We start from the raw sequence: 71,520 nt of genomic DNA on the forward strand, positions 1-71,520 counted from the left end.
TTCCTCTGAGGTGCCATATTTGACGTTTTAGTAGGAATTTATCCTTCAGGCTCTTGCTTCTTTAGATTAGTGGCCAAGGAGGAGCTATGAAAAGTATAAATATTCAAATTTTATTTTGTTGGTTGGAAAGATCTAGCCATTAGGTAAAAACCAATAGATTTGTTAGAGCTGCAAATTCAGTAATGGCAGTCATACCGAGGGTTAAAAAAGTAGGTAACAAAAAAAAAAAAGTGTTTTTATTTATTCTTCATTCTTTAATTTAGGTGTGTGTGGGGGTGTGTGTATGAGTACTTCCTTTAAATTGAGTTTGTAGCAAAAATAATAGGATCCAGGAAAGAGAGAGGAGTGGTTTTGCTCATGTAACTTGTAAAGATGTGTTAACAGCTTCACTATGTTCTGTATTGCTAGAACACTCGAGAGACTGCCCAGGCCATAAAGGGCATGCACATCCGCAAGGCCACCAAGTACTTAAAGGACGTAACCTTGAAGAAGCAATGTGTTCCCTTCCGGCGCTACAACGGGGGAGTCGGTAGATGCGCCCAGGTGAGGTCTGAAATGAAAATGTGTGAAAGATGCTGTGGCTGGTTAAGAGAAAAAAATGAGTTTGAGATGGTATGGAGAATAGTCTGTTGTTGTTGATGATAACTTTGTATTAAAATACAGAATCATAGAATGTTTTGGATTGGAAGGGACCTTAAAGATCATCTAGTTCAAACTCCCCTGCCATGGGTAGGGACAGCTTTCAGTAGACCAGGTTGCTCAAGAGGGAGAGAAGAGTTACTCTTAATTCCAGTACAGCATTGCATCTACTTGCAGTGTAAAGTAATTGATCAAATTTAATTGTTTTGTTATGCAGTCTTAATAGAAGGGGATGTAATGGCAAGTTAACAGTGCCTGAAGGGTAAATTGTATTGTACTGGGACAAAAATGGAACTCTTGTTGTCTTCTTCCAGGCCAAGCAGTGGGGCTGGACACAGGGACGCTGGCCCAAGAAGAGTGCAGAGTTCTTGCTGCACATGCTCAAAAATGCAGAGAGCAATGCTGAGCTCAAGGTAGGCCGCATCAGTGTTACCGAATGCAAAGTGTTCATGTCATGCTGTGTGTCAGCACTCCTGAACTGGGTGTCTCTGATGTGGAAGGCCAGGTAACACCTGCTTTGTCAATGAATCTGAATTGTATCGAGGTGTTGGTATACCCTTTGTTTGAATTAGGCTGTGTGTGTTTTTCAAGTTAAAATGGGAGTAATAATTTTTCACAGGGACATAGTTTGCACATGGTTATCAACTGTTTAAGTGGTATTTAGGTCTCTTAAAAACTACAAAAAAAAGCAAAATGTGGACTCTTGGTCAGTTTGTGTCTTTGTAATATACTTGGTGCTTAATTTAGTCACCACTGCCATCAGAGTTACTATCTTAGGACACCTCTGGAGTAACCATGAAATTATAATTGTCTATTTCTGAGCCATCGGCATAATTTTAAATTGATTGTGATGCGTAGGGGGTAGTCTCTGTTTTTCTGACTTTGGCGCTTGCTTAGTTCTATGACACCACCAAGTTCATCTGTTTTATTTGCCAGCAGTGGTGTGTGTCTGGAGGGATGATTATTCACATTTTTGCTGTGGAGATTATTTATTTGAAGATAAAATACAAGTCACAAATTTTATTCCCCTCCCTGACAGGGTCTTGATGTGGATTCTCTGGTCATTGAGCACATCCAAGTCAACAAGGCTCCCAAAATGCGCCGACGCACCTACAGAGCACACGGTAGGATCAACCCCTACATGAGTTCCCCCTGCCACATTGAGATGATCCTCACTGAGAAGGAGCAGATTGTTCCCAAGCCAGAGGAGGAAGTTGCACAAAAGAAAAAGGTACTGAGCATCATACCCTTAGTCCTCTTTAATGTCAGCATCTGGAGAGCTGAGTGTTCATACTTGGCATTTTTCAGGCAGAGGGGTTGTGATGACTATCTTAGGACACCTTTGTAATACCCATGAAAAAAGAGAGTTCTTTCTGAGCAACCTCAGTATTTATTGTGAACACAACATTGGTAACTTTGGAAAATGGTTTTCAGGGGTTTATGTCATACAGGGAATTTGTTCTTCCCTTCCAGTCCACGTGTATGAAGCTGGGATGTGCCGCAATAAAATTTAAGTTGCGAGCCTGTAAGCAATGTAGTACTTGTTGGGACACTTATGTATGTGCAAGTACAATCAGCAGGTCATTTTGTAAACAGGTGAAGAAATTTCTAACAGTTCTCAGTACCTTCAAAAGACAACTAAATTTATTTGTAAGATGTTTTGGGAAGGTGTCTTCTTATTTTGCCACTTTCTCATTTTTGCGTTTGTTTTTCAGATATCCCAGAAGAAGCTGAAGAAACAAAAGCTAATGGCTCGGGAGTAAATCTCTGAGAGATGTACATAAATAAAATGAAAAAGTTTAGATTTATTGTGTGTGTTTGCTTAGGCTTAAGCAGGGTGTTGTGGGACAGCCACGAGCAGTGAGCATGGTAGTCGGGATGCCTGTTGTTGCAACACTGGGGATGCTGTTGACTTATCGCTATTATTTATATATAAAAGGAGATAATTTGAAACACGTGCAGGCGTGTACCCCGCTGCCCTGGCCCGTTGGGGTCGGCTGGCGGTGGCTGCGGCCCGAGCGCGGTGGCATCGCCGGGCGCTGACGCAGCTCTCGGGGGCGGGGTGTGGGCCACATGACGAGAACACCGCCTTCTCCCATTGGCCGCGAGTGAGTCGGAAGCACGGGGGTCACTTTCGGTGCGGCGGAGGAGGCTGCGGCGGCCGGTATCGGCGCCGGGTCGGTGCCGACTGAGGTGAGTGCGGAGTGCCCTCTGACCGGGACCGGGCTGCTCCCCCAAGTGTCCCTTCATGGTCCTCCCTCCTCTAGCCCGGCCGGGGGCTGGCCTCACCTCGCCGCTTGCTGCCCTTCTCTGTGGACAGAGCGGTTCCATTAACCGGGAGCGAACGAGGTGAACCCCGAAATGTAATAGCCCATGCTGAGGTGTGGAGCTCTTTGATTTCAACGCGTGTTTTAGTGGAACTACACTGATTCGGAAAAATCTTTGTGCTTCCACCTTTGTCAGTGGGAGGGGAGGGGGAAACGCTGCTGCTGCTCGGTCATTTACTGTCAACCGGGATGGCTGGCTTGGCTTTGGGGAATATTTTAGCCTGAATGTCGTCCTATAGAGAGGCAGAACTGGAGCGTATTGCATAAATTAGCCTTTCTAGACTAGATCGTCGTTTATAAAAAAAAAAAAAGCCTTTTTGTCTGCATAGCCTTTTTTTCTGTTTCCATAATAGTTGACTAACATGGGAAACAAAGACCCAATGTACTGAAATTTGCCATGTCAGGCATATTCTCTCTGCTGCCCCTAATATATGGTGGTTTACAGATAAACCCAAAAGCTGCTATCACAAACAAATAATCTTGCTATTAAAATCTGACAATTTGCCCTTTTACTCTTCTTTGTTTTTCTTGCTAACCAAGCAACAGAGCATCACCAAATCACAGAAGAAACTCGTGAGCGATATTTCACTATATTAGGATGGGTATTATACTTTTAGTGGCTTGCTTTTATATCTGGCAGAGGTATGACTTTTTGGTCTGGAATCTTGACACAAAGTGGCTGCAGAGATGTGCAGTTGCCTCACAAGGACAGCCTAGGGTGTTCCCTCCAGCCATGTTCTTTAGCTGGTGGATGAATCCACAAGATATTGTTGGAAATTTAGTATCTAGGAAGTTCTGGTGGAGAGTATCTGAATTATCTTTTTGAATGGCTTTAAAGGATTAACTCATTTGTGTTCTCTCAACTGAAGATTTCTCTCTGACTTCAGAAAGTAGATCCTGTAAAACTATATTTGAAGCAGCCAAAACTACACTTGGAAGTAGTCAACTAAAAACTGATATTCTGTCCTTCCATAGGGCTAAAAATCTTTAGGATAGCTTAAAAAAAAAAAAGTGAAACTGATCCCAGACGAAGTGTGCATATCTGCCTCTTCATTCTCCATCTTGGAAAGCTTTTGTTTTGCTTCTTAATGTAGGAATTCAAATAGCATCCTAGAAAGGAGGAATGTGAAGGACAAAGTTGCTGCTGTGCAGCAGAGTGTATAAATTGCTCATCAGCACTGAAATGGACACCTCTAATCCTACTTAACTGCTTCCTCTCCCACTTGTATCTTTCTGCCCCTGTGCTTTGGTTTTCCCCTTTTTTTCATTGCAGACTTGAGGTTGCTGTTTTTGAAGACTTCCTCCTGGTTTTGGGAGAGAAGGATTAATTTTCTAACAGTTTGGCCAATTGTATGGGATTGGTGTGGGATCAAGTGATTCCTCCCATACAGGAGGAAGTAACTCATATTCTTCTCTCAAATCCTGACTGGAATTCTCTTCCACCCTCCCACCAACCTGCCTTTCAGTGGTAGCAAGCCATTGGGTGGATTAGAGTCCTGCCACTTAATTTCACCTTAAATAAAAAGAGAATAAGAAAAACAAACCTTTTGGACCCTCTGTTATAATATAGTAAGAACTGGGCTAATATCTGCAGCTTGCTGCTTAAACTGTTTTTGTGTGGTTTAAGCAAAAACTTATTTTCTGAATTTTTTTTTCTAAGTTGCAGCTGTAGGACTGATGAATTAATAGCAAGCTGCTTTTTTTGTTAAAATATCAAGAATGTTTCCCTTATTGAGAACTTTATAAAATTGAAACACACAACATTTTTGAAACATTAACAGCTAGTCTATAATTTAAGAATCTTTTATGTTTGAATATCAACTAAAATCTTTATTTGAAGACTTTTCTTAGCTCATGGCATACAAACCCTGTCATTCTAAATTGTTTGTTTTCCTCACCAGCTTTGTCACAGAACAAGAGGAAGCCATGGTGTGCATTCCTTGTATTGTCATTCCGGTCCTCCTCTGGGTCTACAAGAAATTTCTGGAACCATATATCTATCCCATTATTGCACCTTTCATTGAGCGTGTGTGGCCCAAGAAAGCTGTGCAAGAAATAATAGCCACAAAACAAGGTCAGGGAGGCAGCGCTGGAAATCCACAGGCACCTTCAGCCACAAAGAGAGATCAGGAGGATGAATCTAGAATTTATAAAGTAAGATGAATGCATTTAGCTCAACAGGGAAACTGTGGGTAAAGTACCCAGCAGTAGTTAAGGGTGGGCATCACAGAGGAGTAAATTGTTGTGTGTTTTTACAGACATTTTTGTGGCTATTTTCTTATGAAAGGGAGTTGCTGGTACTGAGCCAGCTAGAAATAGTTGCTTCAAGACAGCTTCTGGTAGGTCTTGGAAGGATAGGAATTGCACCTGTTTTCAGAAACAGCTTAGTTAATTTGTTTTTTTTTAACGACCGGCTATTCTTTGAGAGAAGAAAAAAGTCAAATAATTAGCACATCACACCAGATATATGAAGCAGAATTTAAACCCCCTCCCCCCAGTCTTCAGCCACCTCTGCCACTTGTAATGGGGGAAAATATTTAGTGCTTCTAAATTGTGCATTTATTATTATCTCTTCTATCAAAATGCAAAGATTTGTATATCTCGTCTCTGCCTTTATTCCCCTCCTGAAGCAATAATTATCTGTAAATCTAAAGAGACACAACCATTTTGGTTCTTGCTGCAGATTTCTTCATAGATCATCACCGGCCCTGCTTCTAAAAGCCAGTTTCATCACCAGCTGTTATTGGTCTGGGTGTGAAGTCCTTTTATTTGCAGTTTGAAAGCAATGGCGTTGCAATTGGAATTGCTGCAAAGAGGTCCACTGAAGTTTGTGACAAGAAAATGGACTAAAGGAATTCAATCCTAAGGATTTTATTCCCTTGTGTCCAATATGAACTGGTGACATTTCTCCTCTCACTTTGTTGCCCGTAATCCAAAAAAAACACAAACCAACAGAGTGCCGGTTTATGCGGTGCTTTATTCAGGGCCCCGGGAACCTGCGGGCTAACGCCCCAAGTCAGGATTCCAGAGACCCTCATTCTCAATTCAGCTTTTATACACAAACAAGTTTACGTGCAGTTTCCACAGCAAAACAGTTACAGTTTCCACAGCAAACCAGGTGCAGTTACAAACAAGCTCATACTTCATACTGATAACAATTAATAATCATCTACTCTAATCATAAATCTGCTTAAGTTGTCTTACCCCTAGAAACTGTTTAACAGACCCTTGCCACATCCAAGGTAACAAATCGTTATATACATGCTTGACTAGATCCTTTGATTATTGTTTCCACTTCAGCACACAAACAAGGTTGCTAACTTACTACTTTGGAGTGTTGCTTTCTAGGCCTACTCTCCTACTAAGCCTTAGCCATTCTACTACTAATTTTAAATTGCTCTGCAACAACTTTGAGACTTTTTTCTTTGCACGTTTTAGCTGAATAAAACCCCTTATTGCTTACAGGAGAGAGTCTCTTTTGCCACAAAAATTGTGGCTAGCACATTTGTTAATTTAAAATGTTTGAAAACTGAAGTTCTTGTATTTTCCTCACTGGAACTACTTTTCATCTACCATCTATTTGGTGTGATTAGAGTTTATGTTAAATAACTTATGAATAAATCTAGCTTTGGAAGGTAAATGTATCTTAGCATCTTAATTTCACTAACTGCTAGTGCAATTCTTTAGGCATTTACCTTAAAAGCTATAGCTGTTCTTGACCTTGCTAAAGAACTATGGATTGCATTGTGGTGACAGAGGTGTCATGGTTAAATTATGAAGAGTTTAGATTTTTCATGTCAAATCTGTGGATGAGCTAAAGGAGTTATGCTATATGAAAAATTTACTTAACTTACTAAAAGCAGAAAGTCTTGATATGATACTTCCATTAATTATTTTCCTGGAAATATTGTGTCTTTCTTTCCTGAAGAGGAACAGCAGAGGCATGATGCAAGAGAATTATTGCTTTATATTCTATTGCAGTGGTTTAGAATGCTGCAGTTCTATCTTAAAAAAAACCCACTCTCCAACTAAAATCTCTTTAACATGCTTGTGGAATTTGAATTATAATAAACCAGGATTTTATTTAAAAATAAGTTGCTTTATAAAATTGTTATTAAAGCTTCTGAGCTATAAATATCTAAAGTGGTAACAAAATCTTTGAAACCTGGAGACAGGCCCCAGGCAGAAGGAGATCATAAAACTACTGACTTCATGATAAAGTCCAGCTTTGTCTCCTCCTGGGAAGATGCATTATGCTACTGACTTGCATCCCAATTGTGAAGCATTTTAGATGTTCCTGTGCTTAGTAATGAATAAAAGTGAATTCTTGCTTTGTCCTCTCTGCCAAACCAGAGTGCTCTTTCAAAGATTCAAAACAAAACCATTTCAGCAGTTTTGGATTGCTATTTAGGATTTATTTTCCCTAAAATCCTGCCTAAGATATGCCTAAAAAGGCACACCTTTTTATGCAGGCAGTCCTTGAACTGTCACTGAGGTCCAGTCTTGTTCTTGCAACTGTAATTTCTCCTATCAGATAATTAATTATTCTGATAATTAATTATGCCTGCCAAATGCCTCTGGTGAGGAGCATTGTTTTTCCTACCACTACCTGGTTTTGTCAGGTCTTGGGTGAATTGATCTACAATGTTCACAGCTGGGTATCGAGCCCTTGTTACTACAACCATTGCTTCTGTAATGAGTTGAATCACAGAAAACTTGTAAGACACTGCTTAATACTGTTAGCTCTCCTTTAATGAGCTAGGCTATTCGTAAGTGAATTTGGTATTCCTGTTTAATCAGCTTTTACATCATCCTTGGAATATAATCCCTCATTGAATCAGCATATCACAGATAACAGCTTTCTCCTAGACCAGTGAAGTACCTACCCATTGTAATATGAAAATCAGAGTTTATTATTCTGAGTGTGCACGTACAATGGCAGGTAACATTACTAACTGTGCACTCCTATAACTTTTCAGAGATTGTCATATGGATCATTGTTACGACCCGCCCCAGGAAAAGGGGAGGGGGGGTAACTCAGGTTTTTATCAATAATTCCCTTGGGGTGGATTAAAGTGAAACGACACTAAATAATCGGTGTCTGAAAACAAAGTTTATTTTAACAATTTTGTATCAACAGGTATGCTAGCATTTTGGATGTTGTCATACAACAATGCAACATAGAGATAACCTTTGGGGGGGGAGAAACTGCTTAGGGGAGAGAAAAACCAGGATGAGAGTAAGGGAAAAGAGAAGCTGAGAGTGCAAAAGAAATGGATATAGTCACCACCCACTGGATCCAGCGATGCTTGAGAGTGATGGTCTTGATTCACAGGCAGTGGGGGAGAAGGAGAACCCCAAAATCCCAAAGTCACCAGTCAGTTTATATACCCTCAGCATGCTTTTGCACCTCCCTGGGATGAGGAGTTGTTTGCCTTTTTAAGGCTTAGCACTGGAGGGAGGGATGGGCCTAATTGCCCACCTGAGGTATCTTCTTGCCTTTTTAGGGCAAAAGTCAAAGCCTGCAAACTCCTGGAATGCATAAATCATTAACCATTTCAGTCTCTGACAATCATGTATTAGAGAAGACAGGGATTGGAAAGTGAAACGAGGGAGAAGCTACGCTAGTTTCCCATTGTTTTTGTCCTCTGTATCATTGGATATTTTGCCCGTATTGTTACAACAAATTGTACTCTTATTATAGGGATAGATACAATTCCAGAAGAATTTGTAATGAAAAGTTAGAAACTCGGTTTTCGCTAGGAAGGCCTTCTGCCTAAATGGTAACTCTTTCTCAAAGGCAGTTTCAATGCTTCCCCCCCATCCACATAGCAAGAGAAGTTCTCAGCCTCTCTCTGGTATGTGAGAGAGATAGCCCTAACAGACATGCACAGAGCCCTTGGGAAGGCAGGGGAGAAACAGAGGATAAAAGGGTTTCCTTTTGCCCCTGAAGGTCCGATGCGCTGCATTGTAAAAAAGTGGTCCTTGCATCTGAAATAAACCTTTTTTTCAATCCTTCCACTGCCTTGGCATTCTTGGGAAGAATACCTGCATATGTTTACCTTACACTTATCAATCAGAACTTCACCTGGTAAAAGGTGAGTGTAATCTTTGCTGGGGTGGATTGGGTTTTCTAAACCAATCAAACCCCCACCTCACCCTAAACAATAAATTCCTCTGCTACCACTACTGTCACAGTTCATACTTCAAATCTGAAAGCTGGGAACTTTCTAAGGGTCTGGAATCACCTGGCAATGAGAAAGGAGTAAACTGCCTGAGAAAGTCACTCCAGTGTCTTTCAAACGGCTGTAGAAATGGAGATTCATGGCAAGTGTGCAGCTGAACAGGAGTATGTGTTCTGACATTGTGAGCATTGCTGAAAAGATTGTCCCTTCTGCTGTGCTTCCTGTCCCAGGGCAGGTAACTTCAGCCACTGTTTTAAAAAGTTGGGCACCTCATAAACAGGCCAAAATTTTAGAGTATATCCACCCCTAACAGGTGTGAGCACAACAAAAAGTAGAGCAAGAGCTGTACCAAGGCACTGGAAGTCCCAGCAGATTTGTGTTACAACTCTTCTGTTCCTGTTCTTTTCCAAGAATAGGTCAATAATTCTATTGTGTTGTGAATAGTAAAACAATCATGTGAAAGCAAAGGAACTGCCTGAGCCTGATCATCTGCTGGGATGCAAAGAAATGTGCAAAACCTTGTTTAAGAAAAATAGGTAGACAAAAATTAAGGAAATCATTACATGAGAGAGTAATATGTATCAAGTAAATTGAATTTAACTAAGAAGATTCCTTTATGTTTGTTATTCACTCAAACCAGGATTTATAAAAGGACTTAGGCACTTAACGATGGTAGGCAGACATTTACCAGAATTTACTAGGCCAAGTAGCAGCTTCATTTACACTGAAGACAAAAAAAATTGCAGAGTAGGCATCTTTAGGGACCTAAGTACGTCTGCAAATCTAGTCCTAAGATCTTCAGCATTAAAGCTGTCTGGTTTTATTTAAATACTATTGAGAAAGGATTAAAAAAATCAATATTTGAAAATAGGTGAAAAATAATTCAAATCAACTGATTTTGAATATTTTTTCTTTATAGAACAGTCTAAATGTGTTGTGGTACCTTCCATGTGTTAGTTTGCAAAGGTAGCTGGATGCCAAGGACTTTAAATACATGTTTAAAAAAAATGCAAGTATATGCAAAAAACCCTTAAAGGTTGAGAAAGTTTTATGTTGCTGATTATTTTGATGGGCCTGATTCTACAAGCAAAGAATTGAACATGATCAGCCCCTAAGGATGTCTAAACTGACAATGAATTCTGTGCAAAATTATCTTTATTCAGATGTGTTCATAGAACACAGTTAAATTTTCCTGACAACACTGACCTAATGACAGTAATACAATATGCTGTTATTACTGAAATACAGCAATCACACTCGAGGTTTCTGGGAGCTGTTGGGCATGCTGCTAAGGTTCAATCGGTGGAGTCATTCCTTCTTGATCTCTGTACAGTGCAGAATATTATTGTTGAAAGAACAGTTGTTTCAGAGGCTGCAGGTAAAGGAAACGAAGAAAAATTTAATTTACACTTAGATTAACTAAATCTGCATTCAAGTAATTCTGTTTCAATTAACTGCCTAAGACATAAAAGAGGGGATTATCTTCTTTGTACAGTTTTCTAATTTTTCCAGCCACTCCTGTTCCAACCTATTTAGGTACAAAGAGGCAAAGTGTGCCTCTATCTGTTAATGCGGGAAGGAATTTAAGTTCGAATGTGCCCAAAAGCGAGATTAAGACACAAACGAGGTCAAATGTTGGTGTGAGAAATAGAAACCCAGTCGGGCAATTTCCAATCAGAATTTATTATATGATAAAAGCAAATTCAGCGCTGGGTGATCAGGGAAGGGGTTCAACAACTCCCAACGCCTGTCACACCCAAAGAAGACATTTGTTCTACATTTATTTCCAGCTACTACATGAATATTCATTATACATAAGTATAAACATTACACATTGTTAGGTACATGAGTATAAACATTACACATTGTTAGGTCAGACATTCCACAGATATTTAACAAGAATGTTATCTATAAGCATCCATAATATATTGTTAAATCAGACTTTCAGCAGATGTTCGCTTGTTATCTATACAGTTATAAATTTTAAGAAAGGTGCTATTATCTAACTAACTAAACAAAATTCTCTCATTATAAATCCTACACAAGGTAAAAGGGAGCTAACTTGTTTTATCTCTTTATAGGGGCCCAATTAAGTTTTACGACTTGTTTTTCTTTTCTCTCCAGGTCATATTGACCTTACACTGTTTTCTCTTAATTAGCTCGAATCATTTTCTCAGTTTATCACATTGGTATCCAAAACGATAATTCAACTTTATTAACTATAAGAGAGGCAGAGAGAGAAAGAAGGAACAATAGAGAAAAGTGGGAAAAGCTAAGAATAATTACAAGAAGCACAGAAAAGTTTACCACCACCATGAACTAAGCGCTGGATCTCGTTTTTGGTGATGGAGGAAGGAGATCTCAGTTGAGTCGTTCTCTGGTCTTTTGTCTCTGCAGTGTGAAAGGAGTCTCTCGCAGCGTGTGTCAGCCCCGCTGCGCATCCTGGGTCCGGCCGGGCTGGTCGCAGTGCTGCGCGGGCAGTGCTGGTGCGCGGCTCGTGTGCGAGCAGAGGCGTGTGTGTGTGTGCCCTCGGCGTCTGCCGGCCGTGCCGTGCGTGTGGGGATGGTTTCCCGCGTTGGTCCGCGCGGCGCAGCCCCGGCTCGTCAGAATATGTGGGGGAAATCCCCGCAGCCTGCGTCGGGCAGCAGCGCAGCCAGTATATGTGGGGGAATCCCCCCACAGCCTGTCTGCCCTGCGGCTCGTGTGGGGGGCAGGGTTCCCGCCTTCGATCTTCAGCGCGGCGTACCCAATTCCGAGGCGTGTCTTCGATCTCTCCCCCCAGGCGCGTTTCTGACACTTGCTTATATAGGGTCAGAACAATCAAAACAATTCGCTTCTCGCAGTTCGGACAAAGACAAACAAAACCAGTGGGCAATGACGAAGCATGTTCTTTACAACTCCAGACAGAAAGTCAGCTAGTTTCATTGGAAGCCCCAACTTAAATACCTCTATGCTTCCAGGTGGTGTCTCACCAGAGTAGAGGGGGAGAATCACCTCCCTCGACCTCCTGGCCACCCTGCTTTTGATGCAGCCCAGGACACAGTTGACTTTCTGGGCTGTGAGCGGACATTGCCGGTTCACGTTGAGCTTCTCTTCAACCAACACCCCTCAGGGCTGTTCTCTTCTTCCAGTCTATACTCATGTCTGGGATTGCCCTGACCCAGGTGCAGCACCGCAGGCTATGGCAGTGAGCCCATGCTCCCCTCTTGCGCTAGGAAGGGCTCACCTCGATGACGATCCGCCCAGGGAAGGCTGGTGACAGGAGAGGCGCAGAGCGGCGACGGCTGGACCTACCCGCCCTGAACCACACTTCCCGGCATGCCTCGTGGCAGTGCCGCTTCACCTCCGTGCCTCATCTGCGCATGCGCAGTGGGCCGCGCTGGAGACCTGGAAGCTGGAGGTGGGCGGCAGTGGTGAGTGCGCACGTGCCTGCGCCCGGCGGGGGCCGTAGGCACCGGGCAGTGCCCCAACGGCGTGCGAGTGGGTGAAGGCAGCAGCGGCGGCCGTTGAGGGGAGCGGGCCCCGTGGCAGGGGCGCGACTGACGGCACTCGCGGGAGCCGTCTCAGCGGCGGGCCAGGCCTGCTGAGGGGCCGCGGTACCGGCCACCTCAGCGTTGTGGTGCGGCGGGGCGAGCGAACGAGCGCCGCAGATGGGGTATGCGGGGCCTCGGCAGTACCTCCGGGCTCGCCCCGGCGCAGGGGTTGGCTCGGCGGCCGAGGGGCGTGGACGGGTGGACCCCCACGACTCTGCTCCGTCTCTGCCCTTCAGTGCCACCTCCAAAAGGGGCGGGAGCACAGGGAGCCGCCACACGCCCCGAAATGTCCCGATTGTTCCGATGGTCACCATTACCTTGTGGCTCGTCATCATATTGCGATAGAGGCCTGCGCTTGTGCTGCAGCACCGTTGCTGCGGAGAGTTCCCGGAGCCACCGGTTCTGCTGGGTGTCTACTCCAGGGGCACTGGCACATGCCGTGTCCTGGCCTGGGTGCTCCCTGCCAGGGACTCCAGGGATCTCTCAGGGGCTGGAGGTTGTGCCTGCTGTCCCTTTGTAAGTGCTCAAATCTAGAATGAGAGAGGTTCATACACGTATTTGTAATTTTGTTCTCTTAATGACATTTATTATTAATGAAAAGACTATAAAATTACATATTTTCTATTCTGCTTTTGTGAACCAGAGGGTTTTCTAGTGCTCAGTGGTTGCTTCTGCACTATAATGGGTCTGTTCAGGCTCACTCTGCTTCCTGGTCACTCTTGCTAGTTTGTTTTCATACTTCTGAAAGGTAACGTTTATCAAAAGTGGCAAATAGTTTAGTTTAAATGAGAATTTGTATCTTACCTTTATTATCAGGCTTTGTATTATCTTGTATGCTTTCATGCCAAGCACTGTTGTTTGTTTATTGTTTTTATTCTTTTGTGCTGTCAATTCCCAAGTAAAAATCGTTGAAGTTGTTCCAGTTGGGGTGACTGAAAAATTGTCATTGCCCCTTAAATTTCCAGGACCTTGGAAAGACCCCATTCTGTTCTCTCCCTGGACTGTTTTCTCTTTTACATTGTTGCCGCATCAGGAAAAGCCCATGGACAGCATGGGGAATAATGGACCCTGCTCAGTACTCTCACCTGGCTGAAGCAACCATCAGCTCCTTCTCTTCCAGTTCTGTGCTGATGTTTTACCAGCACACCTTCTAATGCTTAATATTTAGTGCTAAATTCAGTAGAAAAATATTTATAGCAAATTATTACTCTTATAGGCTCTGGTGTTTCCAGTGGTTTTACCAGATGAATAGGAAAATATCAGGATTTTTTTTTAACATGCTGATGACTGACAGAAGGTATTAAAAGTAAGGAATTCTGTTTCCTGGCTGATTAATTGTTGTCAAAGTGGATGGTTGAAGATGATAATGATATTTCTTCAAAGTGTATTCTCTAGAGTGAAAAGCCTATTGCACACTTTGGCAAGTATAATTTCATTTGCAGTAGATCCTGAAAATAGACAATATAAATTACGATGTGTAGTATAATATAAAATTAGGTATATGTTAAAAACAGATTTGGCCTTCTGTACAACATGCATTTTTAATGCTGTTGATAGATTTCTAGCTGTGGGAAACATTTAAAGCAGAGGCAAGTCGCTCTGTTGTAAAAATATGCATAATGATCAGTTGTGGAAGAGTACAGATGCCAAAATAATTGTATAATCTTTGAAATAGAGCAAAATATACCAACATAGAAAAATGCAGACCTTCTAATGAACATCTAAGCATTTCTTTGAAACTTAAAAGGCCATTGAATTTTTCTTTTTGAAACATCACATTCGCCATTAGCTAGCTTTTATTTATGTCTGAGAGTGAAATAGGGAGAAAATCTTTATGTGTAATAGTAATCTGAACACCCCTTCCATAAAGAGGTAACTATACCAAGCTAGTAGCTACTTAGATTATTAAATAGTGCTAGGTTTAGCATGACTTCTGTCATATCCAACTCAGCTGCCCATTTTAATTGTGGTAGAAACTGAATAAATTACTATGATTTTTTTTTTAGGTGAGGGACAAATTAATTAGTAATCATAAAACATTTTCATATCAAACAGAATTTCTAACATTATAATTCATCATACATTAGAGAATTGCATAGGAGGTCAGAAAAGAAATGATCTTTATAGTTTTTGCAGCTTTAAATTTTGTTATATCTTGATAAATTTTAGAGACTTTTGAACATTCAGGGAGATTTGGCCACAAGTATTGTGTTTTAGTGTGGAAGCATAACTAGCAACATTAAAAATGAACAAAATTAAGGAGTCCCTAACAGATCTTGTGGAATTTTATATTAACAAACTAGAGATATCTTTTGTTGCATGTGTGTAAATTAGACAAAGAAGTACTTAAATGCTATAAATGCATATTTATTTACCTGTAAAAGTTAAATGGAAGTTCTCTCAACTTCTTAACAGAAATATGTTTGTGGGATTTGCATCCCATCAGCAAAAGTTTCTTCAAGAGGTCTAATATATACCTGCTGTCTTGCCTCTGATGAAACATTGTGACTGAGGGGAGTGAGGGCAAATAAGCTTGATATAAATTAGTTGTGTCAATTTATGAGTTTCTTACCCCACTTACTGGGTATGTGCTAATGGAAGGGCCGATACATGGTGGATGGAAATATGATGATTTTTGAGGTTTAGGTCTTCAAAACAAGGTTATCATTTGCCACAAGCATATATTTGCTTATTGGTGTCCAGTGCCATAATATAACATGGTTAGTGATAATATTATTACAAAGAATGAAAGAAAATGTGTGTTAGGTTCCTGAGATGGCACTGAGAAAATACATCAGCTATACATCTCAATCTTATTTATAGAATTTAGGTTTTCATTTTTCTGTCACCTCTTTTTCAGAACACTTTATTAAAAATTGGCAAACTGTGGGATTACTGTAGGGTGAACTGACAAAGACAAAGGTGATTTATAGCATCTCTTGTTGAGCAGTTTGGTCAACAACCACAACGTCTGGGCTCACTCACGTCTGATTTCTTCTACTTGAAATATGCTACCTAACCAAGAAGGTCTTGAAAAATCCCATCTTTGGTTGTGAGCAGAACTACTGTCCCGTAGGTGGGATACGAAGTAAGCAGATTGTGCTCTTCAGAATTAGGCTTTTGTTGATGACTGACTCCCACATAAAATGTGTATGTAAAAGGAACTGGAGCAGAAAACACAGTATCGTCACTAGTTTTTTCAGCTGTTTGCCTTCCCTATGAGGAACCTTCTTTTCCTGCAGTAAATCTATCAAGATTAATAAATTCTGCTATGTGCAAGACTCTTTAGTGGAATCCAGAAGGATCATACTAATGTCACTGCAGTGCTGCTTTATTCAGGCTCTTGCTACAGAAGAGGAAGGCACTAGAGCAAGTTACTGGCCAGGAGGACCAAAAAAGATACTGTTTGTTCATCCTGCAGAGTAAACAGTGGACAAGTCAGATAAATTATGTCAAGAACTACTTAAAGATCTTAAGATGGGGTTTTCTTTATTTTTCTCATACTTAAGCATTGTGGGGACTACTTCATAATTGTGTTGCATTTCTTACTGCTGTCCAAAAGTACATCTGTCCTTTAAGGAAACATACTTTGGTACCTGGTGAATGGTTAGTGTGCTGTGCTGCTGCGAAGGTATATTATTAAAGGGTTGTAGATATAGCGGAGACTTTCACAACCCCAGACAGTAGTCAGCAAATTTGGTAGAGTCTGAAAAATACTGGGTAGAGGAAAAATAGAGAATTTGACTAATATCTAGAAAGCTATGAAAGATGGTATTTGCCCCCAAGTTGCAAAGATAGACCCTTTTATGGTCAACTAGGTTCTCTGAAAGAGCTCATATGTTATATTTTGCACAAAACCATTTTGTATGTGTCTGAATGGTTTCAGTGCAGAAAAGTAAGACGTGGGTAAAGGGAATATGAGAAAGGAATGGTTGCCAAATATGAAGTAGAAAAGGGGAGGAAAATTGTGAATTAGTGAAAAATAAAATGAGCAGAAACAGTCTTTCCTGCTGTCACGTGAAAAGGGGAGATTTCCTCAAATCCTCAGTGTTTGATTAGTCTGTCAGTGCCTCAGGAAAGCCAAGACCCTTATGACCAACCAGTTTGTCAGTGTCCTGTTATGGGGACTCTTCACTGAGCAGTCCACTGGATCAGAGGATGGCTCGACTGACTTGTTGAGGGTCACACACCAACAGAGATCCCCTCCTGGGTCTCCACACCTTTATTTGAGTATGTTACCCACTGCCAGCAACTGCTAGCACCCTTGAAGGACTCACACTAAGAGTTTATGGAATAACACTCTTTATTAATAAAAAAATTGTGACAGGTTAAGGTTTGAGGATTGCCAGTGATAGCATCTGACTGCAAAAATGTATTCAAAGCAATATATGGATGAGCTCTAATCCCTAACAAAAGCTGGATCAAGATAATCATTCAGCACACATAGAGTACGATTCTTACCCAATAGGCATCCCTATGGGGGACAAGAGAGATTCAGCCCATTGACTGATCCCAGAAGTTACGATGGAGTCTTCCCTGACTTCTCCTCATTCTTAACTGTGCAACTTAACAGCTAAAAGTTCCACCAAGTTACCTCCTCTGCAAAGATTTCAGTGGAGCCTGGCCTTGGTTTCTCCACTGAGCTCCACCATCCATTTAGTCCCCCTTAGACTGTGTATGGGAAGTCAGGCATGCTGACCACATTCCAGCTAGGGAGTAGCAACCACATTTCCCCCTATAATTTCTGTACTGTTATAACTGTGTCTATAACTTTCTACTTTTCTTTAATTTTACCCACAGTCTTTTTCCCACATCTGTGCAATTCATTAACTTAATAACATTAGGAAACATTTCTAATTTGTCATTGTGAAGAATCATTTATTCGATTCTAAAATCTTCCAAATGACTTTGTTATAAGTGACTGGTGTATCAGAGAAGGTGAATTCTTAGTAGTTGTTTGATTGTGTTTGATGATTGTCAGACATTAAGTTATAGCTGAAATATTTTGGTTTGTTAACATGCTTTAAAAACAAAGATTATTTCAGTGCTTTTCTCTGATTAAAAATGACAAAATTTTAGAAATTTTGAGGATTGTAAAGATTTTTTTCCCCCTGAAGATCCCTTTTACAGGCATTAGTTTTGTTTAGCAAAATGTTACCAATTTAACTGATAAAACCAAAATACTAATGCTTTTGTATCTCATTTTGGAGTATGTGTGAAATCTAATGAATGATATCCTGGTATGAGAGAAATACTTGTCTAACTACTTGTGACGTACTCTGCACACAAAGGCTGACCATGCGGCCGAGGGTACATTTTTATTTTTATACTTTTCTCTATTCCCAGCCGCAAAATTTCCCTGGTGTCAGGCCCAGAAAGGACCTTCCACCTTACAGCTTTCACAATATGCCTAAAAAAACCCCTTGGAATTAAATGAAAGAAAAGAAAATCCCACCCCCTTCTGTTTTCCACTAAATTCATTTTGCTTATAATAAAACCAGATTATTTATTTCTCATACAATGTGCTGCATATTTTTTTACTGATGGGCAGTTTGTTGGTTTTGGACAAACCAACAGGAGAGATAGAATTCTGAAATAAGTCACTTATAGGGAGAAAAATAAGTAAAAAATAACAATTTACTGAAGGAAGTGGCAGTAACTACAATGATACAGAGGAAACAGTTTACCCACAAAGAGGGGAATCCACCACCCCACATAGGCCCCTGGGAACAAAGGGGGAAAATGGCAAAGGGTTTTCCCTGCCAACCACCTCCCTCTGCCCAGCCAAACAAAAACAACGGGGAAACAGGGGCAAAGCAAAAACCTTGGAAAACTGTGTTGTTCACAAGGAGTTATACTATTAAACTGCCCACTCTACGTGGCCCAGTCAAGCTCAGATCCTGACTGTAGCAGTGGTGTTAGTGCAGAGGCTCTTTGTTTCCTGCCACGCGGCTGCCTCCAGCACTGGTGCTGCCCTGCTTGGCTTGGATGGGCTTAGGCTCCATGCGGCTCGGCTGGGCTGCGAAGCAGTGACGGCAAGCAGTAGCAGCAGTGGCTCCGAGTGTGTGGTGGCTGGGGCTCACAGGGGATGTTACTGGCAGACAGCTGCAGGGACAGCGAGACCCATGTGGCGGCCATGGAGAGTTGGTTTTGCTTTCTTTTTTAGCTATGGCGGGGGGGGGGGGGGGGGGGCGGTGGCCCCAGGCTGCTCTGGTCCTGGCGCAGCCCGGGTCCATTCTGTCTCGATTCCGCTCGGCTCCTGTAGAAAATGGTGCCGAGTGGGCTCTGGCAGCAGCAGCAATGTAGTCAAAAGACAGAGGGGAGTTCTGCTTTCACACAGTGCTTTTCCTACCCCCCGCCCAGCCCCGGCAAGGGACGGAGTGGGGGGTGGTGGTGATGGTGTGGAATTTGTTCTTAAAGAGACAGTCTCTCCAAAACAATGTTGGAAAAAGGGAATAAAATACAAAATCTACTTTAACCATGACAGCAGAAATAACATCTGCTAAGTCATGAAGATTTTGCAGTCTTTGGGATGTGATGAAACGTGGGACATGTTTAATGAAGCTGAGGTGCAGAGGGGTGAGGATTAAAACAGTACATGCAAGCACTTGACAGATCAGCTGAGGCTTAATTTAATTTCCTGTCTTTTGTTTGACTACCTCCCTTTCAGTGGGCCTAGAGAAGTTTTGAGATATTATGTGTTGCATGGAAAATAGGAATATTTTAATAGGAATAACATCCTGTATTTGGGAATAAGCTAGGGAAGAGCATTGAGACTGTGATGGTAATAGGCTAATGAGTTGCTCATTTGCTGGGAGCAGAAAGTTGAGGATCTTGATAAAGAGGGCAAAAGAAGCAGGGCTTCTGGTCTACTGCACCTTTCCCTGCTCTAGTAAAGTATGATGAAACGCATTAAACAAATATGAACAAACTTGTGGGCTGCGCAGCTGGTTTAGACTGTTAACTCAGATGCTGCACATGAATATACATCTACAGGATGTAACTTAGAGGGTTTCCTTTCACTGTTCTTTATTTGTGGATGCGATATCTGTTCGTAAGTTGTTGTCCTGGGTGCAGAGAGGAGGCGGAGCTTAGTGCCAGGTGGGCACAGCTAAGTTGTTGTTTTATACCACCCATGTCATTGCTGGAGGGCATGGTTTCTGGAGGAAAAGCAGAGTGCCCCACTGGAAGTGTGCCATTTTGCCTTGCTCTTTTCAGCGGAAAGGTGTTGGGATCAGCCCCTGTGGACTCGGTCCCTCTGCCACCCCACTGGTCCCCCTCCCATTCCTTTTGAGCCACGACTCCAAGGCGTGGTGCTGAAGGACAGTGGTGATGAGCCTGAGACACCGCTCCAAGAAAAGTGGCAGCACAAAGTCAGCTCTCCAGCGGGACCAACCTCCCAGCATGGCAGAGCAGTCCAAAGCGGCACTGGAGACACCTGCATGGAACTGAGCCCAGCAGAGCGGTGGTGTAGGGATAGGTGCAATTGCACAAGAATTTGTAACGGAAAGCTAGAACTTGTTTCGCTTAGGAAAACTGCAAAATGCCTTTTCAAAAGGATTAGATGTTTCCTCCTGCATTTCAGAGAAAGTTACAGGGAGAAGTTGTGAGCAGCTATCTCTCTGGTATGCAGAAAGATAACATGTTTGCAGACATGTACAAGGCCTCCTTGGGCCAGAGAGGGTGGGGGAGGAGAGAGAGAAGATACAAGAAGCCTTGGAGAAGGTGGGGCATTACCTTTTGCCCCTGAAAGGTCCGATGTACTGCATCGTAAAAAAGTGGTCTTTGCATCTGAACTAAACCTTTTTTTAAATCCTTCTGCTGCCTTGGCATTCTTGGGAAGAATACCTGCATATGTTTACCTTACAGGTGACATGGCATGGCACAGACGGTCTAGCTTTTGGGAGTTTGCCCTTTATTGTTTTTCATTGTCTTGGGATGGGGGGTGGGAAACGCTAGCTGCAGGAGCCCCTCACATTCTTGCCTTTGTTCCAGGTGGCCACGTAGGGAAAGGTTGCCATATTGCCTTTGTGTGGGGAAGCCACGCGGACATGACCTACGCCATCTTGTTTTTGGTCTTGGTGGCCACATGGAACTAAGTTGAGGGGGTGAACACCTTTTTGTGGGTAAAACACCCTCTCTTTTTGTATGCTTTTGTTATTAATATTGCTGCCGTTACTGTGCATTTCAGTAAATTGTTACTTCAATCCATAATCTCTCCTTTTTTGTCCCTCCCTTACCGGAAGGGGTGGGAGGAATGGGGGTGGCTTATTTAGAGTTTAATTTCCTGCTATTGTTAAACCACCACAGTTGTGTAGGTATGTGTTGTGTATAATATTTAGTCCATAAAGCATTTGATCCTTAGGTATAAATATTACTGTAATATGAATGAGCAGTCAGAATTGAAATATATTGGGTGGACAGTAAAATTCAAATACTGGAACTGAATATCATGTACTTTTAATATCACCTGTGTCTTCTGTTACATGGAGAATTTTATATATAAATATTGCAGTAGTCTCATAACTCTGTGGGAAGTTTTATGTTAGGATTTTGTGGGATGTTTTAATGTCTCATGGGTGAAAGATGGTCTGAAACCTGTAGTTCTTGGATGCAAATAGGAATCAGCCAAAAACCTCAGTGCAGCAGCTTTGCTAATACTTGAATAAGCAGCATTACATCTCACATGTTCTCATCTCTACATTGATATTGGCTGCTTTGCTTGAAAGGAAAACGCTGTCCATTTGTTTTAGTTCATAAAGCAGCAAACTATAAAGGTAACCAGAGTGCTGTTATATATAGAAATGGAGTTTTGTTAGCTGTTCAAATGTATAACAACATAACTTCTTAATTTACTTTCATATGGTTGTGGTAAAGACCCAACATAGAGACCAGATCTCAGATGGCATGGTAAAATTGTCTGCATTGCCATCTCAAATACTTGGACTTTAAAGTACTCATTAAAAAAACCCCAAACCCGCAACTATATATGATCTATATTACTCAGGTTTTATTCAGGTTATCCTCAGACTCAGCTAGACAATCATGGCAAGGATAGTTTTGAACGGGGGAGCTGGCTGTACTGGACAGTCAATGTCAGCATTGACAATTAAGTTGTGAGAACGGTAGGAGATTTAATCCTTAAAGGAATTATAATTACTTGTCTAAAACTATTGAAATAGAAGGTTTAGAGAACACGACCGGTTTTTTTCCAAGTTTAACAGTACAGATACTGTACCTTGAGTTATACTTATGAGCTCAGACACAACATGTATATATTGCTGAATCGCTTTTAACTTGAAGAGCAAAAGTGGTATTCTTGTAAACATTGTTATTAATTATTACTACAATCTTTTAGAAGGGACAGTAAATTCGGGATTTATATCTACCCCTAGCTATTTGAGATTGGAATGAGTCCTGATGTGCAAAGCAAACTCCCTTGTGTTTGCTCTGAAGCATCTGCTGCTGTATCATGGAGACAAGTTCTGGGACTAAACAGATGTTGAGTTTAATAGAGCATGACACTTGTAGACCAGGCTATGATTCTTTGGGGATGTAATAATACTGTGTTAAACTAAATGACTTGCTAATAAGTCTTTCATGGAACACAAGAGCTGGCAATCCCCAGGAGCAAGAAATCAGGCAAGGAAGGCAAGAGACCTGCATGGCTGAGTAGGGAACTGCTGGTCAAACTAAAGGGAAAGAAGCAAATGCACAGGCAGTGGAAACAAGGACAGGTAACCTAGGAAGAGCATAGAGATCAAGTTCGGTTGTGTAGGGATGGGGTGAGGAAGGCCAAGGCGAAGCTGGAACTCAACCTGGCAAGGGATGCAAAGAATAACAGGAAGGGCTTCTACAGGTATGTTAATCAGAAAAGGAAGGTCAAAGAAGGTGTCCCCCTTGATAAAGAATGCTGGAAAACTAGTAACAATGGATGAGGAGAAAGATGAGGTACTCAACAATGTTTTTGCCTCAGTCTTCACTGTCAGTCTTTCTTCCCACACCTCTTGAGTGGATGGACAGCAGGATGGGGACTGGGGGAGCAAAGTCCCTCCCACTGTCAGTAAAGATCTGGTTCATGACCACCTGAGGAACCTGAATGCACATAAGTCTATGAGACCTGGTGAGATGCGTCCCAGAGTCCTGAGGGAATTGGCTGATGTAGTCTCCCAACCACTCTCCATGATATTTGAGAAGTCATGGCAGTCAGGTGAAGTCCCAGGTGACTGGAAAAGGGAAACATTGTACCCATTCGTAAAGTAAGATACGCAGGTATCCCCAGAAATGCTGAGGCAGTGGAAAGAATTCAAGTTTATTTAGAAGACCAGAACATGAAAAACTTACAAATACCTCACAGTGCTATAGAAACACTGGGCCCCAGGGAGGAAGGGCAAGGCCCTGCCCTCTCCAGGGCTTTTCACCTTCTATTCCCTGTCCTTCCTGCCTTCTCTCAGCTGCTGTGACCCTGTACATGTTTGTGAGGGTTATCTCTCTCCGGCATAGCAGAGGGAGATAACACAGCTCTCTCTGCAACTCCCTCTGACTGCAGAGGGGAGAAAAAACATCTAACCCTTTGAGAAGGCATTTTGCAGTCTTCCTAAGCAAAACAAGTTCTAGCTTTCAATTACAAATTCTTCTGAAATCTCAACCATCCCTACACCATCTTTAAAAAGGGTAGAAAGGAGGACCCTGGAAACTACCAACCTGTTGCTGTTGAGATGGCTAAAGCAACACAGAATCATCTTCTTTCAAGGCAGGGACAGGATAGAAGGATCTTTATTGCAAAAAGTTACAGATATTTATACTCTTCACACAACACACGTCAACCTACAATTGGTGCCTTCATGTACACGTACATCAGGATTGGCTGTCAAATAGCAAACTCATGGTGATACAGCATTTGCTTAGTCATCATGATCTGGCTAAAGCAGAGTCACTGTGACTTGCAGAAAGTCCAGGAAGTCCGTTTTTGTAATTCCTGTCTTCCATCTTCTTACTTCCTTCCGACAGACCTGTTGTTGACCCTGACAATTCCCCCTTTTTTTGTATTTATGCCACAAAGATGGCCTTGACAGTCTTTTGCAGGGTCCTTTGCAACAAGGCTGATCAAGCAAGGCATCAGTATTGACAACCCCTGATTCAAAGCTAAGAAGAAATGCAACATCTTACAATAAGGATGGATAACAACACTTCACCAAGAAAAAATTAGAGTTTATCTATCTAGAATAAGGACTCACTATGGTCTGACAGATTCATGTAACACACTCCCTTAAAATCTTAACACTCTAATATAAAGTATTTTTAAGTTTGCACACATATATACCTATACAGTCTCTCTCTCTCATACAATCTTTTTCCAGTCATTCATTGGTGGCCACCTCAGTCATTCTTCACTCACACACAACTGGAATTTCCATTATACTTTCACACTTCAATTACACATTTTACATTTTGGGTAGTTATTGGCTATGCACTTTCCAGTTTGTCATTTTTGGTAGTCACGTTTATCAACTGTACCTGGTTTGAAGAGGAATTATTATAAGGAATATAAGGCCTAACAAACTTAAAAGAGATCTATTCTGAGTTAGCATCTGTTTATGCACATACATAGTCTCTTCCCCCCTTTTTTTTTAAAAAGTTTATTGATGTGTAAAATGCTTTTCTGATAATTTGTTTTATGAGTGAGTTAAAAACTTCTACATAAGAAAGTAATCCCCGTACACTTTTAATTTCTAACTGAAATGTACTTAAGTTGTTTTATAATCTAAATTTCACTACTATGACTATTATCTGTTATCAATTCAAAGCATTATTGTATCAGAAAACACACCATGTATCTTTATGTTTCCAAACAAATTCACCCGTATTTGTCATTTCTAGCTACATCTCAAAGGCACACTAAATCTACAGTGTTATGGCTTTAGTTGCATGCTTTGTCTATAGGCATGCTGAGAACATAAGAGAACCAAACTGACATTAGGAATATTCTTTGGCAGCTCTGTCGTGTTCTGCCAGTTAAAGAACTTATCAAAAAATTGAGGTAACAACAGTGGTCACACCATTCAGCTGAGAATAGTTCAAAATTCTTGAAAGTTTTCAGAAATTCAAGTACACAAACACTAGTTGCAACTTGTTAGAAATGCCAGATAAATTAGGTTGGCTGCCAGATAAATTAGGTTGGCTGCATCTTATTAGTCTATTAGCTGGCGTTCACACAGCTCCTTGTAAATCCTTTTTCTCACTTGGGGCATATCTTCTTGGGAGAACTGAAAAGGCTGATCTAAGGTGAGGCACTTGCAGTACTGGAGTACAAAAACTCCACAGTCACTGTCATTTTTCTGTTGTGGAATGTATTCTGTCACAGCAATCTGCCAACCTTGAAGGAACTCGGGGTGATTCTTCTCCTTTGCTTCAGTCAGCAAATACTGTCGAATGTTCTCTACACAAAACTGAAAATGAATACCTTGGGAATCATAAAATGAAATAATTTGACTGGGGATGTTCACAGCAATGAGAGACCAGTGGACTTCCAGGTGAATAGGAATTAATAAGAGAGTCTCCTTGAATAAGTCCACCTTTTCAGTCCATCGTTTTACCCCAATATATCCTTTGGTTACGAGCTGTGTATAAAAAAAACTGTTAAAGAAATGAACTTTTTCAGGGACTGCATCCATTACGAGTTCACCATACATATTAATTATCTGGTCATTCAGCCAGTTCTGGCCTTCCAGTGTAACCAAATCATCCATATCTAGCATGTGCTTATTATAGAAGATCCGGAAATTGCAAGTGGAGGGTTTTGGAAGTTTTTCCCGATACTTTATGATTTCCCTGGTGATAAAAGGTTTTCTATGGGAGAAATCTTCATTAAAGACTTCTTTTAATCTTCCCATGACATCTTTTTCACAGAGTGGTACTAAACTGCCATATTTTTTCATGACTTCATCTAGGAATTTACAAAGCCACGTTGCCAACTGCTCATCGGTAACCCGGGAAGTTTTCTGACTATCCGTTTTTCCTCCCTTCCGAGTCCTTGTTTTCAGTCCTGTGTTTTCTGGTGAAGGCTCTTCGAGAGAATTTTTACAGTAAGAATGATCTAGTAATTTTGAATTAAAATGTCCAAGGAGCTCTCTGTTTCTCTTTGGCTAGAGCTGTCCTTATTTTGTGTCAGCTCCATGGATAAGGGTTTATTTGTATGATTTGATTAAATATATTTTTATCTCTTTTACCTTTTTATTATCAAGTCACACACAGCTTCTTTTTTCTTTAATAATATTTATCATTTATCAGGATATCTTCTAGTTTGGATCTCCATTTTGCAGGAACACTGTGTCAGTTGGTTTAGTCACGTTCCCGAGGTTGTCACTGAAGGTGATGGTGCCATCAGTGAGGTTGAGGGTGGTGATGCAGGACAGGTTTGTGTGGTGTGGCATCATGTTTTGGGTGTAGTTGTCCAGCACAGGCTCTTGTTTGATGACCTTGTTGACTATCAGGGGAGTAAAGGCTTGTAGATGGAACAAGGAACAGTCCATGTGCTTGAGCTTGCATCTCCAGTTTTTGTATTCTGAGCAACAGGTGTTTGTTGGCATATTCCAGTTTCTTCAGGTTGTTTTCCAGCTCTTTCATGCACTGCTGTTCTCTTTGCAACTTATGGATGTAATCCACTGGGGCTTTTAGGATCATTTCCTTATTCCAGCGCATATCTGGGTCATTTGACTTGGGTATCAAGGTGCTCAGTTCTTTTATACAATCATTAATTTTAGATCTTCTTCGTTCAATTAAGTTGTGGTTGTTTTTCTTTTGCCTCTCTTTAGCCAATGCTCTTGCTTCGGACTCTTTGAACTTTTTTTTTATATTAAGAAGATTAGTTGGACAGGAGTTGCTGATGTTTAGTTCTAGAGGAGGCACACTTTGGTTGTCATAAAGGTCAACTAAATTGTCAGACACAGGCAATGTATTTGCCATTTCTAATGTAAGGATTCACAGTAATTCATAGGGCAGAGTTCTGTCTCTCTGGATGCAAAAGAATGAAACTGGAGAAGAATCACGTCCCTTCCGACTTAAGCAGTGTCATCCAGCCTTCAGGTTGCTTTAAATCAGGATCTTGCTTATAGGAGCATGCCAGAGGACTGGGGATGCTTCTTGGGAAAGCAGCAGCAGCTTTGGTCTAAGGTTGCTACTCGGTAACAGGGACATACCTCTGTTGTTTAGCACAGAGACTAGAACAGATGTAGTTTAAGACAATTTTAGATACCTTCAAAATTATGCATATTTGTATTTACAGAATCTGAGGAAGGTAAAATTTGTTTTTTGAATTCCCAAATATAATAAACTTAAACAAATCAATGCAAGGCTATAATTATGTCACAGTCTGATGAGACTGGACTATTTGCTAAAGAGGATGAGTTATGAGGTAGACCAAACTCCTCTCTCTCAGCAATTGTAATATCAAAATTAAGGGGTTTTACTTGAGGAAAATGTGGAAAAAACAGAAGAAATAACAATCCCTTATTAAAAGATATATGTATGTTGGCAAAAAAACAGTAACAAAAGCACAAAAGAACTAGACAGCAATCCTAGAAAAAATAAAGAAAAAAAAACAAACAACAAAAAAAGTCTAAATGAATACTTCTCTGTCCTTTAGCACAGTCCTAATCGTGGCCTGCAGGGGGCGCTGTTGGGTCACTGGAGGTGCAGGATCTGCAATGCCTTGTTGTGGCTGGCAGGGGGCGCTGTTTGATCGCTAAAGGTGCAGGGTCTGCAGTACCCTTTCGTGGCCTGCAGGGGGCGCTGTTGGACCGCCAAAGATGTAGGGCCTGCAGTTCTCGGTCGTGGTCGGCAAGGGGCGCTGTGGGATCTCTGACAGTCACCGTGCAGGGAGAGGGGTCTGGGGGTTGGTCTCGGGTCGCGCAGGGAGCCGACAAGGGGGTGGGGGACCCTCCCCTCAGCAGTTCACCCCTCAACAGGACTCACTGTTCCCAGGTGATGACGTTCCAAGGCTTTACCCTCTCCTCCCAGGAAACACAGACCTCTCCGATGAAGAGAAGAAAAAAAAAACGACCAGTAGGTCCCGGCAGGAGTCACGAGGCAGTGGCGGTGCAGGGCCGGTGGTCAGGCCTTCTGATTGCCACTGGAGTCTGGGCTCTCAGTAGCTCTTCCTCCAGAGATCCCTGGATACCGTCCCTGACTCCGTCCTGGCAACAGAACCCAGCCGTCTGCCCCCTTTCCCCTCCGAACACACAGCAGTTCCTCTCTACCCAGTCTCTCTAAATCGCCCATCAGCGAGCACAGGGTACATCTTTTGTAAATCTAATGACCTGGTCAGCTCAGCCAGGTACATCTTTTGTAAAACTAATGACCTCCCTTCCCCCCTTTTTCACTCAAACTCCGTCTTTCCTACAGTGAGGGGGGGGGGGCAGGGGAAAGACAAATTTTTCTGAAGTCCTAACCTATAACAAATTAATAATTAGTTGTGTTCTATTTTTGAGTTTGTAATTGGTGCTGTTATCTTTTCTAGCAAAATATCTTTGGGTGTGATGCCTTAAGACCCTTTTAGTTTCTTATTTTTCTAATTTTGTAAGCTTTATAAGTTTTATAAGAAGTAGAAGCAGCAGCCCTTGTTCCCTACCCTGTAGCACAAGTAGTTTACACATTCCTTAACCCTCTCACCCCATTCTATGCTCCCCATATCAAATCTACCCCTGAATTCAGTAGAAATGTTTAGTCTTTTGTCAAGGCAAGGCCTACGCTCTTAAGAGAACACTCATATCTTGGCCTGAACAACAGAACAGAGTCAAGAACTGGGTGACCGTGTACCCTTTGTGCTCTGAGGATGATGAGAATGATGAAGAGGTGGTCCCAAAAGCCCACAGACCCAATTCCCAGGGGGTGGGCCAGGGGGTGGACCAGAGCAAAGGCTATGAGATGGACAAAACTTGGATTGGTCAAGCAGTATTATAAAATGTAACATCTCAGGCACAGCCGGCGCATCCTGTAACATCTATGTCTAGGCACAAATTAAACCCTTTCCTTATCTCACCCTCGATTAACTGCTCCTGAGGTTTTTTTCCTTAGCATAAGCTGCACAGGCATCAGTGAAAGAGCCTTTATACTCTTTTGTTTCTCTTTCTTAGAAAACTTCACAGTTCTGAAAGTGTCCGAGTTTTTTAGAATGTTTTTTGGTTTTCAGCAACAATTTGCATTTAAAAAAAATTGACTAAGAAACAATTTTTACCTCTCAGTCTTTCTGGCATATGCTCTACTGAGAAGAGAACAGAAAAATTAAGTTTACATAGTTTTGTTTCTTGCTTGTTGCTATAAAAGGTAGAAAAGGTTTTAATTTTCTCTATTCACTTACTAAGCAACAGTTTAAACTTAAAAGGCTGTGTGTTGTTAGGCAAATCCCTGTTATCTCCTTAGATCTTATCTCTCTCTTTACAAAGGTGGAAACTTTAGGCTAAAATGGTCTATCTTTTCTTTTTTTCTCTGGCAAAAACTGCCTTTGTCAAATAAGATATCTTGGAATAAGCATTTTACTAAATTAGTTTACTTTAAAGCTTTTTTAGTAACCTCTAAAAATTTGTCTGTAAAACACTGAAGCAATGAAAGGGTGGGAAGGAGAGGGAAGGCAGCGCAACTGTGCTTGGCACCACCTTCACTCTGCTCTGGTGGAGAGTCACTCCCCCCACACACTTTGGAATTTTCTTATCACAGGCAGCGGGATGGGTTTCAAAGAAAATCTATCAGTAGTCACTTTAAAAACTCTACTTCTTTATTACATTTATGCATGTTCTCGCCCCCCCTTTTTTGACTGCAAGGAAAGATAATTTCTTTCTCTAATCAGAAGGTTGCAAAGTTACAGTTTTTATAAAGTAGGAGAGTTTTACTCCCTCCCTAGTCCTGAGAAATTGGTATTTTAAACTTTTTGTGGATTTGGCTAGTGGGAGGTTTGGGCTCCTGTTTGGTTGTTAAGCAACAAACTGACTCTACTGTGTGAAATACACTTTATCTCTCTTCCTGATAAGGTTGAATTTTGCAAAGAGGGGATTTTTACTTTTCTTTTTCTGTTTTCTCCTGGCAAAAACTTTGTGCGCTTCTCCCCCCCCCCGAGTAACATTAATAACACTGTGAGTTCACAACGACACATTTGACAGACAACAGAGTTAACATGAGAGTTAACAAATGCGGGAAGGTAGTTTTCTAGCTTGCCCTCTCCTTCTCTCCCCCCGCCTCTCAAACGCGGCAGAAATCATCTTCTTCAGGTTTTTACTACATTAAATTTAATCTGTTGCATATCTTATGTGTTTTACCCTACACACATTGTGAAACTGAAACAGCCAATTAGCATATGAACAAAGAATAGGTAACTCAGGCTGCGAAGAAGAAAGAAAAGAAGGTGGGTGCTGACTCTTAAATCCGATGGCTCGTACAAGGATGGGCTCTGCTCTCTTGTTTTCCGCCCGGCCCCCGTCCTCTAGTTTATTTCTGCTCCTCTCCATTCGCCTGTATGTCTCGATTTGAATTTCTCTCCTTAGTTATTTTCTCGGCAGAGTCATCTGGTAGAAAAACTGTTTTTTCTGCAGCAGCAGCAATGGAGGGGAGGGGTCCCTCTTTCTTTTCTGTGTCCAGGAGTGAATTGTTAGAATTTTCTATATTTTTCTGGATGGGAGGCCTGGTTCAAAGATAGTTTGCTATATTTTCAGTACACTGGCAACCTGCTTTTTTTCCTGGGCAGCTACATCTCAGAGTTTGGTTCTTATGTGAATTATTGCATAGATTGCTGCCCTCTGCACGCTTCCAAATCTTTCAAAGTCTCACAAGCACCAGGCAGACACATTAAATGCAACTTAACGTAGTAGTTTCAAAGTCTTGTTTTTAGCACCATAACGGCACACGTCGTAAATCAAAATCGTTAACTTTGACACTCCTACGATTAAGGAGGGTTTTCTATGTAGATAAAACTACATTTTTGTCTTTAGTTATACATTGTCCCATTGTCAAAATTTTTGTTCCCGATGACTCTCCCCCGATAGCTTACCTAATGAGGGGTCGATAAAGTCTTTAGGTCCAGACCTTTTTAGCAGAACTCCCACTGCTCTCAAAGCTTCATTGGGCGCCATCTCCCTCGTGCATCAACCCACGAGTCCCTCTCTCTCAAGGAGAGAAATCACTGCTCCTTCTCTCTCAAGGAGAGAAATCACTGCAAATGGAGAGAAATCACTGCAAACTCTCTCTCTCGGAGATCAATCTTCAAAGTCGTTCTCTCTTGGAGAAAAATCCCTTCGAACTCTCTCTTGGAGATAAATCTTCGGCGCAGCAATCGTGTCGGAGTCACCAAATGTCGCTGTTGAGATGGCTAAAGCGACACAGAATCATCTTCTTTCAAGGCAGGGACAGGATAGAAGGATCTTTATTGCAAAAAGTTACAGATACTTATACTCTTCACACAAGACACATGTGAGGTGGTTTGAAGCTGGCTCCCTGCCAAGTCTTCAAACCTCACCACAAGAGCTCCCCCCCACCAAACCAAGGGAAAAAAAAACCAAGAGAACCAAAACGAGAGAGAGACAGCTAAAGCAATATATATATATTTTTACACTTATATTGCATTTATATACAATTGAAATATATGTACAATTTCAAAAGGAAAAGGGAAAGGGAAGGGGGAAGGAAAATAAAAGGAACAAAACCAAAATAAAATATACTCGATCAATAGCCCAAGATCTAGCAACTAAAAGAATTAGCAAAAGAACATCTTACTACTCTCCTTGGGACAACAGAAAGTCGCACTGGAACGACCGCCAGCAACCTCCGCCTTCCAAGGTCGGCAAGGCCTTACCAGGCCTCACTCCCCAACACAACAGACTCAACAGCAGGGAAACCCACACCTCCAAAGATGCCGGAAGGAAAGAAGAGCGAAAGCCTCTCCTCCTTTCTTCTTATACTCTGGCTTGTGTAAAAATCGTAGGGAATACCAGGTAGTCTGGCCACTTCCTTGGTTACAAACTGGTCACCAAGGAAGGCCCAAACCAAACTACCACAACATGTCAACCCACAATTGGTGCTTTCATGTACACATACATCAGGATTGGCTGCCAAATAGCAAACTCATGGTGATACAGCATTTGCTTAGTCATCATGATCTGGATAAAGCAGAGTCACCGTGACTTGCAGAAAGTCCAGGAAGTCTGTTTTTGTAATTCCTGTCTTCCATCTTGTCCTAGTTAGAACAACTGGGCCCAGTTCATCACTGGATGGGTGTAACCCAAAACTGTGTATTCTATAACCTTCCATGCCATTTCCCAGAAACTGTTGTCAATAGACTATTCGCACCCTCTGCCCAGAGCAACCTGATTCATCAGGCTACAAACTAGGTGCTAAGAGGCCTGCGAGATAGAAGGGTGTTTTTGTCCTCACGCCCATTGAGGAACCCCCCGCCCTAAGGGAAGTACTGAGCATTCCTGCCTGAACTGGAGAATATATAATCTTGGAGTCTTGGGACTTTTTTAACCACTCGTGGGATCCAGAGGAAGACTGCAGACCACCACTCTCGACTGGACTGCAATCACCACTTTTCAACCAGACTGCAACCACCACTCTTGACCAGACTGCAACAGCACTCTCACCAACAGGTTTTTCCCTCTCCTTTTACTTTGGACTCAGGAGGGCCAAAGAACACCACTCTGTTCCTGCCCCAGGGTGCTGGGTTATATATTTGGGCTTTGTGGGTTAAAACCAATTGTTTGTGTGTATAATCGTACTTATTGTATTATTTTATTAAATTGTTATTCTGACTTATAATCTCTCTTTTGAGTTGAGTTCATTTCCCCTGCTGGTTTACCTTTAAACCAGCACATTTTTGGTGCCCAACATGGGGCAGAGAGAAAAGTCAGAATCACAATTTCATTTTAAACATTTGTCTATTTGGATACAGAAACTCCCTGATCACCATGTTGTTTGATGTATTCACATGGCTGTTGTATCTGAGCCTGTTCATATTTCCACAGATGGGGAACTATTTGCCTGTTTTGATGCTCTTTTTAAGACCAGGGAGAGGGTCCCAAATTGCTTTATTAGTATGCTATGTTTATGTCATCATAACATCAGAAGCAATGAGTTTCATTGTAAATGTGTATTCAGTCCTGTTTGCCTGTCCTGGTTTGGGTTGCTACCTCTGGGGCCTCATTAAAAATTGCACCCAACCCTTTGGGGGAACAGGAAGGAATGGTTGTTTCCAGCCTCTCACCTCCTTCTTCCCCTTCAGGCCTGCTACAACAGTCTTTGAAAATATTGAGTTCCCTTTTGATGTTAAAGCCAGCATAATGTTATTGTTAGTGTTGCTTTGTCTGCTCTGTACTGTCTACACCATGTTTAGGGTCAGAACAGGGCCTTCTAGGGAAGTTTTTTGGACGCCTGCCCTGGGAGTGGATAATGTTGAGTGGCACAGGAAGTGGGAGGACATCGGCCAGTATTTGGAGAAGTTTTCTCCTCCAATGATCTGGAAATTCACCCCTGAACAACTGCAGGATCCTGTTAGCGTGATAAGACTGGTGAAGGGAAAATGCTCTGGCAGCTCCAGAGATGGCCAGCTCACAGCAACCTGCTGGGCCCTGGCCACTGCCTACCAGACACTACTTGACATGGTACAGCACTGTCAGGGGGAGGAGAGAAGGAGCAAATCCACAGGCACCATGTCCACACAAACCACAACTGAGTCAGAGGGAGAAAGAAATAAATCAACCGGCCCCGTGTCCACACAAACCATTGAGGAGCCAGAAGAACAACCCAAACCAATAGTAGTCGCCCCTGTCCAGAAAAGGAAATCAAAGACTAAATCAGTTCGCATAGCAAATGATGACGAAGAGGCAGGACCTTCACATCCACTGGAGGAGACAGAGCCAAAAATAATCACTCGGTCCCTATCCCTGGGTGAGCTACGTGAGCTCCGGAGAGAGTTCACATGACAGGCGAACGAGTCCATTCTGACCTGGCTGCTCTGAATCTGGGATGCCGCAGCTAACGATACAATTCTAGATGGGAGTGAAGCAAGACAACTGGGATCCCTGTCTCGAGATGTAGTCATTGATCAGGGGATTGGAAGGAGGCAAGAAACTCTCAGCCTCTGGCAGCGACTGTTGTCCAGTGTGAGGGAGAGATACCTTTGTAAAGGAGACCTTCACGTACAGCAAGGACAGTGGAACACGATGGAACAAGGTATCCGGTGCTTAAGAGAATTAGCTGTTGTTGCAATCTGCTTAAATATTGCAGAAAGAATTTTTATATTCAAATGTTCCCTTGAGCAAAATTAAAACTCATACAAGTTATCTGTTGAGACCAAAAATGTTTTTATTAATTGCTAAGAGATGCAATAAAAAAGAGGAAAAAATAAGAAAAGGTTAGAAAATGCTAAGATTACTTTTAAAAGCAGAGAGAAAAGATTGCCACCAAACAAACTACCTTTTCGTCCAAACTGATTTGTGGAGTGGGGGGGGAGAGGGAGAGAAAGCGGTTTCTGCCCTTTTTTTTTTCTGTAGTCTCTGCTGCTTTCGGTGTGATGTTATCTCTTTAGCTGCAGGGGGTCTGGAATGCAACCAGGATGTTGGCCTCTCCTCAGCTCACTGCCGCTGCTCACACTGGCCCTGTCTCAGGCTTCTGCAGAGGCCTCAGTCCCGCTGTACCTCTCAGAAATATGGTCAGGGTGGAAAAACCCACGCAGGTAGCACGGTGGGTCCCGGTCTGGTCCACTTCAAGACGGCAGGGGTCCAGTCTTCTGGTGATGGGCAGGCAGCTTTCAGTGGCAAGAGAAAAATGGTGAGGGCGAGGTGGGGGAGAAACTCTCAGCTGGTAAAGCTAATTGTCTTTCCCACTCCTCCTTCCCTACTTTTCCCAAATTTCTCTTCAGCTTTTATAGTGTTCAAAGGAGGTAGTCTGTGGTGTTTTGGCACATAACCCTATTCAGATGTTCGCAGAGCTATGATAACTGTGAACAATACCAGGATCTTTTGGCAGGAAAACTCCAGTGGGAAAACTCTGGTGAGAACTTCTGGTGGAAAACTGACACAGAAGTTTTGGTAGGAAGTTTTTGACAGGCAGAAACAATGGCGAAACATAATTTTTGGCATTTGTATGTTATCTGTCTGTTACAACTGTACTGGAGATAATCTTTTCAGAGGACGAAAGATTCCCTAAAAGTCCAGATGGCGTACAGTGCACATCCCAGATGTGGTTAAAGTTTGCACGACTCGGGCCAGAAATGTATTCCCGCTACTTAACAACGCTGCAATGGAGGGAGGGAGAGGACAAGGTGGGTGCGTTGGTTAGTAAACTCAGGATTTATGAAGACACTGTCACCGCCCCATTATGAGACCACGTCTCATCTGTGGAAACCAAACTGGCTGAACATGTCCGAAGCCTGGAAGAGAAGATTGAAGAGGGACACCAGAAGCTAAGAGAAGAAATTAAGGAAGGGATCTTCCATATCTCGCCAGGACAAACAAGAGTCTCTGCTATCAGGAGCCAGCGTCTCCCAGCTAAGGAGAGAGGGTACACTCCACGTGGCAATCTATGGTTTTACCTCCATGAGCACAGAGAAGATATGAGGAAGTGGGATGGGAAACCCACCTCTTCCTTAGCAACCTGGGTATGTGAATTGAAAAGAGGAACAAGTACCACAAGGAACTCTTCGAGGATAAGTGCTGCTCCAGTGTCTCGTTGGCAAGACTCCAGACGGTACAGGAATGATGATACATCTGATCCTCTTGAAGGGACCTCCAGGTCATACTCACAAGAAGAGCACAATGAGTACCATGACCAGGACTAGGGGTGCCCTGCCTCTAGCCAGGTAGAGGAGAGGGACAATCGGGTCTATTGGACAGCATGGATTCGGTGGCCTGGCACACCAGAGCCACAAAGATATAAGGCCTTAGTGGACACCAGCGCACAATGTACTTTGATGCCATCAAGATACATAGGGGCAGAATCCATCTCCATTTCTGGGGTAACAGGGGGATCCCAACAGCTGACTGTACTGGAAGCTGAAGTGAGCCTGATTGGGAAGGAATGGCACAGACACCCCATCGTGACTGGCCCAGAGGCCCCGTGCATCCTTGGCATAGATTACCTGAGGAGTGGGTATTTCAAAGACCCAAAAGGACTTAGTTGGGCTTTTGGCATAGCTACTGTGGAGACAGAGGAAATTAGACAGTCGAACACCTTACCTGGTCTCTCAGAGGACCCCTCTGCTGTGGGACTGCTGAAAGTTGAAGAACAATTGGTACCGATAGCCACAGCAACAGTGCACCGTCGGCAATACCACACCGACCAAGACTCTGTGACTCTTCTACATAAGATGATCCATGACCTGGAGACCCAGGGGGTGGTCAGCAAGACTCGCTCACCCTTTAATAGCCCTATATGGCCAGTGCGTAAGTCCAGCGGAGAGTGGAGGCTGACGATGGATTACCGTGGACTCAATGAAGTCACACCACCCCTGAGTGCTGCTGTGCTGGACATGCTGGAGCTCCAGTACGAGCTGGAGTCCAAGGCAACCAAGTGGTATGCCACCATTGACATTGCCAATGCCTTTTTCTCCATTCCTTTGGCAGCAAAGTGCAGACCACAATTTGCTTTCACTTGGAGAGGTGTGCAGTACACCTGGAATCGACTGCCCCAGGGGTAGAAACACAGTCCCAGCATTTGCCATGGACTGATCCAGACTGCACTGGAAAAGGGCGAGGTACCAGAACATCTACAGTACATTGATGACATCACTGTATGGGGGAACACAGCGGGGGAAGTCTTCGAGAAAGGAGAGAAGATAATCCAGATTCTCCTAAGAGCTGGTTTTGCCATTAAACGAAGTAAGGTCAAGGGACCCGCTCAGGAAATTCAGTTCCTATGAGTGAAGTGGCAAGATGGACGCCGCCTAATTCCAATGGTGGTGATTAACAAAATAGCAGCCATGTCCCCACCAACCAGCAAGAAGGAAACACAGGCTTTCCTAGGCGCTGTGGGCTTTTGGAGGATGCATATCCCTGAGTACAGTCAGATTGTAAGCCCTCTCTACCTTGTGACACGGAAGAAAAATGATTTCCAGTGGGACCCTGAACAACAACAAGCCTTTGAACAGATTAAACAGGAGATTGCCCATGCGGTAGCCCTTGGACCAGTAAGGACAGGACAGGACGTGAAGAACGTGCTCTGCACTGCACCCGGGAAGAATGGCCCCTCCTGGAGCCTCTGGCAGAAGGTGCCTGGGGAGACCCGAGGACGACCGCTGGGATTCTGGAGTCGGGGATACAAAGGATCTGAAGCCAGCTATACACCAACTGAGAAAGAGATCCTGGCTGCTTATGAAGGAGTTTGAGCTGCCTCAGAAGTGATTGGCACCGAAGCGCAGCTCCTCCTGGCACCCCGACTACCAGTGCTGGGCTGGATGTTCAAGGGAAGAGTTCCTTCTACATATCACGTCACCGATGCCACATGGAGTAAGTGGATTGCTCTGATCTCACAGCGAACCCGGATAGGGAATCCTAATCGCCCTGGGATTCTGGAAATTATCACCAATTGGCCCGAAGGTGAGAGTTTCGGACTATCCTCTGAAGAAGAAGAGGAGCAGTTGACACGTGCTGAGGAGGTTCCACCATATGACCAGCTACCAGAAGATGAAAAGAGCTATGCTCTCTTCACGGATGGCTCCTGTCGCATGGTAGGGACAAACCGAAAATGGAAGGCAGCCGTATGGAGTCCCACACAGCGAGTTGCAGAAGCGACTGAAGGACAAGGTGGGTCAAGTCAGTTTGCAGAGCTTAAAGCCGTTCAGTTGGCTTTGGATATAGCTGAAGGAGAGAAGTGGCCAAGACTCTTTCTCTACACTGACTCATGAATTGTGGCCAATGCTCTGTGGGGATGGCTGGAGCGATGGAAAAAGGCATACTGGCAGCACCACGGGAAACCCATCTGGGCAGTGGAGATGTGGCAGGACATTGCTGGACGGGTAGAGAAGCTGAGTGTGAAGGTCAGTCACGTAGATGCTCATGTACGCAAGAAACGGGCTAATGAGGAGCATCGTAACAACGAGCAGGCGGACCGAGCTGCCAGGATTAAAGTCTCTCAGGTAGATCTGGATTGGCAGCACAAAGGAGAATTATTTCTGACTTGATGGGCCCATGATGCCTCCGGTCACCAGGGGAGAAATGCAACATACAGATGGGCTCGTGACCAAGGGGTGGACTTAACCAAGGGCATTGTCTCACAGGTCGTCCATGACTGTGAGACATGTGCTGCCATCAAGCAAGCCAAGCGGGTGAAGCCTCTATGGTATGGTGGATGGTGGTCGAAATACAGGTATGGGGAAACCTGGCAAGTTGACTACATCACGCTCCCCAAAACCCACCAAGGCAAGCGCTATGTACTGATCATGGTAGAAGGAACTACTGGATGGCTGGAGACATACCCCGTGCCTCATGCCACTGCCCGGAATACCATCCTGGGCCTTGAAAAACAAGTCCTGTGGTGACACGGCACCCCGGAGAGAATTGAGTCTGATAATGGGACCCATTTCAAGAATGGCCTCGTAGACACCTAGGCCAGAGAGCACGGCATTAAGTGGGTGTATCATATCCCCTACTATGCACCAGCTTCTGGAAAAGTTGAGTGGTGCAATGGACTGCTGAAAACCACCCTGAAGGCACTGTGTGGGGAGACTCTCAAACACTGGGAGCTGCATTTAGCAAAGGCCACCTGGTTGGTCAACACCCGAGGTTCCATCAATCGAGTTGGCCCCACCCAATCAGAACCTTTGCATACTGTAGATGGAGATAAAGTCCCCGTGGTGCATATGAAAGGTATGTTAGGGAAGACTGTTTGGATTAGTCCCACCTCAAGCAAAGGCAAACCCATCCGAGGGATTGTTTTTGCCCAAGGGCCGGGTTTCACCTGGTGGTTAATGCAAAGTATGGGGAGACACGTGTACCACAAGGGGACCTAATTTTGAGTGAGAATGGTCTGTAATGTTTCATTGTATATATATATAGATGTATATAGTTTTAAAGAGATATAGTTTTTAAAGGGGGTTAATTTGGGCATGACATGGATGGCATAGAATAAGGGGTGGATAATGTCCTAGTTAGAACAGCTGGGCCCAGTTCATCACTGGATGGGTGTAACCCAAAACTGTGTATTCTGTAGCCTTCCATGCCATTTCCCAGAAACTGTTGTCAATAGACTATTCGCACCCTCTGCCCAGAGCAGCCTGACTCATCAGGCTACAAACTAGATGCTAAGAGACCTGCGAGATAGAAGGGTGTTTTTGTCCTCACGCCCATTGAGGAACCCCCCGCCCTAAGGGAAGTACTGAGCATTCCTGCTTGAACTGGAGAATATATAATCTTGGAGTCTTGGGACTTTTTTAACCACTCGTGGGATCCAGAGGAAGACTGCAGACCACCACTCTCGACTGGACTGCAACCACCACTTTTCAACCAGACTGCAACCACCACTCTTGACCAGACTGCAACAGCACTCTCACCAACAGGTTTTTCCCTCTCCTTTTACTTTGGACTCAGGAGGGCCAAAGAACACCACTCTGTTCCTGCCCCAGGGTGCTGGGTTATATATTTGGGCTTTGTGGGTTAAAACCAATTGTTTGTGTGTATAATCGTACTTATTGTATTATTTTATTAAATTGTTATTCTGACTTATAATCTCTCTTGAGTTGAGTTCATTTCCCCTGCTGGTTTACCTTTAAACCAGCACACATCTTCTTACTTCCTTCTGACAGACCTGTTGTTGACCCCGACACCAACCTGTCAGCCTCGCCTCTGTGCCTGGGAAGATCATGGAACAGATTCTCCTAGAAGCTATGCTAAGGCACATGGAGGACAAGGAGGTGATTTCAGACAACCAGCACGGCTTCACCAAGGGCAAGTCCTGTCTGACCAACCTAGTGGTCTGCTATGATGGAGTGATGTGGTAGGTTGACCTTGGTTGGATGTCAGGTGTCCACCAAGCCGCCATATCACTCCCCCTTCTCAGCTGGACAGGGGAGAGAAAATAAGATGGAAAACAACTCGTAGGTTGAGTAAGGCAGTTCACTAAAGCAAAAGTAAAAGTTGTGAATGCACAAGCAAAGAGAAAAAAAATATTTTATTCTCTATTTCCCATCAGCAAACAATGTCCAGCCACTTCCTGGGAAGCAGGGCTTCAGCATGTGTAGTGGTTGCTCTGGAAGGCAAACATTGTAAATAACAAATGCCCCCGCTTCCTCCTCCTTTCCTTAACTCTTATATCTGAGCTGACATCATAGGGTATGGAATATCCCTTTGGTCAGTTTGGGTCAGCTGGCCTACTTGTGTCCCCTCCCAGGATCTTGCCCACCCCCAGCCTGCTGATGGGGGGCAGTGTTTGGGAGACAGTGCTGATGCTTGTCCTAGTTACAGGGGCTGGGACCAGTTTATCACTATGTGGGTGTCTAAGTTTAACAAGATTACAACTTTGAAATTAGGAGGCTTCAAGTGAAAGTGTGGAAAAGGAAGAGAACAGCTCTTTATTAACAAACTCGAATAAACAACAAATGGTGCAACCAAAACTTTCAAAAGAAACAAAACAAAGTCCTAATTCCTCAGGGGAGAAAGAAGCCTGCGTCAAACCGGGAGGCTGAGGACAAATTGTCCTTGGCAGCTCAACAGCTGCATGCAGCCACATGAGTGACCAGCAATGAAAGGGTCCTTTTTCCCACAGGCACAGTCTCAGGTCAGGCAGCTCTGATAATGCAGTCTCACTCGAGGGCAGAATACCTCGCTCCGAGATGGGTCGGTCTCTCTCTCTCTCTTACTTGCTCTCCATGCGGTATCCAGCAGGGAAAAGGGAAAAAAACCCCTTCCCTTCAGGGAAAAAACCAGAGGAGGTGGCCAAAAACTGAAAGCAGCTCCCGCTCTGTCAGTGCGCAGAAAAACCAATCCTCCGGACAAAGGGTTTCCGAGGCATGGCCCTGGTTTCTTTTAAAAAGCAGGGAACCTCCCCCCCCTGCTCCCACGTTGCCCAGCGCATGCGGCTCCACTCCATTCCCCGCTCCTGACTCCTCCCATCTCGGAAGAAACAGATGGGGATGGGGGAAAGCGACACTGAGAAAAAATTCCAACATCTCTTTTCAAACCGATGACAGTGGGTATAACCAAAACTGTGTATTCTACACCCTCTATGTCATTTCTGATTGGCTGTTAATAATGGATCATTTGCAACAGCTGCCCAGGGCACACCTGACACCTCAGGCTTCAAGCTGGATTTGTCTTCACACCAATGATTCAGCTGTGATAACTCCCCTCCAGTGAGTCATTAACATCTTCACACCCAGCCTGAGGGGTCATCTCTGGTAATGGGCCATAATGGACTGGGCATAAGAGGCAGCTGCAATGGCCTAGACCATCAAAGACTCCAAAAATATCCCATGACTCACAGAGGTAAATCACCCATTGTTAAACTCCCCACCTTGAGGGAGGTACTGGGCATTCCCACCTGAACCTGAGCATATATAATCTTGGGGTTTTAGGACTTCTAGTACCACTCGCCAGATTGAGAGGAAGACCAGAACTTCAACAGGACTGTGACTGCCACTCTCGACAAGACTGCGGTCATTGCCTCAACAGAACTGCAACCATCATCTGGACCAACAGGTTTCCTTCCCTTTTACTTTGCCCACAGGGGGACCACATGGTGCTCAGCACAGGGGCTAACAAACACCATTCTGTTCTTGTCCCAGGGTGCTGGGTTATACATCCGTCTTTGTGGGTTAAAACCAATTTTTTTCTCTGTATCATTATATTTATTGTAATCTTTTTAGTAAATTGTAACTCTGACTTGTAATCTCTCTTGAGTTGGGTTCATTTCTCCTGCTGGTTTACTTTTAAACCAGCACATGTTGTGCCAGTGCTTCTCAGCAGTAGTCAAAACACTGGTGTATCAACACCTTTCTAGCTAACAATGTGAAGCACAGCACTATGAGGGCTGCTATGGGAAAATGAACTCCAGCTCAGCCAGACCCAATACAAGTGACATCAGTGGACAAGGGAAAGGCTGTAAATGTAATTTATTTGGACTTCTGTAAAGCCTTTGACATGGTCCCCCACAATGTCCTTCCCCTTGATGAATAAGAAAGTGGTTGGATGGCTGCATCCAGAGGGTAGTGGTCAACAGCTCAGAGTCCCGATGGGCATCAGTGACAAGTGGTGTCCCTCAGGGATCTTTATTGGGACCAGTGTTCTTTAATATCTTCATTAATGACATAGATGATGAGGTGTCTTCCTGCCACAAGATGAAGGGATCGAGTGCACCATCAGCAAGTTTGCGGATGACACCAAGCTGAGTGGTATGGTTGACACTCCTGAAAGACAGGATGCCATCCAGAGGCACCTGGAAAAGCTGGAGAAGTGGGCCCATGAGAACCTCATGAGGTTTAACAAGACCAAGTGCAAGGTCCTGCACCTGGATCAGGGCAACCCCTGGTATGAATACAGGCTGGGGGATGAAGAGATCAAGAGCAGCCCTTCTGAGAAGGACTTGGGGATGCTGGTAGATGAGAGGCCGGACATGAGCCGGCAATGTGTACTTGCAGCCCAGAAAGCCAACCATATCCTGGGCTGCATCAAAAGCAAGCATGGGCAGCAGATTGAGGGAGGGGATTCTGCTCCACTCTCATGAGACCCCCACTTGGATTGCTGTGCTCAGTTATGGGGTCCTGAGCATGGGAAGGACATTGACCTGTTGGAGTGAGTCCAGAGGAGGGCCACCACAATGATTAGAGAGGTGGAGCACCTCTCCCATGAGGAAAGGATTAGAGAATTGGTATTGTTCAGCCTGGAGAAGAGAAGGTTTGGGGACCTAATTGCAGCCTTCCGGTACCTGAAAGGAGCCTACAAGAGAGCTGGAGAGGGACTTTTGACAAGGGCATGTAGTGATATGACAAGGGGGAATGGCTTCAAACTGACAGAGGACAGGTTGCAATTAGATATTAGGAAGAAATTCTTTACTCTGAGAGTGGTGAGGCACTGGCACAGGTTGCCCGGAGAAGCTCTGGCTGCCCCATCCCTGGCGGCGTTCAAGGCCATGTTGGATGTGGCTTTGAGCAACCTGGTCTAGTGGAAGGTGTTCCTGTCCATGGCAGGGGTGTTGGAACTAGATGAACTTTAAGGTCCCTTCCAGCCCAAGCCTTTCTATGATTCTAAGTTATGTCTGTATCTTTTTTTTAGCAAATAATTAGATTAATTGCTTTTTGAGATAAGACCTTTTTTTATGATCCATGTATTTTTTTAGTGTATTTCAAAGAAAAAAATTAGATTTTTTTGCTAATTTACTGCTGGGGTTAGGACTGACTCTTCTAGATTGAAAGGGGATTTTCTATGATTTGGTGTTTCTTGTGGCTATCGCACTTCAGCATGTGAGGAAGCAGAATCTATTTAACCTTGTCTTTTGCAGTGTTTTTGGGATCTTCTGGAGCAGCCTTTCTTTGTAGCAGGGGCTGTTATGAAAGTCATGTTTAGGAAAAATCATGGATATGTGAGGATTAGATACTATTTAAAACATACTGTTGTAATTATATTCTGAATACCAACCAACCTTTTATATTGTCTGAAGACTTTATCCTCTACTGCCTTAACCAACATAGTGTTAGAGGCATAGTAGTAGTGCTTCTTAAAAGCAATGTGCCAATTTAAGTGGTTACACATTTTATTTCAGTGATTTTTTCAGCTAAAGGCAGCTGTTTCTAAAGGAAACATTTCTACTGTTTAATAGTGTTTGAAAATCATTTAAGGTGATGACTGGCATTTAATTTAATATTATTTAGTAGTATCTGTCTTGGAAATGTGTTTGAGATAATTGATAGCATGTAACCATCTAAGTTAAAGCATTGGTGTTAATCTGTTACTGTTGATAAAATGCCAGGAAATTAAATGTTGATTTTTTTAAATTATTTTTAGATGTTTGCCCTGGAGGATATTCATGAACTCCAAAGGAAAGACTTGTCTCCTCTGTCACCTGATGACTGGAGTTCCTCAGAAATGTCTGACTTATTTAAAGCTTGGCCTATGGCTTTTTAGGTTGCAGGAATTGAAGGTGCTCAAGCTGCATCATAAAGTTGTCGCAGAGCACTTCAGCAAGCTTTGAGAGTGACCCTGAGATTAGCTAAGTTGGTTAGAGCCTGGTGCTAATAACATCAAGGTTGCGAGTTTGATCCCTGTATGGCCCATTCACTTAAGAGTTGAACTCGATGATCCTTGTGGGTCCCTTCCAACTCAGAGTATTCTGTGTGATTCTGTGAAGTTCCTGATGGAGTTAGCTTTGTTATACCTGTTGTATGTTTTTTTATGTCATCTACAATAAGTATCAGTAGAACTTGCAGAGATTTTTACTTTAGAGGACTATAGTGAATATAACATTCTTAGAAGAGAAAAAAACCTCCTGTGATATAGGAGAGAAAAATCTGTGTTTGTTTGTTCTAAGATTTGTTGGCTCACAAAGTCCACATATTTACAAACTAGCTCTACAAATATTTAGAGCTCAGGCTGGCAATTGGATCAGTCACTTGATATTTATTTCATTTAGAGGAAAAAATAGGCTAGTGCCTTTTTTTTCTGTCACTTTGAGGAAGTGCTGTGGAATTAAAAATGTCTGCATTTTGGAAGGAGACAACTGGGCAGTAGGGCTCAGGGAGAGCTCACAAGGGATTCTAGCCACCAACTTGCTCTGTTGCTTGAGAATATGGCTTTGGCTATGGAACTGTGATTCTTGAGCAATGTGAGTTTGACACTGGCTCTGAAAATAAATAATAAATATTTTGTAAAAGTTGCTTTTAAAGCACTATTTATTTTGCAGGATTTGTTTTAATGGTATTTAATCTGCTGGGATACTGCAGGAAATCTGGAAAGTATGCAGGCTCCTTTTCAAGAACTAGCTTGCAACCTGTTCCCATTGCTTTCCTATTTCTGGGTAAATGGGTTAAATGGTGGGCTTTGGGAACTCTAGAAAGCTGTGAGAACAGCTTGTGAAATAGAGAATATGGTGACTCATGGGCTAAGGATTTCGGGCATGGTCAGTGCTCTGGCATGGGGAACTCAAGAATTTTAGGTTAAGGTGGAGAAATTTGAAGGCAGGGTTCCAGCTACCTCTTGTTACTCTTCTCTCTTGGGTGTTCGTCTTGGAGCAAGTGAGCTGCTCCTTATGTGAGATGGAAAGCATGAGCAGAGGATGCTCATGCTTGAGGCAGACATGGACTTGATCTGTCCTTACTCCCAAAAATAAAGGTTTTGTGGCCCTCTGCTGGACCCTCTCCAGTAGTTCCTTGTTTTTCTTGTACTGAGGCGCCCATAACTGAACACAGTACTCCAGATGTGGCCTCACTAGGGCCAAGTAGAGGGGCAGGATCACCTCCCTTGACCTGCTGGCCACACTCTTCCCGATGCACCTCACAATACTATTGGCCTTCCTGGCCACAAGGGCACACTGCTGGATCATAGTCAACTTGTCATCCACCAAGACTCTCAGGTCCTTCTCTGCAGAGCTGCTCTCTAGTAGGTCAGCCCCCAACTTGTACTGCTACTTGGAGTTATTCCACCCCAGTTGCAGTACCCTGCACTTGCCCTTGTTGAACCTCATTAAGTTTCTCTCTGCCCAATTCTCCAGCCTATCAAGGTCCTGCTGAATGGCAGCACAGCCTTCAGGTGTATCAGCCACTCCTCCCAGTTTTGTATCATCAGCAAACTTGCTGAGGGTACATTCTATCCCTTCATCCAGGTCATTGATAAACAAGTTGAATAAGACTGGAGCCAGTATTGATCCCTGGGGAATGCCACTGACTACAGGCCTCCAACTGGATTTCTGTTTGGAAAATAATAAACATTTTCCTAATTTTTGTAGGATCTCACCTTTAAAGACTTCTTTATTACTTAATAGTATCCTATATTCTATTCTCTTTGTTGGCAATTTGTTGTTTCTGAAATATTTGAGTACTGTGTATTCACTCTAAATCCCAAATATAAGTTCTTCAGAGAGCCTCTATGATGGCTGCAAACATTGCAGCTTTTTGTTGCATCTCTTAGTTTATTTTTAGTAAACTTTCCTCATTTTTATACTCTTCTTTCTTAACTGCGACTAGAATTGTCTTTTCTGGAAGTAACTGACTGCGCTTCTGTAAAGATGATGAGTTCTAAGAGAATCAGTACTGGAGTGATTCTTGAAACAGATCATGTAGCTTTGTCGAGATCAAGAGAAGAGTTGCTGCTGGATAGTAGCTTACATCTAATATAACTGTCCCTGTTATGTCTTATGCCAACTCAGGAGTGAGTATTTAGTTTACACAGTAATACGTTGCACAGTGCTTTTCTCTTGATGGGGGTGCTTTTTCTAAAATATGAACTTTTAAAGCTATTGGTCACAGTTATTTCTTCTCAAAAGGATTATTAAAGCTGATGTCCTGAAAACATGTAATATGCTTAGGAGCATCACTGGCACATAGTTAATAGCATTGTGGTGGTTTTCTTCTTTAATTAAATTGTTTATAAAGGTGAGAAGTGCTGTTAAGCAGCATGGAGAATTGAAAGCTTCTCATTCTTTGCACAGATCAAGTACAACACAGCTAGTAATGAAAAGAGGGTTTGGAGTGCCAACTTCTGTGGTGTTGCTTCCAAAAGCAATTGTGTTTCCGATGTGTTCATTTTTTAGTTTTTCCCCTCGTGAAGTAGTTGACTGGAACTAACCACATTATTTTACAAAGATCAGGAATTTCATGTATTGTCAGTAGTACCTTTCCTCACTTGATTCAGGTTCACTGTGCAGTATGATAATAGCTGTGCTTACTCTGGCAAGGCAGGAGGTTTCAAGGTGTAGATCATTGATAGCATGCTGGAATTAGCTGCATGATGGACTCTCTTGACAATAGGAGTTATTTTCTATCCATATTCAATTGGAAAATATATTTTTAATAGCTTGTTACCTTGACACCCCTGTTTAAATCATGAATTCCTTGTAGTTTTCCCCACTGATAGCAGCCTTAGTACTGATAAAATTGTGACACTGTGTTCTTGCCAAGTGTAGTTTATGGAAATCCAAGTAAGATGATGGCTGAAGTATATAGCACAGTAACTTTTAACTTCTTTGCATGAATATATTATTGTCCTAAGTTTGTTGAAAGAAAATCTTTTTAATGTCTTCCTATGCACCTGTTTTCTAAATTTCACTGATTTTTCAAGGGAGTGAACTAAAGCTTTACTGGTAGCTAACTTAGGGTCTCTACATTCCTTATTTGTACAAAAGACTTTAAATGTTTCTCTCTTTTTTTTTCCCTTGAAAAATGAACATTTAGAAAGAGATTTGCCAAATAAAGAAGATGGGAGCAAATACCAGTGGTGTTCCCCAGGGGTCAGTGCTGGGTCCAGTCCTTTTTAACATCTTTATCGATGATTTAGATGAGGGGATTGAGTCCATCATCAGCAAATTTGCAGATGACACCAAGTTGGGAGGGAGTGTCGACCTGCCGGAAGGCAGGAGGGCTCTGCAGAGGGATCTGGATAGACTGGAGAGATGGGCTGACTCCAATGGAATGAAGTTCAACAAGGCCAAGTGCCGGGTCCTGCACTTTGGCCACAACAACCCCCTGCAGCGCTACAGGCTGGGGACAGAGTGGCTGGAGAGCAGCCAGGCGGAAAGGGACCTGGGAGTGCTGATCGACAGGAGGCTGAATATGAGCCAGCAGTCTGCCCAGGTGGCCAAGAAGGCCAATGGCATCCTGGCCTGCATCAGGAACAGTGTGGCCAGCAGGAGCAGGGAAGTGATCCTTCCCCTGTACTCTGCATTGGTGAGACCACACCTTGAGTATTGCGTTCAGCTCTGGGCCCCTCAGTTCAGGAAGGATATTGAGGTGCTGGAGCGGGTCCAGAGAAGAGCAACGAGGCTGGTGAAGGGACTTGAGCACAAGTCCTATGAGGAGAGGCTGAGGGAGCTGGGGTTGTTTAGTCTGGAGAAGAGAAGGCTTAGAGGCGACCTCATCACTCTCTTCAACTACCTGAAGGGAGGTTATAGCCAGGCGGGGGTTGGTCTCTTCTCCCAGGCAACCAACAATAGGACAAGGGGACATGGGCTCAAGCTCTGCCAGGGGAGGTTTAGGTTAGATGTTAGGAAGAAATTCTTTACAGAGAGGGTTATCAGGCATTGGAACGGCCTACCCAGAGAGGTGGTGGATTCACCATCCCTGGAGGTTTTTAAAAAGAGATTGGACGTGGCCCTTAGTGCCATGATATAGTAATTGGAGTTGGATCAGGGGTTGGACTTGATGATCTTGGAGGTCTTTTCCAACCCAATCTATTCTATGATTCTATGAAATAGCAGCAGCATCACTGAGCTTCCAGAAAATGAGTACTTAGAAAAATTATCAGGAGCAGAGCCCATCTCTGAGAATGACCTGTTCTGGAATCAGCTGCTGTCTTTTAGCTTTACCACTCCAACAAACAGGTAAGACGGTGCTTGAAGAACTAAATTTTGATACTATACTTATAGAAGTGACAAGTCTGAAAGCAAATTAGTGGTTCTGTTAATTATTCCTGGTTTAGTTAGCAGAGGAATAAATGCCTATGTAAAATGGACTGTTGTTTCTAATTTTGGAAGCTTTTCCCACCATCTCTTCCATTTCTGTGGGTTTCTTTCTTCTTCATAATAGCTGTAATTGCTATTCATTCTCCTGGTAGCTGGGAAAGATCAGAAGTAGAATCCGTAGTGTTGGGGGGAACTTTTTCCTTTTGATTGAGTTTTTTTTGGTTGTTGTTTTGGGGTGCTTTTTTTTTTCTTTTCGAAAGTCTCTGAGGTGTCTGGAGTTGCTTGAAACTCCAAGATGTGTTGTCTCTTCTCAACTTAGTGAATTGTAGGTTAGCTGTTAATTAAACATGATTTAATTGTAGGTTAGCTGTTAAGTTTCTTTGTATAGCTTTCCCCCCCTCTTTTACATTTTAAAAAGAAACTTGGCACATTGCCTCCATAAAAATATTTTTCTAAATATCTACAATTCAGATTCTTATATCTTTTTACTCTACAAGTGGTGTAGGTATCTCTTTAACGCTGCTGATGCTTTTTGAGAAAGCACGCAGGATCACTCTTGAGGAGAAAAGACAACGCAGAAAGAATCGTGTCTTGCTGAATATACCACCTAAGGAGTCTTTCTGCTGTGCCTTTTGCAACCGGATGTGCCTATCTCGTATTGGCCTCTTTAGCCACCAACGCGCTTGTAACAAATGTGGGTAGAGTCCTTCCCAAATCTTTGTTCGCGAAGCCTAGCCATGATGATGATGATGGTGTACGTATAAATGCAATTAATATTTAAGAGTGGATCCATAGCACATGTCCAGAAATACAGAACGTAAGTCCTTGTAATTTCTTTTAACCCAAGTCCATTTCTAAATTCAGTGGCCTTTGTGTTGATTATCAGTCTTACAAGAACAATCTGGTATTACTTAATACTTTTGTTGGACAAATCCTTCCTTTAGATTTAAAAGATAGCAAAAAAATACCTGTAGGACAAGGAAAATGTATTGAGAAGCTTTTTATTTCAGCGCGCTGGGTGTTCCAAGGCCACGTGGGTCTGGAAGCACCCCAACCGTTTGAAAATCACACCTTTTGTATTCTTTTGGTTACATAAGCTGTTACATATTCATTGATCGCTGGGTTTTTTACCTTAAAAGGTAATTTTTCTGACCCAGGAGGGGGTGTTACCCTTTCCCTTGATTGATTGGGATGTACCCCCCTGGACCTGTACAGGGGGGCCCCCTGCCATGTGGCAGAGAGGATACATCTTTATTTTTGTATTTTTCCCTATTCCTGGATGCAAAATTTTCCCTGGCGTCAGGTCCAGAAAGGACCATCCACCTTACAGCTTCCACGGTACTCCAAAAAGCTCTTGGAACTAATAAAAAAAAAAAAACCCACCCCCTTCTGTCCTCCTACTAAATTCATTTGCTTATAATAAAACCAGGTTATTTATTTCTCATACTTTTAAATATTACTTAAACTGTTTTTACAGTTTACAGTGTGACTTTTCTGTCAGGTGAATGTCTTTTTTACCCCCTTTACTATTAGCAGTATTTCCTTGCAAAGGACCTAGCTTTTTCATAAAGGGTCATAACAGGCTACATCTAGCCATTTGTATAACAAGTTTAAAAAGGCCACAGTGTGTTACTGCTAAAATTGGGGAGTGCTTTTAATCTTTAAAAAATTGGAAATGTGTTTGAGATGTCATCTTTCAATTTTTTTTCTGTTAAAATAGAACTGCTGTCAAAATGCATGGTAGCCAAAGGGTTTTTTTTGGAAGGTGAAAAACTAGTGCAGATTTATGACTACCCTGAGCTCCTTGGATGATTGAATGAAGAATGGAATACAATTTCTAGTGAGATATAGTTTACATGTGACATGACTTACCTCTTTACTGTCTTGTGTGCAGTAGCTTCTGAAAGGCAAAGAACCAAATTTATTTTTGTAACACTTAGGAGTGGATCTACTGTGTTCCTGTAAGTGAAAGTTCAGGCAACTGGAATCAAAACCAGTTAAGTTAAATAACTGGGAGGCATTTACTAGGTGCTATTTTCATAAAAGAGTAAGGAGGAGGGAGTATTTTGGCTTCTGCATGGAGAGAATAGCCAGAGGTTAGCAAGAAGGTGCAACATTGTGAAGGGTTATAAAACTTGTAAAAGATGGTACATAATTCGCAGTGGGTGGGGGAGCAGTCTTTTTTTTTTCCTCTAAGATCCCTGAAGATACAAGAATTATTTACAGCCTACCCATGACTAAGATGGACAATATTCTAAGAAATCATATAATACTACATTTTTAGAGGGAAATAGTTATATATAAAACCCTAGCAATTTCTTTCAGTTGTTCTACTGCTTGCTCCTCCCTCCCCCATGAAAGTGAAAGAATTTTTCATAGCTTGCTTTGCAACTTTTTTATGCTTATTTCATGGAATCAGATCCAGTGCAGAGTAAGTTTCCTTAAAAACCCCCACCCCAACAAAAAACCCCCCAATCAAACAAAAAAACCCCAAACAAGAAACATAATTAAAAAACCCCAAGCAAACAAAAACTGATCCAAAAGCAGGTTGAAAGTTTTAATTAGCTGGATACCAGATGGTACTCTTGCCTGGCATCTAGAAGAGAAATACTTTTAGAGGCATCTTTTGTGCAGCTTCATAATTGGAAGGAAACAGAAATTTCCCATTAAGTTACATCTACCCAAGAAAACCATTTGACAAATGATATTGGATGATATTGGCTGCATAACACCCTCAGCCATTGTCTAAATTGGATAACCTTGCTTGAAGGGGCAGAACAATAGAGGCCAATGTCGATTTTTGAGATTGAAAGCTTGCAAATTATTAAGTTAACTGTTTTGAATGGGGCTTGAGTGTAGGCCAGTTCAGACAGGAGCAAGATGCTAGCTTGTGACTGGTAAGGAAAGGAGCCAGTTTCGTCTCTTGAACAGGACAGAATTTTAAAGTTTTCTTTTCAAATTATAATTTTTCCAATTGATTGTTGCAAGATTAGTGAGTGTTTGCAAGTTTTATTGGGAGACGTATAAATGTTGTGTGTTGGTTTTGTGGGGGTAATTGGTGATACTCTAGAGTAAAAGATCTATCTGATTTCCTCAAATTTTTGTAAAGATGGGACATATGATCCCCAGGGAGAAGAGGATTGTGTTCTCTGGATGCTCCTTTGGACACACTTCTGTTCTACATATGGCAGTACTATATAGAAAGAGGAGGAGAAAAATATGAAAAATGAAGGTGGTAGGAAAAACAACCAAGCAACCAATGACAAAAAACCCAACCAAAAACTAGCAGTGTGTGAGAGGTGGTGGGGCTGGGGTAGATTGACTCCTTTCAGCGACAGATGCCCGATGTATTCACCTTGTTATTAGGAAACTTTGTCCATAGCAAGGAACCAGTATCTGCAAGGAAGGCAAAGGGTATTTGTGATACATTTGAGGGAAATCTGAATTAGTGTGCATAAGTAAAGTTTGTGGGTTTTTTAATGCTTTTCTGTGTATGCCTTCTCTCCAGTGAGGAATGTGTTACTAGTGTTTTGCTTTACAGAAACTGTTCTGAGTTAGTCCAGGTACTGCTGATCACAACTGCCAAACTGAGCTGGATCTTCTGAGGAACAATAGTATTTTAATCCCCAAAATCAGAAGCCATGGGGCTTTGCTTTAGAGTTGGGGAATTATTGGCTTTCTACTCTGAGAAACATGAAGGCATGATACCATATCTGATCTTTTAATGACACTGCTTTGTTTGTGCTGCTGTTTATTTTCATTTTTTTATTATTTGCTTTTCTTGGCACTTTGTACTCTTTTCTTTGTCATTGTTCTACTTTTCTCTCTTTCCTCTTTCAGTTTGGTTGATCTCTTCCTCTATTCATCCATTTCTCATCTTCATGGTTCTCTCTTTTGCTTTCTCTGCCCACCCCTATCCAATTGTATATGTTAATCTCTCTTTGTGTGGTTCCGTGTATAGTTCTTTAGTGTTGCTTATTTACTCAGCCATGTCTTCTTTACTGGATTTCTTTTTTTCAGTCCAGTTAACGTTTTCACCTGCTTCTGTGAAGAAGGCAAGGTAGTTTGCAGGGGAGAATAAATTTGCCAAATACCAATGCTACTGACTGCAAAGTTGCTGTGTCTCTGTCAGCAATACTGATGTAAGCTACTCTTGCACTTTCATATGCCTTCCAGTGTTTATTCAGTTCTGCTGTGGGTTTAATCAGGAACTAATCTGTCTGAAAAACAACACAGTAAAAAAGTGTTTATTTTTCAGCCAAGTTAATTCCTTAGAGTGATTCATAGCTTGGTACCGCAAAACAATTCTGGCACAATGAGGGATTGATTTTTGGGGCACAACAGACTGTTGGGCTAAAAGGTGGAATTGCTTAAACTTGCTGTGCCATCCAAAAATAAACAGGAAAGCATGTGGTCAAAGCATAGCTGGCTGCTGGGAGTGTAATATTCTGATTTTCTGGGCTGTTTGTTCTTCTCATAATCATCATGGCTAGGCTTCGCGAACGAAGATTTAAGAAGGCTCTATCCACATTTGTTACAAGCACGCTGGTGGCTAAAGAGGCCAATATGAGATAGACATGTCCGATTGCAAAAGGCACAGCAGAAAGACTCCTTAGGTGGTATATTCAGCAAGACACGATTCTTTCTGCGTTGTCTTTTCTCCTCGAGAGTGATTCTGTGTGCGTTCTCAAAGGAAACAGCAGCGTTATAGATGGTGTGTCTCCAGGCCTCCTGATTTGAGGCCAGAGTAGACCAGTTATGATGATCAATATGGCCAAGGCTGAGATGTTGTTTCAGGGAGTCCTTGTATCTTTTCTTCGGGGCTCCTCTCTTGCGACAACCAGTGGCAAGTTCACCATTTTTTAGGTGAGATGCAGTATGCGCGGAACCGAACCCACCCTTTAATCCTAAGGTTCATCTGCCAGGGCCAAGCAAGCTTGAATGGTGGCAGTGAGGTCCTCAGGACGTAGGTTTAATTAGAGTGACCTTCTCTTAGATGGATGGCCTTACAGGGCTAAGCGAGCTCCATCTTCCTGGGTTTAGGATTAGAGTTTTCCTTCTCCTAGGATGACTGCCAGTCTTCTCATAATAATGATTTCCTTAATAGTTAAGCAAGTATTATGAGGGAGTAATTCTGGTCTGTGCATTCACAAACCCTGATTATGAATTGTCCATCAGTAATCATAAAGGAGTTGATGGTGAATCCCTGCTCTCTACCTGTGACTCCCTTGGCATGAGTGATAGCAAAAGCTGGAGGTAGCCTCTGGTATTTAGCAGGTAAAGCCACTGGGGCCTTACACAATTCAGGAGTGGTAGGAGATTAGTATATGCATAAGTGACAGTAAAAGGAAAAGCTACCAGCAGTTTAGTTTTAGGTTACCCCATACTTTTCCCTGTAAAAGCTGATTTGTGATATCCTCTTAAAGCAAGTTATGGATGCTAAGCAGGTAAAATTCCCTTGGGCTACAAAAGTGTCTCCTGAGAATTTTCTGGTTTCAACCATTAGGAAGTACTTGGTGCTCTAAATTCACACTCCTGCATGTTCATTTGTTTTTTCTTCACAGATGCTTATTTATTACACAGAATGGATTCAAGGGAGCTGAATTAAAATCATATGAAACCTCTTAAATCTGCCACTTCATACATTTCAAGTTGCTGACTTATCAATCTTGATGCCTCAGAGCTTTTTGGATTTTTTAACTTTTGTAGATTTTAGAAGTAGTTGTGTAATAAATGCAGATTTTAATGTAGCTGTATTATATCACCCTGTAGCATGTTTACACATACCCAACTCTGTTACCCCATTCCATATCAATCCCTCTAAATTTCATTACCATGTTTAGTCTTCTTTTCAAGGTAGAATTGTAGAAAAGCCTCGACCAGAAGATATCACACAGACACAGCGACCTTCAAGCCCAGAACTTTGGAGAAGCTCCAAGGACCATGCGTACTGTGAAGAAGATGAAGATGAGGAAGAAGGGGTCCCAAAGACCCCGGATCCAATTACTGAAGGGGTGTGTCGGGGGGCAGAACTGGGCAGAACTGGGGGTGGACAAATCTGAGATTGGATGGACCTTATTATAAATCATAGAACCACTGTCTGGGCAGGCGCGCGTCATATGTATTCCTCTGGCCTCAGGCCTAATTAAAGGACCTACTCTCTTTATCTTATCTTATACACTAAATTGGCCTGGAGTCTTTTCTCCACACTCTCTTAAGGCAACAATCTGAATAATGTTTGGATATTGGAAAAATAAAATACAGCTTTTCTGGATTACTTTTTAAGTTATTGTTATGAGCAAGAGCTGCGAGGTTTACTTTGGAGTCTTAGCTCTTGGTTTAGGCAGGTCTTTGTGTTTGTCTGGCTCTCCTAGAAGTTGCTACCAAGAGTGCAACCTCCTCCTTGGCGGTGGTATTAGTTACAATTCTTTCTTGGTGGAAAACTTAAAGTTAACTAACACATGAAACTCATGTGCTTAATATTTACTGTTCTGCTTTCTTCCTTCCTGTGAGTTATTCATGAGTTGCTGATTCAAGAATAGTGTAAATAAGCCTTTAATGGAAATACATAAAAATGAGTAACTTTGTTGCCTTAATATAGTACATTTTTAAATTGATACAATAAATCATATGCAGCTTTATATTCTTTGATATCTTTCCTCCAACTAGTCCATTAAAATCACCATTCCCACAGTATGAATTTACTGAATGGGCTGATTCTTCTGTTTTGTATTCAATGGCAAAGAAAAAAGCTTTATTGTGAGGAAAAAAACTGTCAGGAAAGCTACTCCTTTGGGTTTTTTCTCCTCATTTAGAGGGGGTAGTTGTCTACTTTGGTTTGTGTCTTTTTCTTACCATACTAAGAGTAGATGTTGTAGTATGGGTATGTTTATAATTACAGTTTGTATGCAGAATACTTTCTCTTGCCATGTTGAGATATTTTAACAGAAGTCACTGACACTTTGAAACCTCTTAAAATGTGATGCCTTTAAAATAAAAGCAGATAAAACCACGTTCTTCAAAGATGACTGCTGTCAGGAACCACCTTTAGCTGTCTTTTATTAATTCTGGTTTTGCTGAAGTCTGTGGGACTGATTGTTAATACATTTAAAGTAAGGCAATTGAATTCAATCACTCTAAAATAACTCCACTGATTTTTTTTTCCTTTCCCCCCCCCCTCTTCTTTTTGGAAGTAATGGGGTTTTTTTTACAATATATGCCAGAAAAACTGACCAAAGAATCTGGTTTCTGGTAGTATGAAGCCAGAAATAAAAATCTGCAATCAATGAAAAGGATGAATTTTGTTTGACTAATAAGCTTCTTAGTTTACCATTCTTCCTGACCTCTACTGAAAAGATGTTTCTCTTACAAAAAACTAAGTCACTGATAAAGAAACTCCTTATACTATGATCAGTAACTGCAAATACAAAGTGATTAAATCCCAACAAAATAAAAATAATTTGACTGTTTCAATATTATGTTTTACTTGGTCAGTTATTGTTGCCTATACATATGATAGATAACTCATAATTTCATAGAATCATAGAATGGCTTGGGTTGGAAGGGACCTTAAAGTTCATCTAGTTCCAAGCCCCCTACCATGGGCAGGGACACCTTTCACTAGACCAAGTTGCTCTGGCTGCCCCATCCAACCTGGCCTTGAACACTTCCAGGGATGGGGCAGCCAGAGCTACTCTGGGCAACCTGTTCCAGTGCTTCACCACTCTCACAGTAAAGAATTTCTTCCTAATATCTAAACTAAACCTACCCTCTGTCAGTTTAAAACCATTTCCCCTTGTCCTACCACTACATACTATTATTGCCCTTGTCCAAAGTCCCCCTCCAGCTGTCTTGAAGCCCCTTTAGGTACTGGAAGGTGCTCTAAGGTTTCCCCAGTGCCTTCTCTAGGCTGAACAACCCCAACTCTCTCAACCTGTCTCCATAGCAGAGGTGCTCCAGCCCCTCTGATCATCTTCGTGTCCTCTGGTGTTGGTTCAACAGCTCCATGTCTTTCTTGTGTTGGGGGCCTCAGCTCTGGATGCAGTACTCCAGGGGAGAGTCTCACAAGAGCAGGAGAGAATCTCCTCCCTTGACCTGCTGGCCACACTTCTTTAATACAATCCAGGACACAGTTGGCTTTCTGGGCTGTGAGTACATGTTGCTGGGTCATGTTGAGCTTCTCCTCAACCAACGCTCCCAAGTCTTTCTCTTCAGGACTGCTCTCGATCTGCTATCTGCCCAGCCTGTACTTGTGCTTGGGATTGCCCCAACCTTGCACTTCGCCTTGTTGAACTTCATGAGGTTTGCATGACCCCACCTCCCAACCCTATCATAATCCCTCTGCATGACATTCCTTCCCTCCAGCATGTTAACCGCACCACACATCTTGGTGTCATCAGCAAACTTGCTGAGAGTGCACTCAGTCCCACTGTCCATGTCGCCAATGAAGATGTTAAAATGTGCCAGTCCTAATACTGACCCCTGAGGAACACCACTTGTCACTGCTCTCCACTTGGACATTGACCTGTTAACTGCAGCTCTTTGAGTGTGACAATCCAGCCAATTCCTTCTCCATTGAGTGGTCCATCCATCAAATCCATGTCTCTCCATTTTAGAGACAAGGATGTTGTGTGGGATAGTGTCAAATTTTGGCTCTTGTGAAATATAGAGGCAATTTTGGCTTTTGTTAGTATTCCTGTATGTTTGAGTTGGTGTGTGTACATTAAATTCCCAAATGGCATTTATATGATAGTCCAGGTTTGAGGGATTAAACTTTGGTATCAGGAAAAAGAGGTGACCTCTAGTATCAGAGGGGCAGTATTTGAGCTTGTAAGTTTAAATTTAATTTTGATTTCTTGTTCCCCCTTTCTAGTAGGAGTTCTTATTATGTAACCTGGGTATAGTGGTTGTGCTGTTCTCATTCCTACAGAAGATAATTGCCCTTGATAACTCTTTACTTCCATCCCTGATATGTGATACCTGGTGTCACACAGATGCTACCTGTGTATAGATGAGTTTGTAGTGACAATTTGCATGCAAAGTATTCTTGCTGCTTGCCATGTTGAGATGTTACAGTAATCACTGCCACTGTAAAACCTCTCCTGTTTTGATACCTTTGAAATAAAACAAGATAAAACCATTTTCTTTAAAGAAGTCTGTGCTGTTAGGAAGCAAATGTCACTATTATTAATTTTAGTTTTGCTGAAGTCTGTGGACCTACCCTCTACATAAAAAAGCAAATAAAATAATTCCTTGATTTATTAAAGTGCTTTGAAAATGCTGGCCACCAGATCATAGGATGAGGCAGGAATTCCTGTCAAGCCTGGAATTTTTTCCTAAAGTCTGTGTGAGCAATACTGTACCTCATGTTTGCTTGGATCCGAGCTAGTTAATTCTGTGTGTTTAAGTATACTTTTCTTTGAATCCTCAATGTTTCACTCCTGTGCTCACAGCCTATTTGAATCCCCACACCAGGTGATACCTTTTTCTCATGCCTCGGAAAATTGTAGAACTGATAAATATGATTTGGATGTGTACTACTTTTCCAAAACTGGATGGTTAAGTTCAGGTACTTTCAGTTGAAATATATGATTACGTGTACAAACTCAACCAAGGTCAATATGATCATGATATTAAAGAACTGTGACCTGAAGCTAGTGCTTTGTATCATTGAATCCTAGAATGGTTTGGGTTGGGAGGGACCTTAAAGACCATCTATTTCCAAACCCCTGCCATGGGCAGGGACACCTTCCACTAGACCAGGCTGCTCAAAGCCACATCCAACCTGGCCTTGAACACTGCCAGAGATGGGACATCCACAGGTTCTCTGGGCAACCTGTTCCAGTGCCTCACCACCCTTATAGTTTGTTGCCATGTGCACATGAACATCTTCCATAATGGTGTCTCCTCCATGGCAGGGATTACTGAATGTTACTGGGGTGCCTGGGTTTCTCCTAGTGATGCTCAGCAGTGCCATCAAGCAGCAGGGAGGATTTTCCTTACCTTGCTGCTTGTTTATTGCTAGAAACTGAGAATCTTTTTCTTATTGAGAATATACTAATGGTTCTCATAGGCCAGGGGATATTTTAGTCCTCCATCCCTAATGAATCTTCTATTTTTGTGTCTTCTAGAAAATAGTCTTTCAGAAGCTCCTTTTCAGTTCTAAAAAATGTAATTTTTATTTTCCCAGGTCTTGGTAGATAAAATTACAGACTAGAAAACGTGTGGGATTTTTTCCTTTTCTGAAATACTGTTTTCTCCTGGATCCTCCCATAGGTACTTCATTACAATTCGATGTAATATGTTGAAGAGGATCAGTTTAAATGCATTTTAGACTTTATTTTGTAGGGATAGGTGCAATTGTGCAAGAATTTGTAACGGAAAGCTAGAACTTGTTTTGCTTAGGAAGACTGCGAAATGCCTTCTCAAACGGGTTAGATGTTTTTTTTCTTCCTTCTGCATTTCAGAGAAAGTTGCAGGGAGAAGCTGTGAGCAAGTTATCTCTTTCCCTGTAATGCCTCTGGATTTTTAGGATTTTTAGCTTTTTATAGATTTTAGAAGTGTAGTAAATGTAGATTTTAGTGTAGCTGTATAGATTGTCTCACTTTAGCACAGTAGTTTGCACTTACCCAAACCCTTTTCCCCATTTCATATTGAATTTTCTAAATTCTTTAGGCATGTTTCGACTTCTCTCAAGGCAGACCTTTATTCTGTTTAAGAACATTTCACCCCAGGCCTCTACGAGAAGATACAACAATAGTAAAAGCAACCTTCAAAACCTAGAACCTTGGAGGGACTCCAGACAGTTGTGCTGGTTTAAAGGTAAACCAGCAGGGGAAATGAACTCAACTCAAGAGAGATTATAAGTCAGAATAACAATTTAATAAAATAATACAATAAGTACAATTATACAGACAAACAATTGGTTTTAATCCACAAAACCCAAATATATAACCCAGCACCTTGGAGCATGAACAGAGTGGTGTTCTTTGGGCCCCCTGAGTCCAAAGGAAAAAAAATGAGGGGAAAACCTGTTGGTGAGAGTGCTGTTGCAGTCTGGTTGAGAGCAGTGAGCTGCAGCCTTCCTCTGGATCCCACGAGTGGTAAAAAGGTTCCAAAACTCCAAGTTTATATATTGTCCAGTTCAGGCAGGAATGCTCAGTCCTTCCCTCAGAGCGGGGAATTCCATAAAAGGGTATGAGGATGCTCAGTCCTTCCCTCAGAGCAGGGAATTCCATAAAAGGGTATGAGGACAGGAACATCTTCCTATCTTTCAGACCTCTACTGCTAACAATTTCTGGGAAATGGCATGGAAGGCTATAGAATACACAGTTTTGGGTTACACCCATACCATGATGAACTGGTCTCAGCTGTCCTAACTAGGACAACAGTACATGCTGTGAAGAAGAGGAAGATGAGGAAGGACAGGGGTCTGGAGGCCCCCCAACTCAATTCCAAAGAGATGTGCCAGGGGAGGATCTGGGGGGCGGATAGATCTGGGTTTGGATGGGCAGTACCATTAAGTATGGAACCCCTGGACATGTAGGTGTGTGTGTCTCTGCACTCCCCGTGGTTGAAGGCCTTCAATCAAAGAAACTGCTCTATATCTTATCTCTATACTAAATTTGCCTGGTGAGTCTTTTAAGGCATCACCTGGTATGCAGAGAGTACATGTTTGCAGACATGTACAAGGCCTCCTTGGGCCAGAGAGGGTGGGGGAGGAGAGAGAGAAGATACAAAAAGCCTTGGAGAAGGCAGAGCATTGCCTTTTTCCCCTGGGGACCCAGAGTGTGCAGCATTGCTAAGAAGTGGTCCTTGCATCTGAAATAAACCTTTTTTAAATCCTTCCACTGCCTTGGCATTCTTGGGAAGAATACCTGCATATGTTTTACCTTACAATATTTTTGTCCCATATAGCAAGCTCCTAAAATGATAGAATTGTTAAGGTTGGAAAAGGCCTCTAAGATCATCAAGTCCAACCATTAACCCAGCACTGCCAAGCCCACCACTAAAACATGTCCCCAAGGGCCACATCCACACCTCTTTTAAATCCCTCCAGGGATGGGGACTCCACCACTGCCCTGGGCAGCCTGTTGCAGTGCTTGACAACCCTTTTGGTGAAGAAATTTTTCCCAATATCTAATCTAAACCTCCTCTGGCATAACTTGAGGCCATTTCCTTTTGTTCCTGTGACTTGTTATTTGGAAGAAGAGACTGACACCCACTTGGCTAAAACCTTCTTCCAGGCATGTTGTGGGTGTATGTGGTTTTTCCCCCCTATAGCTGATGATGGATGGTTCCAGGGCAGACTTCCTGGTGCTGACCAGCAGGAGAACCAACAGAAGTTTTAGTAACGCCTCTGTGATAACATATTTAAGAAAAAACTTGTTGCGCAGAAGAAATTGCAGCCAGCGGAGTTTCCGACCAAAACTCCGGGCGGTCCAGGCCGGCTCCACTGCCACGGGTGGGGGGGCAGTGACCGCGGCCCAGGCCCACTGCAGCAGCTGGCCTGGGGCAGGCAGCAGCGGCCCCTGCGAAGGGGCGACCAGGGCTGGGGCTCTGGTTGGGGCGTATGACCCCATGGGGGAAGCGGCCCCGCAGCACCCCCAGGTCTGCCCCACGAGCACCCCACGGCAGCACCGCAGCCGCGGCAGCCAGGGCTGGGGCCAGGGCCAAGGCTGGGGCCACGGAGGGTAGCCCTGCAGCTCCCCCCGGGCCTGTCCTGTCAGCAACTTGTGCTGGAGTTGATCCTGCCGGCTGGGCTGGGGCGGTCCCTGTCGCCTTCCTGCCGTGGGCAGAGGTGGCCAGGTCGAGAGGCGCGGGGGCACCGTGGGCTAGGCCAGGGAGGCAGAGCAGCCCTGCAGCCTCGGGGCCTGCCCCGCGAGAAGCCCATGATGGAGCAGATGGATGCATGGGAGAAGACAGTCACCCGTGGGAGGCCCAGTATGGAGCGGGGTCCTGCAGGAGATTTGCAGCCCATGGAGAGAGGATCTCACACCGGAGCAGGTTACTCCTGGGTAAGACTCAACTCATGGCCCTGTGGGGAACCCACATCAGTGTAACTCTGTGGGAGGCGTGTCTGAAAGCACGAGGGATGTGCCAGGGCAGTTAGGCCCAAGAGAACATGCGCGGTCACATATAACTCTATTGGCTGCAGAAGTCACATGGTACACAGGGATATAAAGAGTGGGAATTTTGAAATAAAGCCTCTTTGTCCACACCACCACGAGGAGCAGATCATTCCTTGTTATACAAGGGCCTTGCCGCTACACATGGCGCTCAAACTCGGACTCTTTTAGCTTATATTAAGCCAGATATTTATCCTGAATCAGGAAATCAGCCGGTGGCTCTGGCATCGTCTCAATTCTCGGAGACGGGAGCCTTTACCGCAAAAAACTTTGACGTCAATAATCCCGTGGTCTTAGTGGCATCTAAGAAATGGAAAGTTAGTTAGGAGCTCCAAAAATTAGGATAGTGCATGGAAGAAGAGAAGAAAGAAGTTGAAGAAGAAACCGAGAGGTCAAAGCAGCCACCGGATAGAGCGGAAAGGGTCCAACGCAACATCAAAAGCGGTGAGTTTAGCCAAAAGGCATTCTGCACGCCTAAGACTGCTCCCTGGGCGAAAGCGTGCCTGCAGCTCGGAGACCCGGGCCGCGGAGCACCTTAGGATCGTCAGGGAAAAGCCTGTCGGTCCCCCGAGTGTCGGTCATCTGGTAAAAGCGGCCTCCCGCTGCCGGCAGCTCCGGTCGGACCACGTGCGAGAAGCAGCTTTGCTGCTGCCGCATCTTAACACCCCCAGCCACCGCTGACCCCCACGGAGCCCCGTTTCAGTTATTCTGTCCAGTAAGAACTGTCGCGGCTCCCCGCCTGCTCACCACCGCTGACTGACCCTGCAGCGTGCTTAAAAAGCACTGCCGGAAAAAAAGCCCCTGCGCCGCAGTCAAACTGCGTGGGCTTTACCGAGGCGCCGCACCGTGCCTTCCGATACAGCGCGCCCCGACCCCCGCACCGCCCAGCGAACTGTGTGAGCCCCGGAGCCACCGCTGCCGCCGCTGCGGACGCCGTGATCGCCGGAGACGGAGCCGAACCCATGCCGAGCCACCGCCCTGTGACTGAGACGCTGCCGCCAGCGCCGCCACTTCGTTCGCCGCTTTTGCAGCCCACGCACATGCCGATCGCCTGCAGCCCCAAGCCGCGTTTCTGCAGCCAGCCCCGCGCCCGTCACTACAGCTGCCCCGTGCCCGCCGCTGCCCTGCGCTTGCCACCTGCACCGGGACACCAGCCGCCGCCGCCGGGACACCACAGCCCAGCCGACAGAGAGTCAACACAAATCAACAAACCGACAGGCCCTCTTCAGCAGTGCACACTAACAGCGCCGAGACTCAAAGGTAACATGGGAAACTTCTTCCCCACCGAACTATTACAGGACACAGACGCAGTAGCTACACTGCTGAAACCTTATTATGTACAGGTTACAAGGGCTGAATTAACAGAGTTGGTGCGGTTCATTAAGGCAACCGTACCAGAACTGCCTCTGGTTGAAGCCCTCAACATTCACATCTGGGACAAAATAGGAAATCTTATCAAACTCAAGGCTCAGGTAGGAGACTCCCAAGCAAACAATGCTTTCTCAGCCTGGCAAGCTATAATGACTGCGTTAAGCAGAGCCCACCAAAGAATGACAAACACACACACCACCACTCACGCTGCGAGCAGCAGCCCCACTCTTACGCGCCGCAGTTTAAACACACAAAGCTCGGAGGGGGGGGTGGAGCTGTTCAGGATTCCAATACGGGGAAGGGAACCGGGACCCCAAGGGACACAGGTCGGCAGGAAGGAGCGGGGCCCCAGATGCGAGGTCCCAGTCCGTGGGACAGCCGCAGGGGGTCCCGTGACGAGAATGGGGGGGCTAGCCCAGCTTACTTGCAAACCCATCCCGCGGATGAACACCGAATACGCACCCAGGGGCGGGCACCGCCATCTTGCCCGCCACACAGATCGGACAACGACCTGTCCTTCCCCGCCCCCGCGCCGTACTCCCCACCCACCACCGCCACCCACCCACAGGCAGCCGCTTTCGCCAAAGCTGCAGGGGGGGAGGGATGGGAGGAATGGGGGGAGGAGGAACAGGGGGATTTCAGGATAGGTCCGGCAGGGGATGAAGCAACATGCCGAGAGGGTTTGATTGACAGATGGGGTTTGTGCAGAGAGGAGGCATTGCGAATTGGGGACTTACAAGTTATACAAGCATGTCCAGAAATTATCGGTCCACGTCAAAGCTGCAGGTTTCAGCCATTGCCACATGAACTAACCAAAGAACTGAGACAGCTAATAAGAGAAACTGGTGTATCTTCCCCTAACACACTTGCATTTTTAGAAACACTGAGTTCCACATACATTTTCATGCCACATGATTGGAGAACCCTGTTAAAAATAAACCTCACTAACACACAGTACAATGTATGGCTGAACGATTTTAGAGAAATCTGTTCCGCTTATGCTAATGACCCACAAGCAGGGGTATCAGCACACCAGCTCACAGGAGATGGAAATTACCGTTCCATAGATACACAAACCGGGTACAATAGAGAAGTATATGAACTCATAGCAAAGCATGCAATGCGAGCAATGAGAAAACTACCCACATCAGACAAAGACACAAACTTGTCATTTACAAAAATAATACAGGGCCCAACAGAACCTTACACACAATTCCTAGATCGGTTGCAATCTGCTCTAGATAGGCAGATTGAGAATGAGGAAACCAGGGAAATACTTAGCAGAAGACTGGCTTTCAAAAACACTAACACTGATTGTAAAAGAGTTTTGCAAACCCTTCCTAAAAGGGAAACTTGTAGCATCTCAGAACTAGTTCGTACCTGCCAAGGGGTTGGCTCCTTGACACACCAAACAGATTTACTGGCAGTAGCACTGAGTGCTCAGTTAAGGACACAGCAGGGGGCCAAACCCAGGAATGGTTGCTACATTTGTGGGGCCCCCGACCACTTCCAAAGGGACTGCCCTCAGAAACCTCTAGCAGTGGCACCTCGAAAGCAACCCAAAGCAAGGAGGGTGCCAAAAAACTGGAGGCGAGGGGCGCATGCCCCGATACAGCGAACACATGTGACACAAGGGAACAGGCTGGCAATTTGTGCCCCCCCACTTCAGCCAGCAATCTGTGCACCGCCACCTCAGCAAGCGCTCTGTGCCCCGCCACCCCAGACAGCGCTGGGCTGGAGTTATCCAACAGGGACACAGTCTTCATAACTTCCACTGAGGTGGTGCTAATCCCAACTGGACGTTGGGGTCCCCTTAGTCCTGGGGTACATGCACTACTGATTGGAAGATCCTCCACCACCAGAATGGGTTTGTTTGTGCTGCCAGGTGTAATAGACTCAGATTCTCATAGCGAGATTCAAATAATGGCACGGACCCCTTCACCCCCCTGTTTCATCCCAAAAGGACAGAAGATTGCTCAATTAATCCCCTTCTACAGTGCATCGCCTGCAGGGGAGGGGGAGAGGGAGCAGGGTTCAGGGGCCTTTGGCAGCACGGGACACCCACAGGTTTACTGGGCAGCAACCATCACAGCAGCACAGCTGCTCATGACGTGCCAGGTTAATGGGCACCGATTTACAGGCCTTTTGGATTCGGGAGCTGATGTTTCCATCATAAAAGACTCAGAATGGCCACTTCACTGGCCTATTGTTTGCCCAGCTGCAACCATTCAGGGGGTGGGAGGTACACAAAGGCCCAGACAGAGTGCTCAAATACTCACTGTCTTGGGACCAGAGGGACAATTAGCAAAGGTAGCTCCGTTCATAGCTTCAATCCCTTGCTCCTTGTGGGGACGTGACATACTTTCACAATTTGGCACAGTCATGCAAATACCTCCTGCAAGCAACCAGGTTTTTCAATAGGGGCCATTGGTCAGCCGTCCCAAGCACCGATTAAGCTAGTCTGGAAAAGTGACCAACCGGTCTGGGTAGATCAATGGCCCATGAAAAGGGAACGGCTTGAACATTTAAAAATGCTTGTAAAGGAACAATTAGAAGCAGGACACATTGTGTCAATAAACAGTCCCTGGAACACTCCTGTATTTTGCGTTCCCCAAAAAACTGGGAAATGGATGATATTTTAATAAGCATGGCCACAGAAAATGAACTGCAAATTGTTGTCACTGCTTTGACTGATGCTGTCCAAGAAGCAGGCTTGCAGGTTGCAGCAGAGAAAATCCAACGATCGCAGCCCTGGAGCTATCTTGGATGGAGGATCACGCAACAACAGATTTCCCCACAGCCGCTGCAGCTCAAGGTTAAAGACACTTTAACCTTACATGAGTTGCAAAAACTCCTGGGAGCTATTAATTGGTTAAGGCCTATTCTAGGCTTAACCACAGAGGAGCTACACCCTCTCTTTGTGTTACTAAAGGGGGACTCTGATCTAACGTCTAATAGGGCTCTCACAGCAGAGGCCAAACAGACATTGAACATTTGTGCCAAGGCAATAGAAAATAGGCAGGGCAGGAGGAGAGATCCTGAACTGCAAATCTGCCTGGCCTTAGTTCCCAGCAGGTACCAGCCATTTGCAGTCTTGTTTCAGTGGGACCAGACTGAGAAAGACCCGCTGCTGGTTCTAGAATGGCTATTTCTGCCCCACACTCCACCTAAAACTGTATGGACGACTAATGAAATGTTTGCTAAGCTTGTTATTAAAGGCAGAGGACGACTACAGGAACTAGATGGAAAAGATCCAGGGGTCATCTACATTCCAGCCACGAAGGACAATTTAGCTTGGATGCTGGCTGAGGACACCGAGTTCCAAGCTGCCTTAGCAGGTTTTGATGGTGACATTTCAGTTAACCTCCCTAAGCACAAACTTTGGGCAGAAATCACTAATTTGCCTTTAAGAGCCACGACTAGATGCAGAAGTGAGCCAGTAAAAGGCCTCACAGTTTTTACAGATGCATCTGGGCAATCACAAAAGGCTGCAGTGACTTGGGTAAATCCTGATACAGGACAATGGGAACAAAAGGTACAGATCATGAACCAATGCTCTGTGCAGGTTCTGGAACTAGCTGCCATTCATATTGCCTTGGAAAAGTTTTCTGAACAACCTGTTAATATTGTCACTGATTCTTGTTATGCTGCAGGGTTAGTTTCACGTCTGGAATGTTCGTTTCTTCGGGATGTTTCTAACCGTCATTTGTTGTTTGAAATGCGTTCTATTTGGTTCCTTGTCAATCACAGAAGGTTTGATTTTTACATAATGCACATCAGGTCTCACACTGACATGCCAGGGCCAATAGCTGAAGGGAACCGGGAAGCTGACAAAGCAGCAATGTTTAGCACAGTGCCCAGGACCCTTGAGCAAGCAAAATTGTCCCATTCATTTTTTCACCAGAATGCACACTCTCTAAAGAGACAATTCAAAATTACAATTAATCAAGCTCGAGATATCATATTGACTTGTCCAGACTGTCAAAAAATCACCCCCATGCCATCTCAGGAAGACGTTAACCCCAGAGGGTTAATATCCAATGAGATTTGGCAAACAGATGTTACACACATCCCCGAATTTGACCCCTTGAAATATGTACATGTAACTGTAGACACACACAGCTACAGCTACACAGGTGAGAAAGCCAAGGATGTAATAAGACACTGGCTAAGCTGTTTTGCTACCCTTGGCACTCCAAAACAGATCAAAAGTGATAACGGACCAGCATATGTCTCTGAAAAGGTAAGGAACTTCCTATCAGAATGGGGAATGTCACATATCACAGGGATCCCACACTCATCTACCGGACAAGCAACTGTAGAAAGGGCACACCACACACTGAAAGAGATGTTAATAAAACAAAGAGGGGGGGAGAAGCTATATAGTCCGCAAGAACGTTTGTGGAAAGCCACATATGTGATCAATTTTTTGAATTGTGACAGTGCTGAAAGAAGTAGGTATGAGAAGCAGCACAAATCTCAGGTGTTTGCCTCTCCCAGGCCACTAGTCATGGTAAAAGATTTGATCTCGGGACAACGGACAGGACCTTTAGATCTTATGACTTGGGGGAGAGGTTACGCTTGTGTGGTAACAGGAAAAGAATTGAAGTGGATTCCCTCCAGGTGTGTAAAGCCCTATTTGGATACACAATCACAGCTGCAGGAACCAGATAACGCAGGAGTTTAAAAAGAGTTATGTTTCAGTTTATATTAATAACCAACGTGGTAACAAGCAATCTACAAATATTGGTGTGTGTATGTGTGTGCGTGAATGATGACGGCTGTCAGCGTGTGAGATGTGTGAATGAATAAAAGAATTGTGTGACTGGAAAACATAAAAACACAGAACACCTCACAAAACCACATTACCTACACTACAAGGTCACTTTGAAAGAATTGAGTTTTGATATGCTTACCCTGTTTCTTAATAAAGTTTGAAATCCCCAGTTATTATTAAAAACCCCTCAGATTAATAAAGGTTATAGTTTACACACAGTTGGGCTAAAGGCCCCAAGTTAATTAAGTAATTATCCAAGTTGCACTACCCTATAGGAATATAAGAAGGTTTTAAAAAGGTTTACATTAGAGTTAAGAAACTGAGCAAAGCAGTGTGCTGGGTCGCTGCGATGCTTGGTAGTTTACAAATGTTCTGGTTGTTTGCACTGTTTTTTTGCACTGTTTTTTGTGACTTCTTTAAGATAATTAAGAGAGGGGATATGTGGGAGGCGTGTCTGAAGGCACGAGGGATGTGCCAGGGCAGTTAGGCCCAAGAGAACATGCGTGGTCACATATAACTCTATTGGCTGAAGAAGTCACATGGTACACAGGGATATAAAGAGTGGGAATTTTGAAATAAAACCTCTTTGTCCACACCACCACGAGGAGCAGATCATTCCTTGTTATACAAGGGCCTCGCCGCTACACAACTCATCTGTCAAGGACTGCATCCTATGAGAAACCATTGGGGTATAGAGACCCCCTGCACCCCATGTAGGAATGACCTTTGGGATGGCAGATATGGAAGAGCGACAGTCTGGGGGGGGGACACCCACATTGGAGAGGTCCATCAAGGACTGTTTCCCGTGGGAGGGACCACATGGAACAGGGGAAGGACTCAGAGATTTAGCCCCCCTGTAGCCTGTGGTGAAGACCATGCTGGAGCAGGCTGTCCTTCTTCAGCCCATGGAAGGGTGACCCACAGGACAGCAGACCTGGAAGACCTGTTGCCCTATGGGTGGACTTCTTGGACTTCTCTTCCTGCACTGATGCAGGGGGAGGAGAGAGAACATGGAGGGAAAGAGGGGTGGTTTGAAAGTGTGTTTAAGACTGTTTTATTTCTCACTTTTTAGCTCCTATCCTGTTAGTAATAAATTTTAGTATTATCCCCATGTTGAATTTTGTTTTGCCTGTGTGACTTCTCCCAGCTATTAGCAATTTTAGTGGTTGCCTAGAATCCGGCCAAGGTCAACCCATGGCAAGGTAGTTTTAGAGATGGAGAAGGTCCCTCTGAGCCTTCTTTTCTCCAGGCTAAGTACCCCCAACTCCCTCAGCTGCTACTCATGAGACTTGTTATCCAACCTCTTCACCAGCTCCATTGCCCTTCTTTGGACATGATATATATGTGTATGTGTGTATGTTACGACTTGCGCCAGAAAGGGGGGGTAACCCAGGTTCTTATTAATAAATCCCTTGGGGTGGATTAGAGTGAAACGACACTGAATAATCGGTGTTTGAAAACTTATATATGTAGGGTTTATTTTAGAACAATTTTGTTTCAAAGGTAAACAGGTATGTTGCCATTTTGGGTGTTATCATCTATATCTCTCATCTATAGCAATATGGCATAAAGATAACCTTTAGGGAAAATGCATAAGGGAGAGAAAGGAAAGACAGGATAAGGGGAAGGGAGAGTAAGGGAAAGAAAAGCTGAGTGGAAAGATGTATATAGTCACTGCCCATGGGGTCCAGTGATGAAACTTGGTAGTTGCAGCTTCCATGTCTGTCAGTTGAAGTGGTGGCCTTGGTCTGTTGGGGGTGAAGGAGGGAAGCCCACACACTCAAAGAAGTTATGAGTTATTATATCCATGGATAGTGCCCCGGGCCATGCCACGAGCCTCCAACATCTCCTGGGCCTGCGCAGAGTTACTGTGAGGGGCCTGGTAAACACGGCTCTTCTCGCCTTTTCAGGACTTGACATCTTCAGCAGCACTGGCAGGGGGGATGGGTCCAGCTACCTCTTCCCAGCCTGCAAAAGTCCCCTGGCAATCCTAGAATGCGTAAATCATTAACCATTTCAGTCTCTGACAGTATATGCATATATTTGGCAATGGGGCAGTCCTTATTTCTCGGATGAGGGTTTTCAGAGAGAAAACTTATTTGTGATCAGTGCCGTGAAGGAGCTTCACTTTATCACTGCTTGCTCTTGTTTTTAGTGCTGAAAAATAGTTCGAATGCCACCAGTACTTCTCTGTGGATTAATGAATGGATGGATGTTTTAGTGCTAGGTTTCCTTTCTTATATTCATTCATTAACCAAATGTCATCTCCACAAGGATTGTAGAGCAAAGTCAATACTATAGCTGCTTTTATTTTGTGCCACCTTATGAATCTTGGCTCTGGCATTTTCTACCTAAGTGTTAATGTGATGTATCTCCTGTCCTCACAGCACAAAAAAATATGCAGACAGCTTTTTCCATGTCTCTCACTTTTCTTTCCTGCCCAAGCGAAGGTAAAAAAACCACTGCTAAGCTTTGCTCCAGATGCCTGGGAATGGACTACTATTTTTTGTATCCCCCCCTCCACTATACTCTCTTAATGAATCCATCCTTGTGGATGTAGCAGTAGTATTACTGCTCCAGTTTGGAGCTGGCTCTCTGTCAAATTGCTGAGACCCAGTGAAAGAACCTACTCCCCAGAGAGGGAAGGAAAAAAAACCCGAACAGCCAAAGCTATAGCAAAAATATATATTTACAATTATATATACAATTTTAATATATTGTACACACCATAGGGAACTCCCGAGGGGGAAAAAAGGGAAAAGGGAAGGGGAAACAGGGATTAAAAAAACCCACTAAAACAAATATCCTCCAAATATACACCGTTATTATAGGGCTAGCGAATAAATACAAAAAAAAGAATTAAATACTTCCCTGAACGAGACAGCAGAACTGTGCGAAGCACCAACCAACTCCCCCACGCCTCCCGAAGAGACTGGAGATAACAGCAGGTCTGAGCAGCAGACCTACGATATACAAGCAAAGACCGTCTGCGAAAAGACCTGTCGCCTTCAGCCACTGGAAGAGAGAAGAGAGCGAGCTCTCTTATCTGCGCCTTTTTATATGTTGTGTTACGGAAAGGGATGATATGGAATACTTCCTTAGATTTCTGCCCCCGTTGCTAAGGAAGGTCTAAAAAATCCAAAAAACCAACCCACTACACTTCTGTTGAGCATAAGAACACCATTTCACTGGTGTGTGTGTGTTGGGGTGGTGTTTCTGCTGTTATTCCTCCTTGATAGGTGTTTCTGTTGCATGAGCTGACATTTTGCAGATAGCATGTTGTCTTAGTTTAACAAGACAAATATCAGCCAAGGAAGACGGGAACGTTCCTGGGATAGAAAAAAAACACCTCCTCCCTCCAAGTTATTATAACTTCGAAATTAAGAGGTTTCAGACAAAAAATATAGAAAAGGGAATAACAGTTCTTTACTAAAAATATATAGAACAAAAACAGAACAAGCAATAACACTGTAACCGAAACTTTCAAACAATTAAGTACTACTTCCCCTTTCGGTGCACAAACAGCGAAGGCTGCAGTTACTCACTGATGGCCAGCAGGGGCGTTGTTGGGCTCCGGTGGCAGCAGCTCTACTGCATCTGTGGGAAACCGGCGCACAGGCAGCAACTGGGTCTGTCCGATGCGAGCTCGGAGCTTCCCCCAGATGGTGCAGGCTGCTGCTGGCATGGGAAGGGAAAGGGGGGTGGTGGTATCCCCTTCAGGGGGTTCCCGTGAACTCACGCTGTTGGCAGTCACTGAGGTCTGAATCAGCAGGGGGGCAACTGGGACCCTCCTGTGAGCAGCGAGCAAAGGTGAGGAGTGCAGGTAGAAACTGGGCACAGCAATTCAAGGTGAGACAGTGTGGCTCCAGGCAGCATGCGTGGCAGCAAGGCAGCTCCGGTCTCAGAGCGGAAAAAAAGGCAGCTCTAAGCTAAAACTACCAGTCCTTTATCCACCTCCGCTCCCCCCACCAGAGCCCTCCCTTT

At 43.6% G+C, this 71,520-nt stretch overlaps 4 protein-coding genes and 1 non-coding gene across 7 annotated transcripts in view; 3 read left to right on the forward strand and 2 right to left on the reverse strand.

Annotated features, from left to right (window-relative positions):
* LOC135405105 (large ribosomal subunit protein uL22) overlaps positions 1-2,446 on the forward strand; it is a 3,880-nt gene extending 1,434 nt beyond the window's left edge. For all 3 annotated transcript variants that reach the window (XM_064639814.1, XM_064639816.1, XM_064639817.1), the window contains exons 4-7: positions 409-543; positions 954-1,052; positions 1,679-1,870; positions 2,355-2,446. In XM_064639814.1, the coding sequence (XP_064495884.1) occupies positions 409-543; positions 954-1,052; positions 1,679-1,870; positions 2,355-2,402 (474 nt within the window). In that variant the 3' untranslated portion in view covers positions 2,403-2,446. The remainder of the gene's footprint in view (positions 1-408; positions 544-953; positions 1,053-1,678; positions 1,871-2,354) is intronic.
* LOC135406513 (small nucleolar RNA SNORD58) lies at positions 1,954-2,021 on the forward strand. Its single transcript, XR_010426311.1, has one exon. It is a non-coding gene; the product is annotated as a small nucleolar RNA SNORD58 (small nucleolar RNA).
* Positions 2,447-4,892: 2,446 nt separating the features above from the next.
* LOC135405106 (UPF0729 protein C18orf32-like) lies at positions 4,893-5,816 on the forward strand. Its single transcript, XM_064639818.1, has 2 exons — positions 4,893-5,120; positions 5,742-5,816. Exons 1-2 carry the CDS (start codon positions 4,893-4,895, stop codon positions 5,814-5,816), a joined length of 303 nt encoding a protein of 100 aa, XP_064495888.1.
* A 19,035-nt stretch (positions 5,817-24,851) lies between these two features.
* On the reverse strand, positions 24,852-25,925 carry LOC135405183 (sentrin-specific protease 5-like). The gene is given in 2 exon segments (XM_064639878.1): positions 24,852-25,801; positions 25,804-25,925. Coding segments are annotated over 2 exon segments (984 nt in total). The 5' UTR covers positions 25,862-25,925; the 3' UTR covers positions 24,852-24,875.
* On the reverse strand, positions 25,925-32,376 carry LOC135405184 (microphthalmia-associated transcription factor-like). Its single transcript, XM_064639879.1, is given in 2 exon segments — positions 25,925-26,172; positions 26,174-32,376. Coding segments are annotated over 2 exon segments (666 nt in total). The 5' UTR covers positions 26,650-32,376; the 3' UTR covers positions 25,925-25,982.
* Positions 32,377-71,520: the final 39,144 nt, after the last annotated feature.

The sequence above is a fragment of the Pseudopipra pipra genome, chromosome W (assembly GCF_036250125.1).
Source record: "Pseudopipra pipra isolate bDixPip1 chromosome W, bDixPip1.hap1, whole genome shotgun sequence".
Classification (NCBI taxonomy): domain Eukaryota; kingdom Metazoa; phylum Chordata; class Aves; order Passeriformes; family Pipridae; genus Pseudopipra; species Pseudopipra pipra.

Coding starts and splice junctions, on each gene's coding strand:
- LOC135405106 (XM_064639818.1), top strand. CDS start 4,893: ATGGTGTGCATTCCTTGTATTGTCATTCCGGTCCTCCTCTGGGTCTAC. Junction 5,121..5,741: donor ATGAATCTAGAATTTATAAA/GTAAGATGAATG, acceptor TTTTATTTGCAG/TTTGAAAGCAATGGCGTTGC.